The 66,005-nt window shown below is 38.7% G+C and overlaps 1 protein-coding gene across 1 annotated transcript; it reads right to left on the bottom strand.

Annotated features, from left to right (window-relative positions):
* Positions 1-5,261: 5,261 nt before the first annotated feature.
* Positions 5,262-57,109, bottom strand: LOC135274843 (uncharacterized). The gene is made up of 4 exons (XM_064375811.1): positions 57,051-57,109; positions 48,884-49,108; positions 6,581-7,097; positions 5,262-5,702 (listed from the first exon to the last, which is right to left on the bottom strand). Exons 1-4 carry the CDS (start codon positions 57,107-57,109, stop codon positions 5,325-5,327), a joined length of 1,179 nt encoding a protein of 392 aa, XP_064231881.1. The 3' UTR covers positions 5,262-5,324.
* Positions 57,110-66,005: the final 8,896 nt, after the last annotated feature.

The raw sequence follows: 66,005 nt of genomic DNA, 5'->3' as shown, positions 1-66,005 counted from the left end.
ATATTTTCTCCTATTTTTAATTTCTCCTATTTTTAATGTTGCATGTATTATTAGGGCATGTTTCAAGGACCTTAGGGTTATTTCTGTGTAGAAATATAAACTTTGCTCAGTTCATCTACACAACGTGAGTGCTGTATATTTATAGAAGAGTTAAACTCATCATTGCCATTCTTGCTCGGAAGTCTGAGTAGCAAGATGCTAGCATTTTCTTTTGAATACCAAACATTTTATTCATAGGGCAGTATCTGACCTGCTAAAGTTATTTCTTTATTAACCTTTTTTCCCCATAGGGCTTTTTTAATAAGTCACCAAACTTTTTTTATGCATACCATTACAAAAGAGGCCTTTATGTGATGAATGATAAGCAGACGATTAAGTAAAGTTTTTCTTCACTGAAACAGCACTTTAAAAGGATGTTTAAAAAACAATATTTAAGAGGATTTACTGTATTTTCTTTCTAAATGTTTGTATAAGAAAGGGTGGCATTTATTTTCACATTCAACAAATATTCCATTTCCACCACAGAATCACAGATGTCAATCAACAGAGCAACAAATATTCTCTCTTCACTTTGTAGAGTAAGGCACGTGACTAGTGAAATGAAAGTGAAAGCATGGCAAATAAAGGCAGGTTTCAACTGGAGGGTTTACTTCGTGACTATGAAACTCCAGGCTTCTAAGGGATAGGACTTGAAAATTTTCCTAATGCCTTCCAGTGGTTTCCAAAGGATGTGAGGAACAAATTACCTATCTAGGTCCCTCTTCTTCTCTCATCTTCCTTCTCATAAATCACTCAAGTCCAGGACACAGTAAAGACATTTAATTTCTGTGCACTGGGCAAAGCTTTCTTTCCTTAAACAGGAGTGTGTTAAGGAAGTATTCTCTTCTTAAGAAAATTGGAAAAACACAGTTTTTAACATTTGTGTAGCTTTCTAAGAATTTTCACAAGATGGATCCCAAATTTTTAGGTTTCACAGACTAGTAAAATTACCAAAATAATGGAATATTAATATACCATCTGACTTTGTATTTTGCCAAATAATGATACTTGAGAGTGAAAAAGTTATATGTAACATCACCATTATTTATGAAAAAAGGTTATGATGATGGTCAGGGGGTCATTTTACATAAAAGCTCTTTTGAATAGCTCAAAATAGACTTTTTGGAAAACCCACTATACCGTCCTAAATTTTTGCCTTCTGCAGAGTTGTAAAAACTGTGTCAAAACTTTCATAATCAACCTCTAAAGTAGGTGAAGCAGATATTTTTCTCATCTTGCCTGTTAAGAAATATATGCTAAGAGATACGAAGCAACTAGTTTAAAATCACAACTGTGTTGTGGTAGACCTCGAATTTGAATGGAGCCATTGGACTCCTATCTTCCTCATTCTGCAATACTGGCTCCTGGAATGCTATTTCAATTGTTTCTCAGTTTCTCACGCATTTTTAACCTTGATATGTAGCTGTTCCCACATATTCTTTGTTTCCCTGTGAGCTGACCTCAGAATGACGTCTGTATATCTATTTGTATTCTCTCAAATAAAATATTCATAGTAAAAATATTGGAAAGCAATTCAGAATTTACTGAAAATTGTGCAGCAGAGAGAAAGAATAGAGCTTATATCATAAACCTGATGTCAAACTCTGCCAGACACTAATTTATTTAACAAATGTTGATGGAGTTCTTGCTGTGCACAGGTGCTGTCCCAGGCCTCAGGATGGATGGACGGGGCTCCTGATAACATACAGCTTCTGTTTTATTTTAATTTTAATGGAAAACAGCAATCTGGATAGCATTGGAGAAAAACTGTCATGAAGAATATTAAATGGTAACATGGTAGGAATGGCTGGAAGCAAGGTGGGGGGGCTTTGTAGAACATGGTCAGGGAGGCCCTCCCTGGTAGGGATGTTGGATCTGGGCTCTGACCCTGACAACGAGCAGTCCTGAGAAGATCGGAGGAATTGGGGCTTCATTAGAGGAATCAGGAAACAGGATGCTGACACTGCTAGGAGGAAACATGTCCATACATTTGAGAAAGGCAAAGCAGGGCCAAGTGAGGAAGAGGGAGGGCAGGAGAAAGGAGAATGGAGGGTGGAGCAGCATCCAGACCAGAAGGTCCGTGTCAGTTATGGTGCATTCAGAGTATGTTTCAAGAGTGATGGGAAGCTGTAGATGAGAGAGGACCTTACCTAACTTAATGTTTTGTTTTAATCATGGTAGGGAGGATGAGAGGCAGCAGAAGAATCAGGTCATCATGGTAGAAAATGATGATGCCTTGGCCACTGGTGGTAGCAGCAGGAAAGAGGACAGCCTGATCTCTGATCTGTCCTCCAAAGGCTACAGGCTCCTCATACTAGTGTGAGCTCAGGTTCTCATGTAGTTCTCTTCCACAGTGTGTCAGTTCTTATTGGAGAAGCCGATGCTAAGATGTAACTAGATATGTGAGAGGTTTATTATGGGAAAGTGCTTGTGGAGGATAAAGGGGAAGAGGCAGGAGGAGGTGGACAGGGCCTTCAGATTGCAGTGCAGGCCTGACTCCTGAGGGGCATGGGAGGAGGATGGGCAGGGGTCTCAGACCATAGGCAGTTCTGGACGTCTCAGCCTGGTTGATGGGGGAGTCCAGGAGGAGTGAGTTTTCATTGGAAGTGTCTTGCAAGGAGAGGAATAGGCCTGCACTGCTCTCTCGACCATGCTCAGCCAATGACAGGCAGCAGACAGGAAAAGCCTGGCCGCAGCACAAAAACTGCAGTGAGTCCAAAGAAGCTGCAGCTGGGACTGTCAGCCATCTGTCCTTCCAAGACAGATTCTCCATTATGCACCCAAAAGAGATTAAAAAGAAGTAATAACAAAATGCAATTTTGGATTATGTCACTTTTATTTCTAGTGTATTTTGCATATAATCACAACCTTTCCTTAGGAGTGTTACAATTTTCACTCTTCCTTAAAATTGGTTTCCCATTTGTGAGCTTAGATCACTTCACTGATAAGAAATTGGAAGCACAGAGAGGATAAGGAAAATGCCCGAGACTGCAGATATGGTGGCAACATTGGGAACAGAATTCTGCTTCCCAGCTTTCTATACAATTTTGCTGCCAGTTTCAAGTATGTATCAGGAAAACAGTACAAGGAAACATCTTGAACACAATTTTGGTCTATCCCAGTTCAGTAAAGATAACAGGGAAATTCGTATTATATTTTCTTTTTCTTTTTCTTTTTTTTTTTTTGAGACAGAGTTTCGCTCTTGTTACCCAGGCTGGAGTGCAATGGCGCGATCTTGGCTCACCGCAACCTCCGCCTCCTGGGTTCAGGCAATTCTCCTGCCTCAGCCTCCTGAGTAGCTGGGATTATAGGCATGCACCACCATGCCCAGCTAATTTTTTATATTTTTAGTAGAGACGGGGTTTCACCATGTTGATCAGGATGGTCTGGATCTCTTGACCTTCTCATTCTATTTTCTAAGTGTGTGTGATATAGAGACAGAGAGAGGGAGACAGAGAGAGAATACAACTTAATGAGAAACACCATTATTGTCACAGTCTATACTAACTAGTGTCCTAAAAAGATGTTTGTTTTGTGACCCTTTGAGAGAAAATTGTCATGAAAAAAGATGATAATTGCAATGTGCTGGCATTCTTTATTGCTGTTCACAGAATTATGGATATTAATGTGAATTCAAAGAGCCAAAAGTGCACCTCATTTCCACTTCAAATATTTACACCAAAATAAGGCATCATCACAAGGAATTAACTTTTCTTACTTAGAAGTGTCATATGTCTGTAAAAATTGCACACAAGAAATAGCAGAGATGCCAAGGACACTTACTCAAACCTATGTGTTACTATGGAAATAGATAACCGAATGATGTTGTGATTTCTTATCTCTAGTAACAATCCTCGCAGAAAGGAAACACAAACACAAAGCTACATAAAGAGAATGAGAATATTGGCTTTATTAAACAGTGCTGGTTCATAGTGATACTATAAATAACTTTTCCTTATTTCTCATTCTGAAACCATGCTAAGACTCTATGGAGAGACATTCTCACTCAGGGCCATATATCCATTAAGATTTGCCTGACAAACAGATTTTTATAATGGTTGTATTAGTCAGGTTCTCAGCACTACTAGGAGATTCGAAAGATAGATGATAGATAGATAGATAATAGATAGATAGATGATAGATAGATAGATGATAGATAGATAGATTGATTGATTGATAGATATTTACCACAAGTAATTGACCGTTGGCTATGGTGACTGACACCTATAATCCCAGCACTTTGGGAGGCCAACGTGGGAAGATCACTTGAGTCTGGGAATTTGAGACCAGCCAGGGCACTATAGCAAGACCCCACCTCTACAACAAAATGAATAAAATAATTATAAAAAGTTTTAATAATTGATTGCATGATTATGGAGGCTGGGAAGTTCTGTAGTCTGTCATCTATAATCTGCAGACTCTGAAAGATAATAGTGTAAATTGGAGTCTAAGCCTAAAGGCCTAAGAACCAGGAGTACCAATACTGGAAGTCCCAGTTCAAGAAAAGAAGACCAGTGCTATAACTCAAGCAGTTAGGCAGAGAGAGAAAATTCAGCTTTGTTTTATTCAGGTCCTCAGTGGGTTGGAAGATGCCCAGCCACATCAGAGAGGAAAATTTGCTTTAACCAGTTTACCAATTCAAAGCTAATCTCTCCTGGAGACACCCTCACAAACATACCCAGAAATAATGTATAACCAGATATCTGGGCATACCCTGGCCCAGTCAAGTTAACACATAAAATTCAACATCACAGTGGTCTTTGGGGCGTCAATAGTAAACAGTGGATAGATTTTTGAGAAGACATCAAAAACATAAAAAAAAATTACTATTACATGATTAAACTGAAATTTGGTCTACTTCAAATACAGATTGTTGAGTGATCACCTACTATTGACTACCAATACAAATTTAAGCTGTAGTTAATTTTGATTTACCATGACAGCTAAGAAAATTAAAGGTTAGCCTTGCATTTATTTTCTAAAATGAAAAAAAACACTCTATTACTTTTCAAGCATATTTTGATTATCCAAAAAATAATCTTAATTAATTACAGTAATGACCCTCAGATTCTATTTTAAACTAAAAACAGTAAGCCAAATATTTTTCAGAAAGAATCGAGCACTAAAAATTGTCTAGGATTTAGACACATGTTTATATTGTTTGGAGCTGGGATTTGTGACATGTAGATGGGTTGGGGCAGGGTGGGGAGACGTTGGGGCAGGGTGGGGAGACATCGGGGCAGGGTGGGGAGACATTGGGGCAGGCTGGCTGGCACTGCAGTTTATCACATATTGTAGTTTCTTCCATGTCGCCGATTTTTAAGTCTTCTGGATCTTGGTCCTCTACATCCACCTGTGGTGCCTCTGAATCGTTCCAGGGATTTGCGGGGACGTTTAGCGGGTAGGGGCCCCACGTCTCTCTCCCACCTCCATTCCTGGGGAGGGACCAGTCGAAGACTGTGGCTGCCAGCTGGGGGTAGGGAACAGCTGCCTACTGCAGGAGCTGCAGCATCCTTGGGCTGGGTGTCCTCCCACTCCATTGTGGTATCAGAGGTGTTGCTGAGGTGGTCTTTCTGCCAGTGGGAACAGCCAGGAACTGGGCCAGGGAGCACTGCTGGAGCTGGGTTGTTGGGGCCTCTTAGGATGGAACTGGGCCCCAATTCCTGGAAGAGAGAGTGTGCAGAAGAAAAGAATGTCAGAAAGATGGGGTCTGGAGGACTGATGAGGCAATGCCTCAGTCAGCAGTTTATTTCATGCACAGGGTCTCATTATATACTTTTCAGCCCACAATGGCTGACGTCAAATCATTACAACAAAGGGGAATAGAACATTGCAAGCCTGGGGATCAAGATAAAACTAGTACATAAAGATTGATCCAAAAAATCATAAACAAACAGATGACCTTTTCTACTTACAGGAATAAGATAACATTTTACAACTGTCAAAGCAAGCGATAAATCTTGAGGACAACAATTTCAAATGGCATGCGAATAATCGCAAGCTTCAGTGAATACCTGGTAAACAAAGTGATAAAACTAGCCCAGTACAAAAACTTCAAGAAACACAATGTCTAATAAAACCACACAGGCTTCACCCAGCCATAATATTAGGTCAGTGAACTAGAAATAGACTTTTGCAAAATCAAACTCCTTTCAGTTCCTTCTTTCCCTCAGCTCGACTGCTTCCAGGGAGGGAGAAATGTGTCTGGGCTCAAGCTCCATTATGGCGGAGACACTTAGGGGTCTCTACGCTGGAGTGATCCCCACACTGGGTCAGGCTTCCCAAAGGGAAGGACGCCTCCTGCAGGGCTGTGTGCGCTGGGCACTCCATGGCCCTTGGAGTGGGAACTCACAGGCACCTGGGCCTTGTCAGTCCTGTTCATTTCTGTCAGGCTCCTGCTATGGGCATTTCCCTTTAAGGCCCTGGGACTGCAGTCGACGGAAGCAAGGTTTCCCTGAGTCTCCAGGGGCCTCGAGATAGATGCTGCTCCCCCACTGCTACAGGGGCCCCCTTTCTCCTCCTCCTGCCCCTGGGTCTCTACCTGATCGTCGATGTCCATCGGCTCCTCCTCTGCCCTCAGCTCTGTATTTGGGACTCCGTCTTTTACAGGAGGGATCCCCACGGTGCTTCTGCTGTCTGCAAAGGTGTGTGGAGACAGCATGGGTGTCTTCCTCGTGGGGTGCCTCAAGACAAGAGGAGGAGGGTCCCGTCGTTCGTCACTCAGGATGTTGCAACTGACTGCAAGACAGAGCTGAAGGCCAGGCTCAGGGGTCAAAAAAAATCGATGAAAGTATAGCGCTCCCCGGGGTGGTGCACGCGCAGGAACTGCAGGGTGGTCCTGGCCGGCTGAAGAGTCTGCATACAGAGGAGGTGACCCTTGTGAGGCCGGCGCACGTGCAGGAACTGCGGGCTGAACCTGGCCACATGAAGAGTCTGCATACAGAGGAGGTGACCCTTGTGAGGCTGGCGCACGTGCAGGAACTGCAGGCTGAACCTGGACAGCCAGAGTGTCTGGATAGACCGGAGGTGACCCTTGCAGTTGCCACTGCTGCTGGGGCCTGCGTTGGAACCAATAAAGAAATTTACTCAAAAAATTTCCCATGTTTGGGAAGTTGTGCACAGACCAATACAATGGTCAGAAATGGAGAGGGTAGTCCTGAGTCACCCACTAGTCTGTGTCCGGGTGGGGCACTGGGCAGCTGGGCTCTTATGCCATCACAATGGGGCTGGTGACAGAGCAGGGTGTGGGGCAGTGCACAGGAGCCCAGTAAGGGCACCTACAAGTGGAGTCAAAGATACTGGATACTGGTGAAACACAAAACTAACCACAAAAGACAATGAATACAGGAACTGCCCAGGTAGAGGCCATAACCCAAGAAGAAACAGCACTTTATATATATACATATATAAATCCAAAAAGGCCACACAATATTTGTATTTAAATACTTTTATTTTCATTTCACAAAAAAGCAACAGTGTTTGCAGTTAAACATGCCTTTTAGTCAGTGCTGGTCATATGCAAAACAAGTTATCAGAAATATAAAGAAAAATAAGCCTTTTCCCTTTACAAGTGAAACAACACAATTTGCATATACAATATTATAGATACATATTTTCAAAATCTTTCACAAAAGACAGATTATAATACAAATTTAGAATTCCACCCACAAGCTCAGACTCAAGGAATTGAAGATCTCTATAGGGGTTTAAATATAAAAGTGTAATACCTTTACAAGTTTCCAAGTAGCTACTTTCCAAAGTATTTGAAAGAGACTGTTCTTCACAGCAACATGGAACACTTGGCTTTAATCAGGACCGCTGTAAGACTAAGTTTTGTCTCAATGTGAGTTTGTTGATTAATGCAAATGTTCCAATTATGCCGTAATTCTCATTTTACATACACATACATACGCAGAGTATTATTGTACTGATGGTTTATACAGTTGAAACTTCTGGAGCATTTCCTCCAGCTAAGCCATCACCTTTACTTCCTCTGAAGTATTTTAAATTAAGAACTGTTCAGAAATATCACTAATGACTACCATGACTAACTCCAAAAAGGTTCCCTTTTTTCTTTCACTTATGATCAAATTTAAATGTGTCATGAATAAACATTTTTTTTTCCTACAGCAGCAGGTATAAGTAATAACAAAGTATAGGCTAATTTTTCAACACTAGAACCTGAGAGTTTGATATACAGTCTATAACAGTGCTTTGCAAATTTTCTAGGAGTTCTATCACTCAATGTTACCAAAATAGTAATATGGCAAATCTTCAGCATGGAGTAGAAGAATCATAAAGGAGAAAACAAACAATGTTAAGAGGCTTGAAGGGAGGGAGGAAAGCAGAGAGGGAGGGAGGGAGAATGTGTGCACATGCATTTTCTTTGATGCAGACAAATGCGGAGTTTTAACATTTACCATATGGTAGATAAAGAGACACGGTGATATAAGAATGCTTAAAGCGAACATACAGGTCTGGATACACGATATGCACCAAAATACAATTTGTGAATTCCAGTGAAGAAGACATCTAACTGTGTAGGCACGAAACTCAAAATGGAAAGCATACAATGGAGAACAGAGGAGAAAGATGCAGCCACACAAAGAACTCTGGTAGGAAAGGGCCAGCTTGTCTTGCCAGATGTGGGGGTTGAAAGAGAAAATTCCTTTTGGATTAGTTTTAGGGCTCATGTTGTTATTCATCGGAGCCACGTCAATAACTCAAAAGGTTCATTCCAAGAAACAATTTCTACTAGGTACGCAAGCTATGTTATTGATGGAATCATAATAAACTTCTATAGATGAATCAGAATTCCAGGCCTCAAAAAGAAGCTACTCTTAAGGGTTTGCAAATGAGTTTTAGACAGGACTTTCATTGGCTTATCAGCTTCACCGGTTTACTAGTTACTAAGAGATACATCAGCAATGAAGTTTAAACACACCTTTATTCAGTACTGTCCTCTTGCCTTTCTAGAATTTACAAAAGCACAGGTCCCTTTTCGCTATCTCATTCAATCTGAATCAATATAAGAAATGCTGGATCTAATTAGTTTGCACAGCTCAACCATATCCAAGTGTCTTTCCCATCTTATCTGCTGCACACCTGCTGCCATTAGCTACATCACTACACTGCTACACCTTCCAGCCAGATGGCAGGGATTTAGTAGGTCTTTATTTTTGTTAGGTACAGTCAGACCCCTGCAAAGGACTAAGTGTTAAAGGAAAATAATGAAGGAAAAAAGCAGCAAATTATGTATGTTCATCTCTATGTTTGCATCCTTAATGGAATAGATCCTAGAGAATAAAATAAAATAACCACGAAACAACCATACTAACTACTGCTAAGTGAGGAATATGTAGGAGAGGAAGAAGTGAGCTGTCATATTATGAAACTCAACTTTCATTATGTCCCTACATAGCCATGCAAAAGACAACAAAACAAAATAAAGATATGAAAACATATTTATACTTATTAAGAATATTTCCCTAAGAAAAACAGAAAATCTCTACAAAACAGACAAGTAAGTAAACGACACACAACTATTCTATTTGCTATTGCCGAAACAGGCAATAAGGAAAGGGGAGGATGGGAGATTTGTCATACACTGATCCTCGATTTTCACTAGGTACCTATATATCCACGCAAAGGACTAGGTACAAAACCAGTAACATGAAAACATTTATGTACATCTTTAAAAAGTATAGACACTGTCCTTTTCCCCTAACCACTACCCACCCAAAGAACCCCTCCCTGCAAAAAAATAAAAATTAAACAATAAAAAACCCAAGATATGAAATGATTGCCCCTGCAGGCAACAAGGGAAGGGAAACAGAGGAGAGTTATCATACGTCTGGACCTCCACGTTTCATTATGTACATACATGTCCCAGCAGAGGACTGGCATCACGTTATATAACACACAGCATTTAGCAAATATTTATATATATTAAAATACTTGTGTGTGTATATATATATATATAGTATATAAAATGTATATACACATAAATGTGTGTTCTTGTGTGTGTGTGTGTGTATACACACACAAAAACACACACCACACCGACACCTCCCAAAAGAAACCAAACATCTACTCTACCATTGCCCACTAGGCAATGAGGGATGGGGAGTATGGGAGATTTTTCATAGAGCCAATCTCAACTTTATTTCTACCTAAGCAGTCATGCAGAGGACAAGATTCAAAATAAAGTTAACACAAAAAAGTGGCAAAACATTTATACACATTTAAAAAAATTATGTATCTTGCCTTTTCCTCTCACAATCCCACTCCTCATTAACACCCTCAAAAGCAAAAAGCCAAAACCAAAGCCCTGCAGTGCTCATATACTATTGTTTGTGTACACAGGCTCTGAGGAAGGAAAAGAATATTTACCACAATCCTGGGTCTGGGTCCCTCATTACATTTGATTCCTACAACTGGCTCGAGAGTGAAAGAACAACAACAACCGTGCAGCACCTCCCCGTTAGCTCTCTTTCCTGTAGCACGTGAAGATGTGCTTGCTTCCCCTCTTTGTCTTTTGCCATGTTGGAAGTTCCCTGAGGCCTCCACAGCCATGCCTCCTGTACATCCTGCAAAACTGTAGGTCAATTAAAATTATTTTGTTTATAAACTAACCAGTCTCAGGTGTGAGAATGGACCAATACACTTGCCAACACACTCATGTACACTTAGGAGCACTTATTAATTTTCCATGGTTGTTGCTAAATACAATGTACTGTAAGTCTCTATATTGAATTGAAGTTTTTAAATAACCTGTGAAAGAAACAGAAACATCATAGCTTTTCTGCTTGAATTTGTTGAAATTTTTTTATTCATACAGTTGTTAGACTGCTTGTGCAGACTCCTACTATGTCCAAAAGATGTATTAGTGTCCTAATAAACTTTTCTTCTGCATGTGAAACATCAGCATTCTTTATTTCTTTTATGTCTTTTATGTGCATGTCTGGTACGTGTGTCATGAAAATATATAGGCATATTAACCTTGTGACTCTATAAATCTCTTTTAAAAGGTATATTTACTTTCAATACACATAAATACAAATTTTCCTCTTTCCGATTATAAAATAAACATACAATCACTGCACAGTTTATAAATTTTTAATTTGTAGTACAGACAGAATAGCAGTTTTAAAATGATCAACAACTATGACATGCATAAATTACTATAATTATATTTGGTTTGCTTTCTTTCACTTATTTATTCATTTTTAGCAGAATTGAGATCTGTAACAGTTGAGAATTGTGTTCTGCAGCGTGTAGTAAAACCTGATTACAGGGGCTTAATTAAAGAGAAGGCGTTGTTTTCCTAATGTTTCGTTTTTTAAATTTTTTTACTATTTTTTATTCTGTTTTGGCACAATAAGCAGTACAGAGACAGGCAGACCACGGCTGCTATAGTATCTCCAGGGACCTTGACCTTTCTTTTTCCTACTCCTCCATTCTTACATCACAGCTGTATCTTCATGGCAACCTCATATTGGCAAGGTAACTGTTCCCTATAGTCCGCCCAGAAAGAAGAAGGAGACATCAAAGAGGATGCAACAGTTCTTAAGTCAATAAAACAAAAGTTTCCCAGAAATCCATAGCAGAAAAACATTTGGCCACCTGTATCTTAAAGAAATTTGGGACATGATTGTGCTTAGGTGGGTATTTCTCCCTTTCAAACATCAGTGCAAGCAAAATGGAATAAACTAGATATTTGGCAGGCAATTGATAATGTCTGCCATAAAATTATATATTCAGCAAATATGATTTTCTGGTTTCATTACACTTGAGTTATCCCATATACAATTTTACATAATTCAAACGTTTGCATGAATGTAATTGTAATGGCTACATCTCTGTAAAATCTTCCATTTATTTTTTTCTATTGAACAAACATTTAAGGCTATTTTTTTACTATTAAAATTTTTAATATTAATTCAAGATATTTGTCATCAGTGATATTTTATACAAAATATTATTTCTATTAATAGGTCAGTATTTTAGACTTCTCGATTTTATTTTAAATCTTCTTTATGGTAACATATGAAAATTATATTATTTTATTAAGAAATAATTTTTCCACAAACTTTATTTCTTTTTCCATCAGCACTTACACAATTTTAAATCAAGGTCTTAATGAATACTCTTCAAAATTAATTCAGTATGTGCAGACTTCAGAGAGGTTTGACATTTGGTTTCAGCACAATTAAATAAGGAATTCATTTATTAAAATCTTATACTATGATTTAAAATATCATATTAGCTGGAAACATCAATAGAATCGCTAATATTAAGTTAGTTATATATGAAAATAAGAACTAATCTGCCCCTTTATCACAGGAGAAAAATGAGAGATCTTACAATTGCACTTTCAACTGGTTTTAAGAAATGGCAATTCAGAATTTTAGTCCTCTATTGTATAATTAATGATTTGAGAGATCCAATATAAAATCAAGAAATTTAAACTAACATAATTCCCTACCCCATGCTAATGCTTGTGCCAGGCATACTTTCTTGTCCCTGTGTTACACAATGCTGGGATCAAGCAAAACAACTTAGCTTCTTGTTCCATTAAACATCTGCTACTACAACACAAGACTGTATTAATGACCACATTCATAAACAAGCGATGGGTGCAATGTTAAGAGACTTCATGGCATGTGACAGTGCCTCCAGCCACCCATTCTTTGCTTTGGGAATTTTCATGCCCATTAAAAATATTATTTTTGTGGGGCATTATATTACTAGTACTCATTTATTTTAGCATATTTAGAAGTGAGCAAAGAAGAAAAGGAAAAATATTCCTATCATTCAGTGGTAACCATTGTTATAATTCTGCTGTAATTCCTTCCAGATCATTACATGCATATATTATAAAACAAACTGGATATGTGTTAGTTTGTGTGTACACACACACTTCCAAGACTGGAATCACACTATTTACCCTATTCTCTCAGACTTCTAATCTTGTCCAATGTCATATGCTTAGCCAGTGTGTTGAAACAGTCCACTGTCTGAGTAAGGAGAGTTGCTTCTTTCCCATAGTAAGGTGCGCCTAGACAAAACCAAAATCAAACCCCAAAAACACCACAACACAGAATGGGTATCAGAGCACCGTTCCCTTGAATTAGTTGTGGTTATTTCCTCATTACACTGAAAACATTTGTGAAGAGCCCTGGTGCAGCATATGGATAAAAGACAGATCCAGTTATAATCTAGAAAGATGTGCAGAACACTTTGAGTGCTACTTAGATCTGGCCGAAAGAGCATAGCTTAGATTTCATTTAAAGTTAACAAAATTGGCCAGGCATAGTGGCTCACACTTATAATCCTAGCACTTTGGGAAGGTGAGGTGGAAGGATTGCTTTAGCCTTGGACTTTGAGACTAGCCTGGGCAATATGGCAAGATCTCATCTCTGTACAAAGTGAAAAATAAATAGCTAGATGTAGAGGCATGCATCTGTGGTGGCAGCCAGATGGGAGGCTGAGGCAGGAGGATCGCTTAAGCCCAGGAGGTTGAGGCTGCAGTGAGCTTGTGATTGTGCCACTGGGCGACAGAGCAGGGCACTGTTTTGGAAAAAGAAATTAACAAAATTATTATAATCCCCAAATAAAAACCTCTTAACATGTCTCCCCCTTTCTTCCAAGAAGATATGCTAAAATAATGTCAGAAGAGAAAGAAATTTGAACCTTCATGAGGCAAACAGGAGCAAAGGGTCTGGGATTGAATTCAAACAGACCCAGATTGAAATAACACTGGCACTTGTTATTTGTAAGACTGTAATCTTCATTCTCCCCTTCTGAAAAATGATGTAAATGCTTCCTTAGAATTAAATGAGAATATGAATATAAAGCTATCTGTAGGGTGTCTGGCTCAAATTGTGGACTTCACTGGGCAGCTATTATTATTATTGGCTGTTGAAAGAATAAATTCAAGGGCTCCATGCTCCTTCCCATGTATCCATGTTATGAATTTAGCAGTGTCAGGCAGCTTTAATGTTCACTTAACAGGTTGTTTTTGAACTCATGAGAAAAATGCTATTACTGTGTTTTAGATTCTGTGATCTGTCACTAAGACACAATTGTAGCAGAGGATAGAAAACAATATCAGGTTATAAAAATTATTGAGGTAGGCCGGGCACTATGGCTCATGCCTGTAATCCCAGCACTCTGGGAGGCTGAGGTGGGAGGATCATGAGGTCAGGAGTTCGAGACCAGCCTGGCCAATATGGTGAAACCCTGTCTCTACAAAAAATACAAAAATTAGCTGGGCATTGTGGTGCACACCTGTAGTCTTAGCTACTTGGGAGGCTGAGGCAGAAGAATCGCTTGAACCCAGGAGGTGAAGGTTACAGTGAGCTGAGATCACATCAGTACACTCCAACCTGGGTGACAGAGTGAGACTCTGTCACACACACACACACACACACACACACAATTATTGCAGTAGATTGGCTATGATGCAATTTATGAAATACAAGACATACAATCAATTTGTGGAAGGAAAACAATTTCTATTCCTCATGTCATGAGGCATTCGGCTAAATGACACAAGTGGACATGACTGCTTTCAGCCAGAAGGCAGCCAGCACTAAGCACTCCTTCTCCATCAGCCTAACGTGCTGTAGCCATTATTGTTGATGCTGCCACATAGTGTCTCCTTCTAGAGGGCTTCACAGAGGATGGGCCAAGAAATGGCAACTGCTTGTATTTTTCAAAATTCTCTTTGTTCCCTTGAGAAAAAGACCTGTCCATTCTTGTTTATTTCAGTTTAAAATGAAGATACTCAAGGGTTGGCTTTGTTTTCACTGTTTTATTTTAATAAGTAGATGCTCTTGAGGGCACTTAAGGTTTCTTACTCTCTTTCCAGTCAATCAGACTCATATATCTAGTGGTGCTTTCATCGTGGGTCAGAGCTGTTATATTTGTGGAGCTAACTCTGGCACTTACTTCTCCCTGCTATTTTTAGCTGTAAGGATGTTTTAGTTTGTTGCCTGTACTTCTAGATGAAACCTCAATGTTAAAGAGAATCATGTATCCATGGAAAAATAATCAGAAGAGCATATTTGGGGCCAGGTTCAGTACTGTATGCATTGTACCCATCCATGCAAAGTTAGCTGAGAAATTCTAGCTCCTGTTTGTACCTAGCAAGTAAGCTGAAATGATTTACTCTTTGTTGGACAAACTAGAAATTGTCCCATAAGATTTTGTTTTCACTCAGCAATCAGCCACCACTAACTATATTACTAATTCCATATCATGAGCTGAAGGTTCATTGGTCATTTTATATTTCCCATGTGAGTCATGATCATAAATGTTGGAAAGGAAATGACCTCTGTTCTTAAGAGTCCTTGGCTGGTGTCAGAAGTTAATTTCATTATGCAGTTGAATAACAAGTAAGAAACTGTAAATAGAATCTTAAGAAAACATAAAAATTCTTAAACTCTCCTGTATGAAAAGACTACATAAAGTTTTTAAATCTTGAGACAGAACATCCTTTGGACATCTGACCCATTTGCTAGTAATTGAACCCAAACTTCTCCAATATTAGCATAAGTCTCTTCATTAATTTATTAGTCCTCGAGAAGTGCTTAAATTTGGGGCTGCTCACCAGCATTGAGGAACAGAAAGATCTTCAGCTATATTGATGCTGGCCTCATGAAACTTATCAACCAGCATCCAAGGAAACAGAAGCTTTTGCCAGAGCCAGCTGCCCATTTGGTGAATTTTCTAAATGTATTCTCCCTTTCTTCCTTAGTAGGTGTTTTGTAGGTGTTTTCCAATTTGAATATACCCAAATAATCTCTATCTCCATTGCAGGTTCCCAGCCTGAAGTTTCTAGATAGGACTCGGGGGATAAATGAACCCTAACTAAACTTATAAATGTGTGTGCTGTTTCATAGGGCAAGTATCTGTAGCTTTCACTACATTCTCAGAGCAGTCAGTCATTTAGAGATACTTGAGAATCACTGGTGTAGAATTAACAAATCAGCTTGGGAATTTTTTTTTTTTAAATAAAAGTTGTCTTTGTTTTGTAAAGTGATTCACAGTAGCAACCTGTCCAGTGTGTCAGCCTATGATTCAAGCCATGGACTTGATGTGTCAATGGATTAAGAGAGAGCCATAAGAAAGGTGTGGCTTTCAAGGCAGCATCAGGGAAGTGTGGCTGAAAGCCCAGGGCACCATGCCCTGCCTTGCCATGAGAGAACTGGAGGCTTCAGACGCAGAGAAAAGAGTCCTGGGGTCCAAAGCCCACTGTCAAAAATTTTTTGATAATCTTGGCCAGTGGCTTATCTCTAGATGCTTGGTTTCTTATTTCTGGTGTGTGTATATATATGTATACACAGCTTGGTGTCTAAGAGCCCACACACTGGACCCTGGACCTCAGTTTTAAGTTCATACCCCAGCTCCACATCCTGTAGCCACATGATTTTGGAAATGTAGCCTGACCCCCTAAGCTGCTGTTCCCTTCTCTGTAAAGTGAAGATGGTACCAGTACCTACCTCAGAGAATCTTAGTGAGGATGGAATGTGATGATACATGCAAGTCGATTAGCAACACAGTTTGTGCTGCATCAATGTGACAGATACTAAAGTGAACGGTGGTCATATATGAGGCAGGAATTCCTGACCTCTAGAGGCTTCCTGTCAGGAGGAATCTAACTGGTTGCTTTCTGTCTCTGACTCTTCAGCAGGACCTCACAGGCTGGAGAAGGGTCATAGGAGGGGCTCCCTCAGGACGCTGCCTTACAGAGCATCGCTTCCATGCTTAGATGAATATCTTCTACAGGTACAGATGAAGATTGAACACTTGGGTCCTGAGATGTGAACTGTGATGGTTGATACTGAGTGTCAACTTGATTGGATTGAAGGATGCAAAGTATTGATCTGGGTGTATCTGTGAGGGTGTTGCCAAAAGAGATTAACGTTTGAGTCAGTGGGCTGGGAAAGGCAAATTCACCCTTAATCTGAGTGAGCTCCATCTAATCAGCTGCCAGTGTGGCCAGAATATCAAGCAGGCAGAAAAACTAGACTGACCTAGTCTCCCAGCCTATATCTTTCCTCTGTGCTGGATGCTTAATGCCTTGAAACATTGGCCTCCCAGTTCTTCAGTTTTGGGACTGGGACTGGCTTCCTTGCTCCTCAGCTTGTAGAGAGCCTATTGTGGGACCTTGTGATCGTGTGTTAATACTCCTTAATAAACTATAATATATATTTATCCTATTAGTTCTGCCCCTCAAGATAACCCCAATACAAAAACATTTACACTTGTGCTAATGTGAGTCACTGAAGCTCAGTGGCATGGACCTGTTCTCTGCCCGCCTCTTTCCCAGCAAATGCTTGAAGCAGGAACCATTATAACAGGACTTCTGATAATCTCCTGATTCTCTACTCACTACCACACTCCTCTACCTGGCCCCTCTTAGGCTCCCTGACCTGTCTGTCTGAGGTCTGGCGTGGTGGAGCAGGTTAAATTCTCCTTCACTGTGAGTCTCAGCCAAGGGCAGCCCACACAATCCTTGTCTGTTTCATTCTCCCTGTTGCCACTGGCACATTAACAAAGCAATCTGATAGACTGGACTGTGTTAGCACACTCTGGGAGACAGCCCTGTGCAGCACAGACAGTGCTGCTGAGTCAATGGCAGATAAGGGGAGAGGAGGAAGAGAGCCCTGCCCAGGGACTGCCAAATGCCATCCCGTACAGATGCTCTTTGACTTTTGATGGGATTACGTTCGATAAACTGACTGGAAATTGAAAATACTGTAAGTCAAAAATGTACCTAATACATGAAGCTACTGAACAACATGGTTTAGCCTAGCCTACTTTAAATATGCTCAGACAATTACATTCCGCTGTGGCTGGACAGATCATCTAACACAAAGCCTGTTGTATAATAAAGTGCTGAATATCTCATGTAATTTATTGAATACTGGACTGAAATTGAAAAGCAGAATTGTTGTACGGGTACTCCAAGTACAGCTTCTACTGAATGCATATCACTGCTTCTGCACCGTCGTAAAGTTCAAATATCATAAGTAGAATTGAAAGTTGGGGGCTGCCTATACTTTAGCCTACTCACGGCTCACTGAAGGCAATGCTGAGGCTCCCCAGTGCCCAAGTTATTTCTTTTGAGTAACTAAAAGGCAAGAGAATATAACTAACTCATTAGCCTTCTTAGTGAGGGGTGCTTCACTTTACCAAGCTCAGTGTGGGAGCAGTAAGAGATGATGGATTCCTTTGAACAATTCAAAAAGAATATATATATAATTTGTTTTGAATAAAATATGTATTTAAATTATATATGTAAATATATGTAATTATATATATGTAATACATTGTGTATATATATTCAGTTTCAAAAAAGCACTGAGGAAGAGGGGTAATCTGGCACCCCTGGAGGCAGGCTGGGCCTAGGCTTTGGATGAAGGTGGGGACCCTGGCATTATTCTTGGACTTCCCCTGAATCTTTGGACTCTTGTTTCAGGTTTATCTGCCTGAATAGCTTCCCATTCCCCACAGTGAATGAATCATTTCCTCTTCTAATCCCCTGCCAAACATTTCAAATCACGTCTCCTTTTCTTGTTTAAGTGCCTAAATTGAACTCACTATGATGAAAAAGTAACCCATAGAAAAGTTTTCATTCTCATTTATAAGCCGCCTGCCATAAGGTTTTTGGGAGAAGCTCGTGGGCATGTACCGGCTGGATGCTTTTGCTGAAAATCCCTTGTCAACACTGAGGCGCTGTAGTAGGTAAGATTGCACACAGCAGCAGGAGTGAAAGGCCCTGATTCAGACTCACTTCCCCACAATAACCTAACAAGTCAGGCATCTGCCAACAGCTAACACTCCATCCAGAGGGAAATGGACTCATTTGAGACATAATGATGAGCGTCTGCTGCCATCTGGTGGAGTTCTCACCTTTAATCATGTTCATTACTGTAGAGTAGTGGTGGTTCTGGAAGGAAGTTCCTTAGACCCACGCTTTGGTATTATCTGATTACTCACTGCTGATGATATGCTACTAGTTACTTTGTACCTTAGATTTCTTAGTTACAAAATAGACATAAATATCTAACTCACAGGGCTGTGAGAATATCCAACCTCATAATGTAGATAAATGAACAATTTAAAAAACAAAACAAAACAGTGTAAGGCACCCAGTATTAAATCTAACAAAAGATATGCAATTATTTTTAAAAGCATATAATTTCATCGAAAGACATTTGGGAATACCTAAATATTTGCAGGCTCCACCCCAGGCCTATAGGCTTAAGATGTACATTGTAATAGAAATCCCAGGTTATTTGTATAGAGAATAAAGTTTGGGGTGCTGTTCTTGATGTTTTCTCCAGGGAGCTAGGTAGTTATTACTGCCGCTGTTGTTTTGTGTCTTTGAATACCCTTAAGTTGTGTCATTTAAAAATTCTGTCATTGAAGACAGTCATTATAAGACACAGTATGAATTGGAGGTTAAGAACACAGAATTTGGGGTCAGATAGAACTTGTTTTGCATCCCATCCCCATCACTGACTACTGATAACGTGGTGAGTTACTTAATCTTTCTGGACCCTAGTTTCCTTAGCTAGAAAATAAACATGAAAATATTTAACTCATAAGGTTGTGAAGACTTAAATGGAAAAAATAGATAGCATAAATAGTAGTATTACAAAATCTAAAGTACCTAGTATTAAATCTAACGAAGAATGTGAAAATATGAAAAAAAGTATGAAATTTCATTGAAAGACATTTCAGAATACCTAAATGAAAGAAGACATGAAACCATGTTCAAGGATAGGAAGAAAACTGTCAACCATCTTCCAGTCCACCTATTCTAATGCAATTCAAATTATAACCTCAACTGGGTTTTTATTGCTGAACTTGACAAGCTTATTTCAAAATTTGAATGGAAGAAAAGAGCTAAGAATAGCTTAGACAATTCGGAAAGAGAAGAAGATGGGAAGGTCACTTTACCAAATATCTAGACTGACTGTAAAACTACAGTAGTTCAGGCAGTGTGCTATTGGCACAGTGATGGATGACTTACCAGTGGAACAGAATAGAGAATTCAGGAAGAGACCCACACATATTTGGAAGTTTGATACATGAAGCGGTGGCATTACTAATCTATAGAAAATGCATGGGTTAACTGGTAAACATTAATTGGTTATCCATAGAGAAAAATAACATATACTGTATATTTACATATGTATGTATGTGTGTATGTATGTACATATATGTATTTAGACCTCTTCTTTATATTATACCCAAAGATAAATTGTTACCAAGTTGATAACAGATCTAAAGGTCTAAAGCAGAACTAAAAGAATTTTGAAGAAAATGCAGAAGAATTTTTGCATAATCTCAGTGTGAGGAAGAGCATATTAACAAAATCCAGTAAACCAAAATTATAGAGTAAAAGATTCTGATACATTTGATCAGATTAAAACTTGTTTATTTCTTTAAACCTGTATTTTTAATATTTGAGGGATATAAGTACAGATTTCTCTGTTTTTGTTTTGTTTTTTTTTGTTTTTTTTTAAATTTTAGATTCGGGGGTATGTGTGCAGGTTTGTCATGTGGATATATTGTGAAATGCTGAGGGTTGGGCTTCTGTTGAACCCGTCACCCAAATAGTGAGCATAGTACCCAGTAAGTAGATTTTCAACTCTTGCTCTTTCCTCCTTCCCGCTTTTGGAGTCCCCAGTGTTACTGTTCCCATCTTATGCCCACATGAATGCAATGTTTAGCTCTCACTTATAATTGAGAATATGTGGTATTTGACTTTCTGTTTCTGTGTTAATCCACTTAGGATAATGTCCTCCTGCTGCATCTGTGTTGCTGCAAAGGACATGATTTCATTCCTTTTTAAGCCTCAATAGTATTCCATGGTGTCTAAGTACCTCATATTCTTTATCTAAGCCACCATTAGTGGGCACAGTGACTTTGCTGTTGTGAATAGTGCTGCCGTGAACATACAAGCACAGGTATTGTTTTAGTAGAATTATTTCTTTTTCTTTGGGTAGATACATGGTCGTGGGATTGGTAGGCCAAATTGTAGTGCTATTTTTAGTTCTTTGAGGAAACTCCAAACTGCTCTCTACAGTGACTGAACACATTTACATTTCCATCAACAGTGTAGAAATGCTCCCTTTTCTCTGCATCCTCACCAACATCTGTTATTTTTTGGCTTTTTGATAACAGCTATGTGATTGGTGTGAGATGGCATCTCATTGTGGTTTTGATTTGCATTTGTCTGATGATTAGTGTTGGCAAGCATTTTTCCATATGTTTGTTGGCTGCTTGTATGTCTTTTTTTGAGATGTTTCTGCTCATATCCTATGCCCAATTTTTAATGGGGTTGTTTTTTTTCTTGTTGAGTTATTTATAGATTCTGAATATTAGTCCTTTGTCAGATGTATAGTTCGTAAATATCTTCTCCCATTTCTTAGGCTGTCTCCTTACTCTGTTGATAGTTTCTTTTGCTGTGCAGAAACTATTTGGTTTAATTAGGTTTCAATTTTTAATTTCATTACATTTGTTTTTGAGGTCTTAAGCATAAATTCTTTCCCTAGGCCAATGTCCAGAAGAGTTTTTCCTAGGCTTTCTTGTAGTATTTTAACAGTTTGAGGTCTTATATTTAAGTATTTAATCCATCCTGAGTTAATTTTTATATATGGTGAGAGGTAGGGGTCCAGTTTTATTTTCTGCACGTGGCTAACCAGTTTTCCCAGCACTCTTTGTTGAACAGGGTGTCCTTTCTCCATTGTTTATTTTTGTCGCCTTTAAAGATCAGTTGTTTGTAGGTGAGTGGCTCTGTTTCTGGGTTCTCCATTCTGTTACATGGGCCTATGTGTCTATTTTTGCACCAATATCATGTTGTTTTGGTTACTGTAGTCTTGCAGTACTGTTTGAAGTTGAGTAATGTGATGGCTCCATCTTTGTTCTTTTTGTTTAGGATTACCTTGGTTATTCTGGCTCTTTTTTGGTTCTATATGAATTTTAAGATTGTTTTTTCTAATTCCATGAAAAAATAATGTTGGTAATTTGATAGGAATTGTGTTAAATCTGGTAATTGCTTTAGGCAGTATGGACATTTTAACAATGTTGATTCTTTCAATACAATAGTGTGGAATGTTTCCCCACGTTTGTGTCATTTATGATTTCTTTCGTCACTGTTTTGTAGTGCTCTTTGCAGACATCTTTCGCCTCCATGGTTAATCCCATTAAAAATTGGACATAGGATATGAACAGACACTTCTCAAAGAAAGACATACAAGCAGCCAGCAAACATATGGAAAAATGCTTGACAACACTAATCATCAGACAAATGCAAAACAAAACCACAATGAGATGCCATCTCACACCAATCACACAGCTATTATCAAAAAGCCAAAAAATAACAGATGTTGGTGAGGATGTGGAGAAAAGAGAACATCTTTCACCACCATGCTTAGTATTTGTGTGTGTGTGTGTGTGTGTGTGTGTGTGTGTGTGTATGGCTATTGTAAATGGGATTATATTCTTAATTTGGTTCTCAGCTTGAATGTTACTGGAGTATGCTACTGATTTTTGTACGCTGATACCGATTTTGTACCCTGAAACTTTACTGAAGTTGTCTATCAGGTCTAGGATTCTTTTGTAGAAATCTTTAAGGTTTTCTAGGTATAGAATCATATTGTCAATAAGCAGAGATAATTTGACTTCCTCTTTTACTATTTGGGTGCCTTTTATTTCTTTCTTTTGCCTGATTCCTCTGGCTAGGACTTCCAGTACTATGTTGAATAGGAGTAGTAAGAGTGGATATCCTTACCTTGTTCCAGTTCTTGAGGGAAACATTTTCAACTTTGGTCCATTCAGTATGATGTTCATTGTGGATTTGTTGAAGATGGCTATTGTTATTTTGAGGTATGCTCCTTTGATGCCTACTTTCTTGAGGATTTTTATCATGAAAGATGTTGGATTTTATTAAATGATTTTTCTGTATCTATTAAGATGATCACATGATTATTGTTTTTAATTCTGTTTGTGTGGTGAACCACAATTTGCATATTGTATTGGTCTGTTCTTGCATTGCTATGAAGATATACCTGAGACTGGGTACTTTATAAAGAAAAGATGTTTAATTGGCTCATAATTCCACTGGCTGTAAAGGAAGCATGATGGCTTCTGTGGAGGCCTCAGGAAACTTACAATTATGGTGGAAGGTGAAAAAGAAGCAGGCACATCTTACATGGCCAGATCAGGAGGAAGAGAGAGAGAGAGAGGGGAGGTGCCACACATGTTTCAACAACCAGATCTTGTGAGAATGCACTCACTATCATGAGAACAGCACCAAAGGGATGGTACTAAACTGTTCATGAGAAATTTGCCCCCATGATCCAATAACCTCCTACCAGGCCTCACCTCCAATACTAGGGATTACAATTCCACATGAAATTTGGGTGGGGACACAGATACAAACTATATCACATGTGTTGAACCATCACTGCATCTCAGGAATCAAGCCCACTTGATTGATTGTGGTGAATTATCTTTTTGATGGATTGCTGTATTCAGTTTGCTAGTATTTTGTTGAGAATTTTTTGCATCTGTGCTCACCAAGGATATTGGCTTCTCTGTCTCTGTCTCTGTCTCTGTTTCTCTCTGTGTGTGTGTGTGTGTGTGTGTGTGTGTGTGTGTCCTTGCCAGATTTTTATATCAGGATGATGCTTGTTTCATAGAATGAGTTAGGGAGGAGTCCTTAATCCTTGATTTTTTTCAATGGTTTCAGTAGGATTGGTACCAGCTCTTCTTTGTTGTCTGGTAGAATTTGGCTGTGAATTCACCTGATCCAGGGCTATTTTTGGTTGGCAAGTTTTGAAATACTGATTCAATGATTTTTTTCTTTATATTATATTATATCATATTATATCATATTATATTTTATTTATTTTGAGACAGAATCTCACTCTGTCACCCAGGCTGGGGTGCAGTGGTATGATCACAGCTCACTGTGGCCTTGACCTCCCGGCCCAAGCAATACTCTCACCTCAGCCTCCCAAGTAGCTGGGACTACAGGTGTATGCCCCCATACCTGGCTAATTTTTAAAACTTTTTTATAGAGATGGGGTTCCACTATGTGCCCAGGCTGGTCATGAACTTTTGGGCTCAAGTGATCCTCCTGCCTTGCCCTCCCAAAGTGCTAGGATTACAGGCATGAGCCACCATGCCTGGTCCTTGTTTATCCTTTCAGAGAACCAAATTTGGTTTCATTCATTCTTTGTATGGTTATTTTTGTCTCAATTTTATTTATTTATGCTTTGATTTTGAATTTTTGTTGATTTTTTCTCACTCATTTAGGTATACTATTAGTTGTTAATTTGAGATATTTCTAACTTATTAATGTAGGCATTTAGTGCTATAAAGTTTAATCTTAACACTGCTTTTGCTGTATCCTGCAGATTTTCATATATGGTGTCTCTATTTTCATTCATTTCTAAAATTTTTTTGATTTCTGCCTTAATTTTGTTGTTTATCCAAAAGCTGTTTAGAAGTAAGTTGTTTAGTTTCCATGTATTTGTGTGGTTTTGAGAGTTCCTCTTAGTATTGATTTCCACTTTTATTCCACTGTGGTTTGAGAAGATGCTTGGTATGATTTCAGTTTTTTGAATTAATTGAGACTTGCTTTATGACCAAGTATGTGGTCAATCTTAGAGTGTGTTCTACATACAGATGAGAAGAATGTATATTGTGTAATTGCTGGGTGAAGTATTCTGTAGATGTCTATTAGGTCTATTTGGTTAAGTGTCTAAATTAAGTCTAGAGTTTCTTTGGTTTTCTCTCTTAATGATCTCTCTACTGCTGTCAGTGGAGCATTGAAGTTCTCACTATTGTCATATGATCATCTGTTTCTTTTCTTAGCTCTAGTAATAACTGTATAAAACAGATTTATAAAAAATCTGGGTGTTTCAACACTGTTTTGTATATATTTAGATAGTTAACTCTTCTTGTTGAATTAAACACTTTATCATTATGTAATGCCCTTCTTTGCTGTTTTTTACTGTTGTTGGTTTAAAGTCTGCTTTATCTGATACAAGAATAGCAACCCCTGCTCTTATTTGTTTTCCATAGTGTGATAGATCTTTCTCCATCCCTTACTTTGAGCCTATGGGAGTCATTACATGTGAGATGGGTCTCTTGAAGACAGCAGAAGATGGAGTCTTGTTTTTTGTTTTTAATTTAATTTGCCACTCTGTGTCATTGAAGTGGAGTGTTTAGGTCATTTATGTTCAACGTTTATATTAATATGTGAGGCTTTGTCCCTGTTGTAGTGTTAATAGCTAGTGGCTTTGTAGTCTCAATAGTGTAGTTGCTTTATAGGGTCTGTGGGCTTTGTACTTATATGTGCTTTTGTGGTAGCAAGTGTTCTTTCATTTCTGTGTTTAGAACTTTGAGCATTTCTTGTAGATCTAGTCTGGTGATGACAAATTCCCTTGGTGTTTGCTTGTCTGGGAAAGATTTTAGTCCTCTTTTGTTTATGAAGCTTAGTTTGATGGGATATCAATTTCTTGACTAGCATTTGTTTTCTTTAAAAAGGCTAAAATTAGTCCCGCAATCTCTTCTGGTTTATAAGGTTTCTGCTGAGAAGTCTGATAGTCTGATGGGATTCCCATCACAGGAAATTTGTTTCCTTTCCTCTAGCTGCCTTTAAGATTTTTTTCTTTTGTGTTGATATTAGATAGTCTGATGACTGTGTGCCTTGGAGATGGCACATCTTGTATAGTATCGCACAGGAGTTCTCTGCATTTGTTCAATCTACATGTCAACCTTTCCAGCAAGATTAGGGAAAATTTCCTGAATTATACCCTCAAATATGCTTTCCAAGTTGCTTATTTTTTGTTCTTCTCTCTCAGAAATGCTAATATGTCATAAGTTTGGTTACTTTACTTAATTCCATATTTCTCAAAGCCTTTTTAAAAAATTATTTCTTCATTTTTGTCTGAATTAGTTAATTTTAAAGATTGGTGTTTGAGATCTGAAATTCTTTCTTATGCTTCGACTAGCCTTTTGTTAAAGCTTCCAGTTATATTTTGAAATTCCTGTAGTAAAATTTTTAATCCCAGAAATCCTGTTCAGTTCTGTTTTTAATCTAACTATGTTGCCTTTCATATCCTCAATCATTTTTCTGGCTTCTTTGTATTGAATTTCAACTTTCTCTTGGATCTTCTTGAGTTTCCTTGCCATGCATATTTTGAATTCTATATCTGTCATTTCAGACACTTCAATCTGGTTAAGATTCATTGATTAGGGAGCTAGTGCCATCCTTTGGAGGTGATGAAACACTCTGACTTTAAGTATTTCAGAATTCTTGTGCAAATTCCTTCTTATCTGAGAGAACTGGTGCTTATTTTTTTGCATTTGCCATTGTTTGGATGGGGCTTTAAATTTTTTTAAAATTATTTTTCTCCCTTTAGTGTATGACTATGGTGTATGTTATGTATGAGTAGTTACTTTTGTTTTTGGATGCTCTCAGAGGGCCAAGACTCTACATGGATTCCTTGGTTACAGATAGGTTTGTACAGTGGCTTTCTCAGATGCTGCTTATTGTAATGAATCTTTGTTTGGTGGTGCAATTCAGTCTGCAGTCTAATAGATGGCACTTAAGAGTATGAGCTGGCAGGCAGGCTGGTGCTCAGTGGATGCACCCTCCCTGGCAGGAAAAGATCATGATGGCGTGGGCTGAAGCCTCAGGGGAAGAGGTTGAGGGGTGCACCAGCTCCTTGTCCTGAGCCAGCAGGAGTGTGATCCACTTTCCTATCACACTGCTGTCATGGGTATCATTACCTTTTACTTATAATGGCTCTGTCCTTTGATTCTGGCAGCACTGTATCTGTGGGTCATGAATCCACCTCTATGATGGGTACCACTAGAATAGGGGCTGTGGGAGAACCTCTTCTTTCAGTCCAGAGTGCGCAACTCCATAGACAAATCCCCACTTGTGGAAACTCCTCTGTTGCCACAAGTGGGGGTTTCTTTTTTTTTTTTTTGTTGGTAGAGACAGGGTCTTGCTATCTTGCCCAAACTGGTCTTGAACTCCTGGCCTGAAGTGATTCTCCTCCCTTGGCCTCCCAAAGTGTTGGGATTGCAAGCATGAGCTACCACTCCCAGCCTTTATGTTTGCTTTTTAAAACAAGAATTTTGGCAGTTCCTGCTAATTTTTCTTTTTTTTTTAGAGAAAGAGAGAGAGAGAATAGGAAGGAGGAAAAAGGAAGAGAAAGAGAGAGAGAATGGGGAGGAGGGGGAAGGAAAAGAAAGAGGGAGAGAGAATGGGAGTATTGCTTTCTTGCCCAGGCTAGAATGAAATTTAGTAATGGGTATTGAAAACCTCTTTTATACTGATAATTATACTTAATGATGTAGTCAGGAAGGAATAAGGGAAGAAGATAACAAACAAACAGCCAACCAATATTTAATTTAAACCTATGAAATGCTATGCGATTACTGAGGAGTGATTTACTTCCAATTATATAGTCACCTTTGGAATAGGTGTGAGGTGGTAATGTATGTTTTGTGTATTTGAAGTGGAGAGTTGTATAAATGTTTATTAAGTTTACTTGTTCCGGGTCTGAGTTCAAGTTCTGAATATCCTTGTTAATTTTCTATCTCGTTGATCTATAGAATCGTTAGCTCTTCTTGTTGCATTGATCCTTTTGCCATTTTGTAATGTCATTCCTCGCCTCTTTTGATCTTTGTTGCTTTAAAGTCTACTTTATCAGAGGCGAGAATTGCATCTCCTGCTTTTTGTTTATTAGTTTATTTTTACTCTCTGTTTGATTGGTAAATCTTCCTCCTTCTCTTTGAGTCTTTGTGTATTGTTACATGTAAGATGGGCCCGGATGCAGCATACCGATGGGTTTTGGCTTTTTATCCAATTAAAATATATATAAGTTTAATACCGGCGTTTGATGCTAGCTGGCTGTTTTGCCCATTAGTTGATGTAAATTTTTTATTGTGTTAAAGTTCTTTGCTTTTTGATATATTTTTGGAAAGGCTGATATTGGTTGTTCCTTTATATGTATAGTGCTTCTTTCAGAAGCTCTTGTAAAGCAGGCCTGGTGGTGGTGAACTCTCTAAGTACTTGTTTGTTCGCAAAGGATTTAATTTTTCCTTCGATTATAAAGCATAGTTTGGCTGGATAGGAAATTCTGGGTTGAAAGTTCTTTTCTTTAAGGATGTTAAATATTGGTCCCCACTCTTTTCTGGCTTGTAGGGTTTCTGCTGAGAGATCTGCTGTAAGTCTGATAGGTTTCCCTTTATGGGTAACCTGACCTTTCTCTCTGGCTGCCCTTAGTATTTTCTCCTTCATTTCAACCCTAATAAATCTGGCGATTATGTGCCTTGGGGTTGGTCTTCTTGAAGAATATCTTTGTGGTGTTCTCTGTATTACCTGGAGTTGAATATTACCCTGCCTTGCCAGGTTGGGAAAATTTTCCTGAATGATATCCTGAAGAGTATTTTCCAACTTGGATTCATTCTCTTCATCACATTCAGGTACACCTATCAAACGTAAATTAGGTCTTTTCACATAGTCCCATATTTCCTGGAGACTTTGCTCATTCCTTTTCATCCTTTTTTCTGCATTCTTGTCTTCTCGTTTCATTTCACTGAGCTGGTCCTTGACTTCTGATATCCTTCCTTCTGCTTGATCAATTCGACTGTTTAAACTTGTGCATGCTTCGCGAAGTTCTCGTGTTGTGTTTTTCAGCTCCATCAATTCACTTATATTCTTCTCTAAATTGTCCATTCTCGTTAACATTTCGTCAAACCTTTTTTCAAGGTTCTTAGTTTCTTTGCATTGGGTTAGAACAAGTTCTTTTAATTCACAGAAGTTTCTTATCACCCACGTTTTGAAACCTGCTTCTGTTATTGGAACACACGTGTAATCTATTAAGCCTTGTTCCGTTACTGATGAGGAATTGCAATCCCCTGTAGAGGGAGAGGCATTCTGATTTTGAGTATTCTCTACCTTTTTACGGTGGTTTCTTCCCTTCATTATATATTTGTCCGTCTGTCGTCTTTATAATTACCGACTTTCTAACTGGGTCTCTGACGTCCAACTTGTTGATTCCCTGCGCCGAAATCTGAGCAATCCACTGAGCCGGCCAAAACAGCGGTGTTAAGATTGATGGTGCTTTTCTGCCCGGAAATCTCCGGACTCTGCACCAAGAACTGGCGTGCTAAGGCACCAGCAAAACCGCCACGCCGGCCACAAGAGTCGCCCTGGCGACCCGTGGAGCTCCTCCACTGGGAATCTCCTGGTCCGTGAGCAACTAATATTCGTCTGAAAGTGTGGCGTCCTCTCGTTCTTTGTGCTTTCACTGGGAGGTACGTCATCAGCCATCTTGGATCTCTCCAAATGGGGGTTTCTTACATGCATTTATTGCATAGTGGTAAAGTCTGGGCTTTTAGTGTACCCATAACCTGAATAGTGAACACTGCACCCAATAGGAAATGTTTCAACCCTCACCTCCCTCCCATCCTTCCATCTTTTGGAGTCTCTAGTGTCTATTTTATTTTACTCTTTGTCCATGTGCTCCCATTGTTTAGCTTCCATTTATCAGTGAGAACATATGGCATTTGACTTTATATGTCTGAGTTACTTCACTCAGGATGATGATCTCCAGTTCCATTCATATTGCTGCAAATGACATGGTTTTTATTCTTCTTCTTTTTTTGAGATGGAGTCTTGCCCTGTCACCCAGGCTGAAGTGCAGTGGTGCAATCTTGGCTGACTGCAACCTCCACCTCCTGGGTTCTAACGATTCTCCTGCCTCAGCCTCCTGAGTAGCTGGGATTACAAGTGTGTGCCACCATGCCCGGCTAATTTTTGTATTTTTAGTAGAGATGGGGTTTCACCATCTTGGTTAGGCTGATCTTGAACTCCTGACCTCATGGTTCACCCACGTCGACCTCCCAAAGTGCTTGGATTACAGGCGTGAGCCACCATGCCCAACCAATTTTATTCTTTTTTATGGCTAAGTAGTATTCCATACACCATATTTTCTTTATTCAGTTCTCTAATGAAGGACTTTTAAATTTATTCCATATGTTTGCTATTGTGACTAGTGCTGTGATAAACATACATGTACAGGTATCTTTTTGATATAATTATTAATAATTTCTTTTCCTTTGGGCATATACTCAGTAGTGGAATTGCTGGATTGTATGGTAATTATACTTTCAGTCACTTGATAAATAACTAGTTTAAAATTTAAAGCTATGTGCATGAAAAGACAGCATAAACAAACTGAAAGGTTCAGAACAGACTGTAGAGGGAACGTATTTCAGAATATAATTAATAATTTGTAAAAGAATATACAAAGTGTTCAATAAATGAAGAAGAAAAAGATAACCGAATAAAAAATAAACAAAAGTCATGAACATGTTCTTCACAAAAGTAAAAATATCAGTGGCCAAGAGACATGAAAAAGTGTTCAACCTCAGCACTTAAGAATGAAATGGAAATTTTGAACTAAGATACTGTTTCAGAAGCACCAGTTTGGGTGTGATGATACCAAGGAACTCTCCTTGACTGTTGGTGGCAATTGAAAATCAGTCCAGCTCACCTGGAGGACAATTCAACATGATCTTGTAAAGCTAACAGCACATCTTGTAATGGCAACAATACTGTTCCTATGCATATGTCCAGGAAAAGCTTCAGTACATGTGCCCAAGGAGGTATTACAGGAAATTTATTGAAGCTCTTCTTTAAAAAAGAAACAACCTAAAAGTCTATTAACACATAGAATGAATAAATACATTTTCTTGTAGTGACAAATACTATATGGCAGTTAAATGAATTAGAGCTGCACATAACACACACTTCAGAAACATAGTGCTAGGCCATAAAATGAAAATTGTCAAAAATATATGAAAAATATAATGTCATTTATAAAATTTTAACCTAAAAATATTACTAAAAATGTTACTGTATATATGTACATACACAGTACATATACTGTATATATACATACAAACTATAAATTAAAATAGGCATATAAATAATAAACATCAACTTAGGGTAGTAGCTATCTCTAGAAAGAGAGAGATGATGACATTCCAGTAAGAATACACAAAAGGTTTCAATAAGGTATATATTGCTTAATAATTTAAAACCACTGGTGGATATATGTTCAAATACTATCTGAAATTTTTATATGCTTAAAATAGTTTAGAAAGAAAGACTGTGTATATAAAATAAATAGTACGTATTAAAATATGGCTATTATTACTAAAGAGGATTAAACTCCTTCTGTATAAATGATTCTGATGTTAAATAGTTGCCCCTGGAAGAAAATTTTAAAAAATTAGCATTTCACCCTAAAAAAAACTCATGCACCAGCTTATTTTCTTTTATCAATGTCTACAGAGCAAGTTAATCAACCAATACCTTCTTTTCTGGGCACCACCTTTGTGTGTGTGTGTGTGTGTGTGTGTGTGTGTGTGTGTGAATTTAGTTATTTCAGAGGTCTTGTTCTCCACAGTTTGGAATTTTCTTCAGATATAATCAAGTCAGATAGAGTTGGTCAAACCCAATGGGAACAAGACAGAAAAAAAAAACCACAAACAAACAAACAACAACAACAAAAAACAGTTAAGCGAAAGAAGCAAATGATGGCACAGCTTATACGATTACTTAGCGCTCTAATGGTAAGGAGAAATTAAGACCAGCTGGTTGTTAATTTTAACTTAGCCAATACAAACCCTAATTCAGTTATTTACCTAGGAATGGGTCTCAGGCTGAAGACTGCTCTCTACTATCCTTGAAGCAGGAAAACACTCAAACTCATCTTCTCTCTTGGGAGTAAGCTCAAACTCCATAAAGGAGTTACCTGCCTTCCATCATCATGGAAGCAGGAAAACTAACCTTCCTTGTGTTGGAAGCAAGTAAAACTCCAAAAATAGGAGTTGTACAGCAAAATAAACTTTAGATTTTGACTGTCTTAGTCCATTTTTATGCTGCTAATAAAGACATACCTTAGACTGGGTAATTTATAAAGGAAAGAGGTTTAATTGACTCACAGTTAAGCAGGCTGTGGAGGCCTCACAATCATGGTAGAAGGTGAAGGAAGAGCAAAGGCACATCTTACATGGTGGCAGGTAAGAGCATGTGCAGGGGAACTGCCCTTTTGAAACCATTGGATCTCATGAGACTTATTCACTATCATTAGAACAGCATGGGAAAAATCCACCCCCGATGATTCAATTACCTCCCATTGTGTCCCTCCCAGGACATGTGGGGGTTATGGGAGCTACAATTCAAGATGAGATTTGGGTGGGGACACAGCCAAACCATATCATTTCACTTCTGGCCCCTCCCAAATCTCGTGTCCTCACATTTCAAACCCAATCATGATTTTCCAACACTCTTCCAAAGTCTTAGCTCATTCCAGCATTGACTTGGACTTTTGACTTAATGCATATTAAAAAAGCTCCTGCCTGAGTATGAGAGGGAAAAGCAGCTTATTAAAAGAATAGAAAGAAAAGACACTCCTTCCTCCTTTTTTATACCAAAACAAAGTAATTATGAATAGTTACATCTTATAATCATCTTCTGGTTTTGAAAGATCCACTTGATGTCTACCTACTTCAAAAACATACAAATATTTAAAATTTTCATTAAAATCAAAGAGGTTTCTGAAAGTCACAGTACCAACAGCTAATGTTTACTGGGTAATTAACATATTCGAGATATGAGCTCATTGATTTCAACCCAGGACAAGCAGTATTGGCATTGATGGAGCCTGTTGGAACTGCAGAATCTCAGACCCCACCTCAGACATACTGGATCAATATCTGGATTTTAACAAGATTTTTAGTGATTTGTGTATATATTAAGGCTTGGAAAACACTACTTTAAATAGTTTATCTCAAAGTCCACAAAAATCCCATGTTTCTACTTCATGTCTTCTTCAAAAGTTTGCAAGTATTTTATATCTTCATTAAAAGCAAAGATGCTTCTGAAAATTGTCCATCTAAATAACAGAGAGAGGCTCTCTAAAAGAAAATGATATTTATTTGGAATAGGGTATTATAATGGGAATACATGTGCCATAGTAAACTATGTGAATATTCAAGGAGGTAAAGGTTTTTAAAGGAAAAATGGTGAGGATTACATAATTGTTTTGAGATAATGATTTTGGTTACAAGGATCAATAATATGGGTGTCATTGGTCTGAGGTTAGATAGGCTGTTTTGGGGCAGATGTCCTTGCAGAAGTATTTTTGTGTAAGATGTGAAATATGGTTTGGATTTGTATACCTGCTCAAATCTCATGTTGAATTGGAATCCTCAGTGTTGGAGGAGAGGCCTGGTGGGAGGCGACTGGATCATGGGGGTGGATTTCTCCTTTGCTGTTTTCATGAGATCTGGTTGTCAAAAAGTGTGTAGCACCTCCTCATGCTCTTTCTTTTGCCTGCTCCAGCCATGGAAGACTTACCTCCTTCCTCTTCACATTCCATCTTGATTGTAAGTTTCCTGAGGCTGCCCCAGTCATGCTTCCTGTGCAGCCTGCAGAAACATGAGCCAATTAAACCTCTCTTGTTTATTAATTATGCAGTCTCAGGTAGTTCTTTATAGTAATGCAAGAATGGACTAATACCCTGTAATGGCTTTTATGTGAGACTGTAGTTTTTGCAATCTTTTGTGATAGTTTTTGTTATCATACATCTATGCATGAGAATTTTCTCTTCATGGCCTTCCCTGGCTCTATTTGCCAAGGTTTTTTTTTTTTTTCTTCTTTTTTTTTTAATGTAAGCAACTCAATTTTGATTTTGACAACTTTCACAAAGTCGTTATACCAACAGGTAGTATTTACTGAGTATTAAACATAGTCCACAAAAGCCTATGAAGCATGGGGAGGTGTTATTGTTAACCTCATTTCCATAGATAAGGAAACAAGCTCTCAGAGATTAAGCTGTTTGCCTAAGGACACAGCTAGTTAGTGGCAGGGATGGGATTAAACCTAGGGACATTCTGTCATTTGGTACAACATTGATGAACCTGGAGGACATTATGTTAAGTGAAATAAGCGAGGCACAGAGAGACTAATACTATATGATCTCACTCATATGTGGAATCTAAAATGTTGAACTCTTAGATGTAGAGCCTACACTAGTCATTGCCAGAGGCTGGGGAAACATGTAGACAGGGAAAGGGGAGATGTTGGTTGAAGGGTACACAATTTCAGACAGACAGGAGCAATAAGTTCTGGTGTCCTATTACACACTAGAGGGACTACAGCTAATAGTAATGTACCATATATTTCAAAATAACTAGAAGAGAGGATTTTGTATGTTCTTACTGCAAATAAATGATAAATGTTTAAGGTGAAGAATATGATAATTACTCTGGTTTGATCATTACAAAATGTGTACTGAGACACCACATTGTACTCCATATGTTCAATCATTATTTGTCAATTGAAAACAAATAAAACTTAATTTAAAAAGAGAAAAAAAGACCCACCTATGCTGGGTTGGTACCAGACCCTTACCTGCTGTACTGGTGGTCTCTCCTTGTGCTGTGAAGAACATCGTGGCAAGACCAACTGACTTAAAGAACAAACTTAATTGTAAAGAGCAGCTGAGTAAACTGAGTCATCTGGAAAAGTGATGATGAAAGGATACCCTCAAAAAGCACAAATACATGTTTAAACATATGAAATGACATACTTTCATGCACAGGTAGATATATCATATTACTATGTAAAAAGGTAATCTTAAATGTCTTGGAGCTTTAGCAAGGAAAGTATAAGGGATGATATTCTATTTCCTTCTGAAGAATAATTCATTTATTTTGATATTCCCTCCTTTCTCAAATATATGGAGGCAAGAATACAAGAATTAGGAATTTATTTAACATGACACAGCAGTGAATGAAGTGAAAAGTGCTGTGGCTTTTACTTATTGCTAACCATTTTTATTGCTGAGAGAACTTATTATAATACCTTAATACAGTAGTTCTTAAACTTTAGCACACATCAGATTCATCTGGGGGCTTTTAAAAACATAGATTGCAGGCCTTATCTCCAGAGTTTCCGATTCAGTTGGCCTGGAAGGCTTTTGCATTTCTAACACACTTCTAATACATTTCTAAGATGCTAAGCTGCTGGTCTGAGGACTACTGGGAATCACTAGGATAGTATAATGTTCTGGAGTAAGCATCAAATCCCTAGAGATAGGTTTCAAGTTGTGCACAGGTGGCACAAATCTTCCCACAGTTAGAAATAAAAAAATACAAAAAAGTGATTGGAAGCATCCCACTTTTCCACATTGCAGGGTTTTCTCATGGTAACATTTCTCCTTCTTTCTGAGCCAACCTCTTGCTGGCTTTCAAGAAGAATACGAGAACCAGGAAACAGATATTTGTAAGGCTGAAGCAGGCCTAAGCTTGCCTTGTGGGCCTGTTTTTCTGCCTCTCTGCTCAGACTTCTGTTCCTCCTCCAGTCGCAGTGCCTCATGCTGGCTCTTTCTGCATCCAACCCTAGGCTGAGTGCATTACCCATTTATTCCTAATCCTCAGGATCACTTCACGAAGTACATGTTATTCTTATACAGATAAAAAGCTGACACTCAGAGAAATTAAATAACTTGCCAAACATGACAAAGTTAGTAGGTGGTAAGGCGTGGTTTAAATTCTGGTTAACTGCCTCCAAACGTCTTTCCCATTTCTCTGTTCTGCCCACCTTGGGGCGGTGGTTGTCCACATTGGCTGATGCCTGGGCCCCACTCTATGTCCATGGGATCTGAATCTGAAGGTGGGGCCCTGGGTGGTGGTATTTTTTTTTTTTTTTTTTGACATGGAGTCTTGCTCTGTCACTCAGGCTGGATGGAGTGCAATGGTGTGAGCTCGGCTCACTGCAACTTCTGCCTCCTGGGTTCAAGCAGTTCTCCTGTCTCGGTCTCCCAAGTAGCTAGGATTACAGGTGTGCATCACCACACCCGGCTAATTTTTGTATTTTTAGTAGAGACAGGGTTTTGCCACGTTGGTCAGGCTGGTCTCGAACTCCCAACCTCGTGCTCTGCCTGCCTCGGCCTCCCAAAGTGCTGGGATTATAGGCATGAGCCACCACCCATCACGCCCAGCCTCCCTCACCCACCCCCCACCCCCCGCCACTTTTTTTAAGCTCTTTGGGTGATTTAAATGTGCGGTCAGGGTTGAGAGTTACCACTTTGTGGGTACCTGTGTGACTCCATCACAGATTTAAGAAAATGATATTGCCCCCACAACCCTCTGAGATTGACCCAAAGGAATGGTAGCGGGAACTCCATATTTGATATTTGAGGGAAAGTTTTACATCTTAACACCAGCAGCAGCTTTGTCTGAAACTTCTAAAACCTTCTTGAAAATACAGTTGTCACAGCTGTGTTAACAGGTGGGGAAATCTTGAAATACTAAATTTTCACAACACAGTAACTAGATTTACTTTAGCAAAAGTAGAGCCCGAACTCTCTCGCTATAGTCCACAGTTTAACAAAGAATTGGTGATGGTAATTTATTAATGTTTTAATAAATAATGATTTCTTATGAATGAAATATCAACTTTACCTTATGAAATAAGATAGTTATGTTTCTAGGGCTCAACTTAGAAAACTCTCACCTGTTTGGATTTACCACACTTCAGAAGAATTCACCCCTATGGTTCAGAGCAAGTATTTGCATTATTTCTTCTTCTACCCTAGTTAAGAATGAAGTGAGTAACCTAATAATTTTTTTCAGGCTAAGAATGATTTTATACATCTAATTAAAACAGGTAGGTTGATTGCCTCTTAGGGTAAAAGGAGAAAATCCTGCAAGATCAGGAGAAGGCAAAATATGTTGGAAGACATAAAGGCTTCAGAATTAGGCAAAACTGGACGCAAATCTGGCTTTGCACCTTATCAGCTGTGTGATCTTGGGCAAGTTTAATGTCTCTGAGCGCTCCTTTTTCTTCTCTGAAATGTGTGGCTGTTGACATCTGCCTAGATCAGTTGTCATGAAGCTTAGCAGGCAGTATACAGTATGCAGTCTGTGAAAAGCAGCTATAAGTATGTGAAATGAAGTGATGGGGGAGGAGACTTAGGCTTTTAATTGAAGGTGGGACAGCTCTACCTGAACGTTCCCCAAGAGTTTCGTACTCAATGTATTGGAAACTTAAATGTATCATTCTCCTGTTTTCTATCTCAGTGTGAGGCATCATCATCATCTGACCCCCTAGGTAGTGAGAGATTTTGGAGTCAACCTCAATGTCCCAGCTCCTCCTCCTTCCCTCTCCCTATCACGGGGTGTTGTTGGTTCTCTATTTCCTGGGTCTCTTAAAACCATCTCTTCTCCCGTGCCTCTGCAGACACCAGCATAAATCAAGTTTTCATTTTCTTTTACCTGGACAAGCGGGAAGGCAGCACTGAAGGGCTACTCCTTCCTCTAGTCTTCTCTGACTTTTGCCTACTGAGCCCATTCTTCTGAGCTGCTGACAAAGGAATTTTATGCGTCACACATCCTTTGATGGATTGCCATCGCTACAGAGCAGAACCTAAATACTATGCCTGGAAATTAAGTAGTCTACATTCTGGTTTCTATAACTTTTGGTCTAATTTTTGCATCGGCTCCACATTTCCTGTTCTACCACCATCCCAGTGGATTCTAAAATTTAGTCTTACAAAATCATTCTCTGTTTCTTTAATGAATCTGTTAGCATTTTGTTCACTCCTTTCATGTGCCCTATCCCCCTACCTGGAATTACTTTTCCTTTTTTACTAACTCAAGTCCTACAAAGGCCAGTTCCATTATGATGGTCTCAGTGACCTCTTCCTATATATTTCTAGTAAGAATGAATTACTTTCTCCTGAAATACCTCTGCCATATTATTTAAAAATTGCCATATAGGCCGGGCACGATGGCTTACGCATGTAATCCCAGCACTTTGGGAGGCTGAGGCAGGCAGATCACAAGGTCAGGAGTTCTAGACCAGCCTGGCCAACATGGTAAAACCTCATCTCTACTAAAAATACAAAAATTAGCTGGGCGTGGTGGCATGTGCCTGTAATCCCAGCTACTCAGGAGGCTGAGGCAGGAGAACTGCTTGAACCAGGACCTGGGAGGCAGAGGTTGCAGTGAGCTGAGATCATGCCTCTGTACTCTAGCCTAGGCTACAGAGCAAGATTCTGTCTCAACAAAAGAAAAAAAAAAGCCATATAACGCTGGACATGATGATGTGTTGATATGTTTATTATCTACTCTAGTCTTAAATTTCTAAAGTCTTGAATATAGGAACCAAATGTATTCACCTTATTCCAGACAAGACGGAACCCAGATATGATTGGGAATCAAGTGATTATGGTAGATAGTGACCATTCTGAGTATGTTCATGTGTTGCATAATGACGTTTTGGTCAATGAAGGGCTGCATATAGGACGGTGGGCTCATAAGATTATAACGGAGCTGAAAATTCTTAATGCATAGCTATAATGCAGCCAATGATAACATCATAGCACAATGCATTACTCATATGGTGATGCTAATGTAAATGCTGTCTTACCAGTCGTATAAATGTATAACACAAGGGGCTGGGTGGGGTAGCTCACACCTGTAATCCCAGCACTTTGGGAAGCTGAAGGGGGAAGATTGCTTAAACACAGGAGATCAAGTCCAGCCTGGGTAATATAGGGAGAGCATGTCTCTACAAAAACTAGATACAATTTTCCTGGCATGGCAGCACGCACCTGTAGTCCCAGATACTCTGGAGGCTGAGGCGGAAGAACTGTTTGAGCCCTGGAGGTCAAGTTGCAGTGAACCATGATCATGCCACTGCACTCCAGTTTGGGTGACAGAGCAATCCCCCATCTCAAAAAACAAAAAAGTACAGCACATACAACGATGTACAGTATTTAACACTTGATAATGATGATGTTACAGGTTCATGTATTTGCTCTATTATACTTTTGTTATTTTAGAGTGTACTCCTTCGAATAGTTATTAACTGTAAAACAGCCTCAGTCAGGTCCTTCAAGAGATATTCCTGAAGAAGTTTATCATAGGAGATGACAAGTCCAAGGGTGTTATTGCTCCTGAAGAGCTTCCAGTGGGAGAAGATGTGGAGGTAGAAGACAGTGATATTGATGGTCCTGGCCTTGTGTAGGCCTAGGCTCATGTGTGTGTTTGTGTCTTAGTTTCTAACAAAAAAGCTTTTAAAAAGTTAAAAAAAGTTAATAATATAAAAATAGAAAAAGCTTATAAAATACAATTATAAAGAAAATATTTTTGTACAGCTGAACAATGCATTTGTGTTTTAAGCTAAATGTTATTACAAAACAATATCTTTAAAAACCTTTATCTTCTTTTACCTCCCTGAATACACACACAGTTTACTGAGGCATGGGTATTCCCATTGCAATGCCCTATTCTTAATAAATATTATTTTCTTTTAGAGATACTCTGTTTCTCATTAAGGTTGACAAACCAAAAGGTGTTTCAATTAATATTTGAGCCATCATGCCTTGAGTTCAAAATTTAAACACTGGAAGGCATTTTTTTTTTCATGTCCTGAATCAGTAATGCTTAGAAAACAAACACCATTCTATCTGCCACTTACCACACTTCACCTGCATTTTCCTTCTTCCTGGTCCTTGAACACAGAGGCCCCTTTCTTCTTCCAGGCCTTTTCATTTGCTGATCCCTTCTCCTGGAATGACTTATTCTAGCTGTTTTTATACTTGGAATATTCTCCGTATTTGAGTCTCACCCAAATGCCTTTTTCCAGAAAGGCTTTCCTTCACTACCTTAAACAAAGTGGTCTTCTCCCATAAGTTTATCATAACCCTGTTATTTATTTATTTATTTGAGAGGATGTTTTTCCTCTTGTTGTCCAGGCTGGAGTGCAATGGCATGATCTCAGTTCACTGCAATTTCCGCCTCCTGGGTTCAAGCGATTCTCTTGCCTTAGCCTCTCAAGTAGCTGGGATTACAGGCATGCGCCACCATGCCTGGCTAATTTTGTATTTTTAGTAGAGACAGGGTTTCATCATGTTGGTCAGGCTGGTCTCAAACTCCTCACCTGAGGTGATCTGCCCACCTTGGCTTCCCAAAATGCTGGCATTACAGGCATGAGCCACTGTGCCCATTCTCATGACCCTGTTTAGTTCTTTTATAGTATTTATCCTAATATAGATTCATCATTTTTATTTGCTGTCTTCCTCCATAGAATGTAAGCTTTATGAGGGCAGGACTCTTGTCTGATGCTGCTTCACTCCAGGGCCTGCCTGGCACAGTGACCAGCACAGAGCAGACATGTAAACGTTTGTGAAGTGTTAAATTGAAATGTCGTTGCAATCACTGCATGGAATTATTGTTAAGATAGCAGTATAACATTAGCTACACACACTTGTCACGTCACACTACTGTTTGAGCCATCCTCGACCATCCTTTGCTCTCCCTTGGAGTCTTGAGTCAGAGTACTCCTTTAAGTACTCTCATATATAGACCAGAGGGACTACTCTACTGTGACAGGCAGGATTTTGCTGTTCAGAGTGGGTAAGTCAGGTCTAGTCACTTCTCACAGAGAGAGCTACCTACCACTCAAGAGAGTCTGAAGCTAAACCCCAAGAGTCCAACAAGGAGGGCCAGAGGGAGCTGGAATACCTTACAAAGTGCATCATCTGTTGCAGTTTTTGGTTAAGACACTAGGTGGCAGGTGACTACGCTTTTGTATACAACAGGAGTAATTTGCATTACAGTGCTTATCAAATGCCAGATAACTCTCCCTGCTGGCATTAAATGTACAAAAATTTTAATCATTTGGCAGGATGGAAAGAATTATGATAAGGGTGTTAGCTTTGGTCTCTGAAGAGCAAGATGTATTCTGAAACTTTATTTTCAAATTCACAAAGGAAATGTGCAATGTGGGAACATTAAAAAACCTATCTAGTAGAAAGATTAATGTCAGCTCCAGGGTATCACCAGGAGAGATATCTTTATATAATAAAACTGAAATCGCTACTTTCACTGCAATAACAGCTTTGTACCTTTTGGATTAATAATCTAATTTAGTAAATAATTTATTGCATCTTTCTCTTTTCAACTTGTTTCTCCAGAGGGATTTTAAAAATCCTTTCAAATATAAATTGATCAAAGAATCCATTGTTTCCCTAGTAACCTTCTATGTAGAGTCCTGGGTGAGCCTTTATTTTCTGCCAAGGTCACAGATCCTGGGGAACATAGTCAATCACGCAGCACGTGCAAAAGCAGATTGTTTGGGTACTTTCTTCTGTTAGGCGAAAAATGAAATGCTCAAGTCACCTGCTATTCAATAAAGAAAACAGGACACAAAATGTGATAGACACAATCAATTCTAGTAAATAGACTTCCTTTCCATTTTGTGGACTTTAAAGGGTGGTAGTAAGGAAGGTAATGGGAAGTGAATGGTTAGGAGGCACCTAGCAAAGGAAGAGAGTGTGAAAGAAAGAGTAAGGGAAGGAGACGTTGAAGGGGAGAGTGGGAGAGACACTCACACAACAAGGAGACCAGAGGGAAACAAAAGGAGTCACATCAGAGAAAGATAGATCATGGAGGGGGAGATGGGAGGGAGGGCTGTAAAGTAGAAGAAAAGCCGAAGGAAAACAGAGGGAGAACAAAATCCAGAGAAGGAGGAGCCGGGGCAGAGGTTTGTATGTTTTGAGATGTTTTTATTGGTGGCTATTTCTCTAGAACCTCTTAGTCTTCAAACTTCAGAATAAAATTACCTGTAATTTTAATGTTAAATAATCAGTAAATTGTTTATTGCTCTTAAGCCTTAAAATCTCCTCTTGAAATAAATGTGAGTGAGCTTCTTTCAGGTTGCAAGACACACAGAGAGGCTCAGGTTTGCACAGAGGATTAGGATATGCAGGAAGAATATGCAGGTAAGGAAGGAAAACAGGGACACATAGAGTGGGGCTTTTCAGAAATAGAGGAGTTGGAGGACCTCTTACGTGAGAACATAGTTGTAATCACTGGGTGTCTTATCACTGCGTTAGCACCAGGGAATTGTTGTTCATTCTCTGGTTCTTCATTCCCATCACTTCTTTCTCCGCTTCTGTGACTTCTGTTATCAATGATTTTTTGTCTCTGAATTCAAACTTCTTCACATGAAGGGTCCATACTTGATCCATCATCATCCATATAATGTGCCCTTCATGGGCAGGGCTCTTGCTTGAGGCTGTGTCAGAGACTGGCTACCCTTGGGTTAGGTGTCCACCACAGTTCAAGCAAATGTGATTAAATAAGGAGGACCATGTGGTGCAATGCATATAAGAAACCTTTCTATATTAGACTGTGGTTTGCCAGGTATCTAGAAAGGGAGAGAATAAAACTAAAAGGCATCTTGTTTGGTCTTTGTTGGCAAGAACAATACACTCAACCCCATGCTAATAAGCAAACCATACCTTTTTTTCTTAGACATAAGGGTTTAATAATGCCCATAAAACCTAATCAAGCTACTACCAGTACACTTCCCTCCTGAAAGTTGTCTAGCCACTACTATCAGAAGAAGTGATATAAAACCCTTCAAACTTGCAGGCTGAAATCAACAGAGTTTGAGGGTTTTGTTTGTTTGTTTGTTTTTAAGCCTAATGAAGCAGTAATATAGGATATTTTAGATAAACGGGAAGGGGAAATGTGGAAATTAAATAAGTTTTTGAGGAAAAGGAGAGAAAGAGCAGAGAACAGAAAAAGACTTCCCTCTTGTGAGAAGGGGAGAAAAGTGTATGGGCTGTGGGTTGTAGCTGGACCCAATTACTAATTGAAAGAAAATAGCTTATCTTTAAATTTGCTGCAGCTAAATTCTGTGCCCCAAGAGTGTGGCAACACATCGGAGGTGGTAATGGGGCGCCTATGTAGGGGGTTGGATTTCCAGTCTCTGCAAACATTTCCATATCTGCCTTAAGATGACTTGACTTAAAGTTACCGGAGTGTGAGGAACCTGTGCACTAGGCAATGTAGATGTAGTGAGTGGCACTCATGACGGCCTGAAGAATGAAGGCCCCCAAAGCAACTGAAGGGGAGAGATATTTTCTAAACACAAATAAGACTTCCAGGTTCTTTTTAGATTTGAATAGAAAGTCAGCCCGCTATTACGTAAGGTGAATTTCTAACATTGCAGCTTGATTAGATAGATACACTTTTATATTCCATTTGATTTAGAGAAAATAAAGAAATTGATATTTTTTAATTCTTGAATTTAGAGTCTAGAAATCATACCACCCGCGTTGATTTCAGCACTGGGGACCAACAGTGAATGACATCAGTCTGAGGACAGACTGGGACACTAACCACCGGTCACCCCTTCTCTTTCATCCCCTCAATTAAGATAGGCCTTGGTGAAATTGTGGTTTTTACACTGTGCATTTGTCTGACAACTTGAAAATTTTTTGTAAACATAATCATATTCTAAAAGTCTCACAAAAGTTGTATATCAGCGACTGTATTAGAGTTCTTCAGAGAAACAGCATGAGTATGTATTCATGCTAAGGAATTGGTTCATGTGATTATATAGTCTGAGAGATCCACAGTCAGAAGCTGGCTACCTCCAGTCTGGGTCCGAAGAGGTAGGAACCAGAAGAGCCCATGGTGTAGTGCCAGGTTGAAAGCTGGCAGGCTCAAGATCCAGGAAGAGCCAGTGTTTCAGTTTGAGTCCAAAGGCAGGAAAAACAACAAACATTGCCCCAGCTCAAAGCAGTCAGACAGAAGGAGTCCCCTCTGTACTAGAGGGAGGGTCAGGGTTTTTGTTCTATTCAGGCCTTCATCTGATTGGGCCACCCACACTGGGAATGGAATGTGCTTTACTCAGTCTTCTAATTCAAATGTTAATTTCACCCAGAAACACCCTCACAAACACATCCAGAATAATGTGTGATCAAATACCTGGGCACCCTATGGCCTAGTCAAGTTCACATATAAAATTAACCATCTCAGTGATTATTTTCAATTTTTCTCATAGAAAAACAGAATTAGGACAATATTTATTGGTTTGTCCTGTGGCATCCAGCCCATGTTTCCCAACTCAGAGGCCACAGAGAGAAGAAAGAGAAGTAGAGCCAGGCCATTGCACATCTTCCCAAAGAAATCAAAGCTGTAGCCCTAGAGACAGGGCCGCTGAGAGGGGGGCCAGTCTCCCCCAGTGCTTGGATGGGTGTGATATGACAGGACTTCTTGGCTCTGGTCATATCTGGGGCTGACCTAGGGAACTAGCTGGCCTTTGGGCAGATTTGGGGGTCCTGTTCTAACTTGGCTGGAGAGAAGTCTATGAAAGAAAGACCAAAAAAAAAGTTATTCTCATGCACTAAGCACCAAAGGAAATTGACAGCAAAGATAGAGCATGTTTTCCTTTAGGCTGACTGTAAGCTCTCATTAGGCAGAGGAGTCAGAGCTTATTCATAGAAAAGCACTACCATTTTGTCATGTATGGACAGCAAATCCAGCTAATTCTCATCAAGCAGGTTGTACAAGCTCTCATTATAATGAATTTTCATGAAATTAATCTCTGAGCACAGGACCTTGGGGGAATGTGTAGGCTCATCTTGACCCTGTGGGGAGGCTGAGGTAGAGCCTTGCAGACTTCACTACTGCCAGACCCCTACTAGTGCTGGCCTCTCCCCTTCTCCCCTTCTTTTTCCATTTTTCTCTCCCCCTTCTCTTATCCTTCCATCCCTCCGGATCCTTACTGGGGTGACTCAATGCTGGTGTCAAGCTGCAAAACCACCCTGATCCCCACTTTGCCCATCTAGAGGGATGATATTTACTTAGAAGAGTTAAAATGAGGCCTGAATAAAATAGCACATATGAATGTCCTTGCATAGAGGAGGCATGACGATAATTTGGTAGGAAAGAAAGAAGGTGAAAAGAAGGCATTTGCTTAAGTGCTACTGAGTATATGGAAAAATAAATCACTCGATGGAAAGTTCATCACGGGTAGGATGTGAGGAGGGTGAGTCAGAGCAAACTAATGAAGGAGTGTGATGTTGGAAGGTGCAGGCTGTCTCTGCTGCTGCTGACGTTATTTGAAAGAGATATAAGACTAAATCTCTAGTTAGTGGTAATTAGAGGAACTCCCTAGGCACTTTATATAGCTGGGATGGTAGCCTTCCTGTCCTGCCTGAAATCAATTCCAGTTTGTATAATTACATCCAGACAGCAGGGTCCCAGCTGCAAGGTTTTGAGCAAAATATTTTCTCCATTGTACTTTCTATAATTAGTATTTCACATAGGTGAGTGGGGGAAAAGGTCACAGTATCCCACCTGGTATCATTTTCTTTTTTATGGCAGACGGATGAATTCCTTGACAGATTGTGACATTAGGAAAGTCTTGAGTATGCATAAAAATAAAGGGTGTTCTGGAAGTGGTTTTCATTATGCTTTCCAATATGGTCTTCATAACAACAATATATATGAGGTCATGGATCCTAAAAGTACAGGATGATGCCATCTTGATCATTATCATCTTTTATGGACTAAATTGTGTCCCCCACCAAATTCACATGTTGAAGCCCTAATGCTTAGTATGTCTGTATTAGGAGATGGAGCCTTTAAGAAGGGAATAAGTTCAAATGAGGACATAAGGGTTGGGCCCTAATCCAATAGAACTGGTGTCCACATAAAATAAGAAAGAGACAACAAAGATCTTTCTCTCCTCATATACTCAGAGAAAAGGCCATGTGAGGACACAGTGAGAAAATGGCCATCTACAAGTCAGAAAGAGAGACCTCATTAGAAACTAACCCTGCTGGCACCTTCCCTTCAGACTTCCAGCCTCCAGACTGTGAGAAAAAAATCTGTTGCAGCTGAGGATTCTCAACATGGTGCTGTAGGTTGAGTTCAGTGGAGCCTCCACTGTCAAGGGCTATCTCAAGGTGGGCTACTGTGATCCATTGTGAACGCAGAAGAAAGCATCTCACAGCAAGTTCTCTCATATGCTTGGTTACATTTGTTTTCATAACCATGGCTATAGTGACCACAAAGATCTCTATAGTTTAGTCCATGCTTCCTATCACTGGTTTTAGTTTCCAACTGTTGCTGTAACAAATTACAACACATTTAGTGGCTCAAACAACACAAATTTATTCTCTTACTATTTTGGAGGCAAAGCAAAAAATCAGTTTGAGCAAATATCAAGAGGTTGGTGGGGTCTTTCCTTCTGGAGGTTCTGAGGGGACAATCTGCCTCCTTGCTTTTTTCAGCTTTTAGTTGCTGCCTGTATTCCTTGGCTTGTAATTACTTCCTCCTTCTCCAAAGCACATCACTGCAGTGTCTGCTTCCATCATCAGGAATCCGCTTTCTCCTCTGACTCTGACTCCTCTTGTGTCCCTCTCATAAGGACCACTGTGATTGTATTGGGCTAATATAGGGAAGTAATAAGAGTTGAAAAAAATGATAGTTTCTTGCTCATTCATGTTGCTTACAACATCATTCCTTTCTTTATGCATTCAAAGAAAGTTCTAGTTGGAAGGTAATAATTGTCTTTATGCATTCAAAGAACGTTCTAGTTGGCTAATCCATCTCAATCCCTTGATCTTATCTGCACAGCTCCTTTTGCCATATTAGGCAATATTCACAGGCTCTGGGGATGAGGACATGGATATCTTTGGAAGGGGCATGATTCAGCCTATCGTACTGCTCTTACCTACACCTCACACTCCTAAGCACAAACCCCTTATGGAGACCACTCCCATTTGCAGCTCTCTGTGGGATCATTATATTCCTCCTGAGTGGACTGAGTATTTTTTCCTTGAACATCCAGGTCCTATGCCACCTTTTCCAGGAAGCCTTCTCTCCCTTCTTCAACTCACTTTGACTTCCCATAGTACTTAAATAAGAACTCCATTATCTGTCCATAATATGTTATGTTAAATTTCAACTCTATTTTGTTTCACATATATTTGTCTTTTTTTTTTCTCTAACCAAACTATAGGTTTTTTATCTTAGTTCTAGATATTTTCTCTATGTTCTTCTTCCTCATTCCCCTGAAATACTTTCTTTGGCCTCTAGGTTGCCTTCTCCTTTATTCTCCCTATCCATTTCACGTTCTGTGTCATTAACCAACTGAGTGCCTGAGCCTATCACAGTCTCTGTTTCTTTGGTCCCCATCTCACCCCTGGCGTTGGTTATGTGTCAGGCTCCTGCTCTGGTCCTTTCAAGGTCTTGTCTGGGAACCTTCCCTGACCCCACTGCCCTCCATGACTGGGGCCCTGTCTTCCCCTTCGGTTGCCCTTCCCTGAGGCCTGCAGTTCTGCTGCTGATTCCCAGCTTCCCTAGTGACCAATTCCCAGGTTGTTTCACATAAATTCTACATGTAATTCCTGTTTGATAATAATCTGGGGACCCAGGCTACTGACTACATGTGTGGCTGCTCCTAGTCCATATGTCAGAACCCTCTTACCTCACCTTGAGTCACTGGAGTTCCCAATGGGGGAATCATGCTTTTATCTACTAAGATAAAGATCCAGTTTAGTATCTGAGGCAAATCTCCCAGCCCATGTTATGCCTGCATGTGCATGTTCATTGCCAGTCCTGATCCTCTGCACTTGTTATCCCACGTTTCTGTGAGTAAGCAGCCACTTACTTACTCACAGAATGATTCCAAAACACAATGTAAATCTCCCACAAGGCCTAACATAGACCTAGCCAGTGTTCAAATCCAGGGCTAATTGATCAGGAAATTGGTTTTACTCTCTAGATTCCATATTTGACACACTCAGGACAAATATACTTGAGATGCCTCTGGAAAAAGAACTGCTTCCTTGGTCTCACCTTTCTTGAAACATTAAAATTAACTGCACTTGCCATTTGAAATCCATTTTTTGAGAGCTTGCTATATGTAAGCCCTAGGAATAATAAGAGAAAAAAACTTGTCACAATCCCCACCTTTAAGCAGCTCCTAATTTAATGTGGTACATAGAAATGAAAACGGAATTTACCATCATACCATAGCCAGCTATGTAATTTGTAGGATTTACTGCAAAATAAAAATGTGAAACCTCTTGTTGAAAAAGCAGGTAAAAGGTAACATAAGCAGTGCTAAGACTTGGCATGGTATTTTTTAATGTGGTATTTAATATTTAAGTAACGAAAAAATTAAACTGTAAATTATTAGCATGAATTTCGTCATCCACATTTGTATTGTACAATGCTGGTCTTAAATTCAAGTATTGCAACATTAAATTTATGCAGAATCACCAAAATGATGTAATTGTAGTATTTTGTTTTTGCCAGAACAGTAGAAATGCTGCACAAGGCTAACTCGACTGTTTTTCTTTTCACATCTTGTCATTCATGCATTCTACCAACACTCTACGTTTAGCTTACTAATGAGTAGTAAACTGCAAGCAAAGGAACTACGGACTCCCCTATCTTTCCCTTTCTTCTATATGATTTTCTGCAGGAGTGGTTGGCTAATATAGGAGTGGTTGGCTAATATACTTTTCAAGTAATAAGAGTTGAAAAAAATGATAGTTTCTTGCTCATTCATGTTTCTTACAACATCATTGCTTTCTTTATGCATTCAAATAAAATTCTAGTTGGAAGGTAAGGCAAGGCCTCTTGAAATTCTAAGTGCCACTGCTTACTCAGTAGTCCATGTAACATGCTTATCTTGTAGTATAATTTTGAGTCTTGAGGAACTTTCATGCATGTGGGTGCACTGGAATTCTGCAATCTTTGGCATTGCAAATTGTTTATGCTAATGGGACAGTAAGGAATGGCTCCCCTATGAACATGCATTGGCTTAGTTCAGCTGCTATGATAAAATGCCATAGACAGTGTGGCTTAAAATCAACAGAAATTTATTTCTCACAGTTCTGAAGTCTGGAAGTCCAAGATCAGTATGCCAGAGTGGTCAGGTTCTGATGCAGACTCGCTCCTGGTTGGCAAATGGCTGTCTTCCTGGATCCCCACATGGTGGGAAGAGGGCAAGAGAGCTCTCTCTCTCTGGGACCCCTTTAATAAGGCACTACTGTTCATGAAGACTTCACGCTCATGACTAATTTCCTTACACCTCCTAATATCATCACATCGAGGGCTAGAAGTTTATATACATATTTTACATGCATATTATTTGTATATCCTCTGCTCATTCAGTCCATTGCATGCATATTGCCTGTATCTCTTCTGTTCATGTGCATACTTCATTGTCCCATTGGACTTCACCTACAAAACACAAATCAAAGCTAATATTATTAAGAATTTTAAGATGATGACAACAGAGCATTAAATAAAGTATGGGGCCCTTCAGAGTGCAAGACTCAATGATACTGCATTGGCCACACACCTATGACACAGGTCCTGATGGCAATACCCTGTGAAAAATTCCATGATCAAGACATGCTCAGGGTTAGAGAACACTTCACAAGATGGAGAGAAGAGAGAAGGACTTTCTACGGGAGGTGATACTGGAGCTGAAGCTTCAAGGATGACAAAGATTTTGCAAGTGAACATAGGAGAAGAGCATGTTTGTGGGATGACAGCAGGTGCAAAGGCACAAGACACTGTAAAGCATTGTGTGGTTGGAGGATGACAGCAGTTTGATGGAATTGGATGCAGGTGGGTAGCAGAGGAAGTGGAGATTTAAGAAATCCTAAAGAAACGTCAGTGCCAAATGAAGGAATTTAAACAATCCAGAAAGCTACGAGATGTCATAGGAACAATAGAAGCAGGAAGGAGACATAAAATAATTTGTTCTCAAATAGTTTCTTTAATAGTTATTTGGAAAATAGGTTTGAAAAAAAGCTATAGTAAGATAAACCAATTTAAAGTCATTGTTATGCTGTAAGAGAAGCTGAAACTGAGATTCTTTAGTTTTTTTCTCTTTAAAATAAAAAAATTGAGATAGAATCATATTAATGAATGAGATAAAGTATTAGCTGAAAAATTAACTAAAGCACAATGCCACGTACAACAATGACAATTGTTATAGCTGGGTTCTTATATCAACTTCTAAGCCATTCCTTCAAAGCACTGGTCAAACAGTTTGACAAATATAGCTAAGAGAAATGTCTGTTCTAATTTGGCCTATATTCTATTATTCTCTTGATATTTGGGCTTGTTGATCCTCTTCTGAATTTTCTCTTGTTTTTGTTGTACACCCACATGTATTGAACAATGAAAAAAATAAAGAACAACTGACTTCTTTATTATGACCTTTAATACAAATTAAAGTGATCACCCAGTCTTATTAATTTTTCCAAAGTTCAGTCTTTGGTAAGCACAGAATCCTTATAAACAGTATTGCTTTTCTCCAATCTGCTTTTCTAAATGTCTGCCACCAATGATTTATTTATTACTTTGAGGCTTTTCTGTGTAAAAGAAAATAAAATTGCAGGACCCTCTAAATTGATTATGCCAAAGAAGAATTTAAGCCCTGGAGACTGAGGCACGTAGCATATTTGCAACTTCTGCTTCTTAGATTATAAATTAGCTCTCTTCCTCATTGTTCTTGTTCTGTAAACAACCAGAGGCCAGACCTGTTCACCTTCTAGTCACTGATCTTTGTTGGAGATTAATTGCTCTTTTATTGTCCTGTACCTAGCTCAGACCAGATGATGTAAAAGACCCCATGACTGTTACACCTGTAATGTTGAATGTTAAATATACCTTCTTGAAAGAAAAAGACCACCTCGACTAATCAGATCATTGTAACTATACATTAAGCCTTATTTAAAAAAGATGTTGAAATTACATAAAGCTTTCCTAAGCTTTGTCTACATAAACAACCCCAAACTTCTATACTTCAGAGCACTGACTTCCATTCACTGGACTTTGTTTTCCAGGCAGCCATCCTCAAACTTTGCACTTGAATAAACTCTCTTTAAACTAGATTCTGGCCTTTTGGTTATTTAGGCTGACATCTGTTTCATAAATGCTACTAGCTTTGCTGCTCCTCTCCCCTCCCCTCCCCTCCCCTCCCCTCCCCTGTTCTCCGAGAGCTATGGGATTGGTATCGACATATCCACTAGCACTTTTAATAAGGGAGGAGAGGAGTACTTTATGCTTCTGTTTTTCTGTGAAAGGCATCTGCCCATATTGAGGGAAAACTGGAAGTTTTCTCACTATGGAGAACAGGGACTGTGCAATATTCATGAAACACTGTCAAGTGATCTTCCTGTTGCCATTCCTAAAGTTTTAACTGTTGAACAATTCTATGCATGTTGTTGGCTATAATGGTATATCTTTTTAATTAATTAACTAGTTAATATTTATTAATATTATTTTTAATTGACAAATCATTTTTAAAGCAAGGGCTTAACTCTGCCAGACAAGAACTATTCTTCCAACATCATTTAGTTGTGCAGATCTTACTTATTTAACTTTGCAAAGAGTTGGAGAATAGGAGAACATTTCCAGTCTCACCCTGACTTCCTCACTGTTGATTTGTCTGTGCCCAAGAGCTTTGACTTCTCACTTTGATTTACTTTTCCCTTCTGGTTTGTCCCATCAAATTATTACCCGGTTAAACATAATTTATCAGAGCAGTGCTTTGCTGCCTTTTCCATGTAGTGGCACATATAGAACATGGTGTCTGTACGGCACACTGGGATTAAGAGACAAGGCCACTTGCAGGTGGCCGGAGATGGTCTGGGGGTTTCTGGCTGAGTCAATTCCACCCATCTGCTCCAAGGGTTGAGGGAGCCCTTAGGTGAGTCCTTTATCTGCAAACCATTTGCAGCATAACAGCCCATCCTAGCACATAGATTGGAAAACTGTAATAAAGAATGTTTAGCCCTTCCAAGTATCAATGTTAAGTAGATCAATGCTTCATAAACTTTCATATGCTTATGTATCACCTGGGTATCTCACTAAAAATGTGTATTCTGATTCAGTAGGTCTGAGATGCTGCATTTCTAACACATTCCCAGATGATGCCAATGTGGTTCACGGACTGCCCATTTTGTGATAAGGAACTGGATGATTTATCAATACAACTTGCTCTGGAAAAAGCATAGTAGAATTCAAGTCATAGGAAATTTCCTCACCTTTAAAATAAGTTAGCAGGACATCAGAAACAGTATAAATCAGCCTGCTTCAAATTGTAAGTAGTCTAATACTTGTATTTGACTAAATCTACCTTTGTTCAGTTTTACGTATCGAGTATCTTAGAAACTTCTAAAGCATTCTTCTTGATAACCCTCTAAAGCCTATTTTAAAGTGATTTTAATGGGCAGTTCCTTGTATAAGGAACAGTTGCCCGGAGTGCAGAGAATTACTACTAAATTTGTTTTTCTTACAATCAAAGAAAGACCCTTATGAATGAGAGGTGATAGCTGATTATTTAGCAAGGCTTTTGTGCTAGATTGAACATACTCAAAGAAAAGCATAATTTTGATAAAAATGATTATATTCTCCTAGTCCTTTTTATGGAGAAGTTATTCTATTAAAGGAATCACTCGACCTTAACAAAATATACTTTCTCCTCAAATTGTGACTAAAACTTTTTGCTCTAGAAGATTCAGAGACAATAGGTGATATGTTTCATTTCCAAATGGAAGTAAATTTAAAAGCAAGCATAAAAGTGACTTTAAGATAACTAAAAAGTGTTGTTATAATTTCTTTATTATAAAGAAATTATTATTATAAAGAAATTATAAAAAATGCCATTATAATTTCTTTAAAAGAGGGGAAGAATTCCTGAGATTCAAAACATTTTGAAAATAAAAATGTAAACTTTCCATTTTTAATACACAACAGTTTTTATAGACGAAAAAGCATTGACATACATGATATTGAAAATGAAATAGACCTCTATTCATATTCAAATTATATAAATTTTGGGAATTTTTACCAGAATACATGTTTACAAAAGATCCAAGCATCTTTCTCACGTCCTTGAAAAGTTTACTGAACATTTGACAATTTACTCTATCAATCTTTGTAATATGAGCATCAGTTGGACCTTTGAATATAAATTGAATAGTGGGGAATGAGTTTGACATTACTTAGAATCTGTTATTTTTAAAGTAATGTAAATTAAATTACCTTATTTTCTGAATGAAATTTTTTTTGGAAGGAAGGGTATTGCAGTAGTAAATTTAAAAGCTGGAAAAGAAAATGTTGTCTAACTTTATAACCTGGGGAAGAAAAAAGTATGTGGGAAGACAAATTAATAATTCTGGAGGCCTAAAAAATTAATTAATAGTCAATTGAATAAAATATATTGTGAACGTTAACTGCAGAATTCCATTACCAGTGTATGGCCATCTTCTTCCTAAGCAGAACTAAAAAACACTGGTGGAGTTTTTTCTATATGAAGTATATAGTTAACCAATTTCACATCAATCCTTTCTTTGAAAATTGCATAGAGAGATCATGGGACAAAATGCTTTGAGTATGAATGAGTAGTTTTATGGCCAATAAATTGTAGTACCTCGTGTGTTACATAAGAGGAAAGGGCAGTCAGATTTCATGCTTCAAAGTGTAAATTGATTACTCTCTTGGGGTCTGATTATAAATCATTTTTCTGGCTGTCTTACTGTAATTTCATCCAATTCAGAAAAATTAAAAAAAATTATATTTGAAGAATTAGACTTAGATCACTATAGTTATCAGATAAAAAAAAGTCCAGTAAACTTATATTTGTATGAAGAAAATATGAATTTAGGCCAGGTGTGGTGGCTTACACCTGTAATCCCAGCACTTTGGGAGGCTGAGGCGGGTGGATCATGAGGTCAAGAGATCGAGACCATCCTGGCCAATATGGTGAAACCCCATCTCTACTAAAAATACAAAAATTAGCTGGGTGTGGTGGCGCATGCCTGTAGTCACAGCTACTCAGGAGGCTGAGGCAGGAGAATTGCCTGAACCTGAGAGGCAGAGATTGCAGTGAGCTGAGATCGCACCACTGCTTTCCAGCCTGGTGACAGAGTGAGACTCCGTCTTAAAAAATAAAAAAAGAGAGAGAGAAAAGAAAACATGAATTTAACATGCCTTATAACATCCACATTAATTGAATTGCATAGGTTTTTGTTTATGAAAAAATAATAACACCCTAGAAACTATTATTTCTTTCTAAGTGACTACAGTTTAGGTAATTACATCCAGGTGATGACTGGATCATGGAATAAGTCTGTACAGCTAGAGTTCCAGTAAGGAAAAGAAAGCTGAGCTACCTGAGTAATGAGCTGCCACTAGCATAGGCAACTTGCACATGCTAGATCTCAAATAATTATCTTTAAGAAAGTCCACAATTAATAAAAATAGAAGTACTCTGAAACAGTTAAGCAGAGCTTCCAGAATATTCCTTATTTAAATACCATGCATAATTGGAATAAAAATAAAGAATACTATCACCTAAATAGTAAGAGGAATTTGTTGATCTTCAATGTTTCTCAATCAGCAGTTCCTCCTGACTTGAACATAACTGAGCATTTCTTGCAGTTAAAACCTCCTAGAATGTGTCCACAGAGCTGAAATTGGCAATAGCTTCACCATTTTTCATAATTATGTTCAGTATTCTTATTAGTTACTCATTTCTTATTGGTCTTTTTGCTTACAGAATTAACTTTTACAAATTAAAGAAACAATCATTTACCTTCTGTGACCCAACAAGCCTCTCCTCACAAAGATGACATTCAAAATATTTGCCTACTTAACATAAGTAGTGACAAATCAAAACACTGTACCAGTCCTCTCTGCATATTTACCAGCATGACTGCCCTGCACTAGTCAGGGAATCATCCATTCTCTCCACCTAACCACCTTCAATCCTAGCACGTTACTCCTGAATGATGGAGTGCATTATTCTGTTGGTGTGTAGGATTTGCAAACTCTAAGCACATGCTATAGACCTTCTGAGCCAGAGGGACAAAGGCTGGAGCAGCTGTAATGGGTTGCTCTTAAAGACAATTTTGCTTTTCATCGCAAAGAAAGTGCTGTACAGACCTTTCTAGCCGAATTGAAAATGAGGGGTTCTATTTTCTGGAAACAAAACTCTATTGCTTAAATAATCAGAGCTGTTATAGAAATAAATAAGAATCTATGTTCAGTAATAGCTGAGGCAGTGTGAGGCAGTAGAAAGAGCAGAGGCTTTAAACTCGAATAAATCTAGGTTTGAAGGTGGTTTTCCTACCTCGATGATCTTGTTACTTATTCTAATTTACTTCTATTTCCTCATCTGTAATATGGAGATAAAAATGTTCCATGCAGTTTATCTGAGGTTAAAATTGGATAACATATATAGAGGGCTTAACAGGGTGACTGGCCAACACCTAGTAGATGCCTGATAAACAGTACGATTATTAGTCATCTCAACTCTTTCAGAATTAACCTGTGGTTAACTCATGGTAGGTATGTAATTTATACTGGGACTTCTACTTTGCATCAGCAGTTCTTTACTTTGGCCTTGGTTATAGGTCAGATCTATCACCGGTGAGGCTGCCTTTGGAAATAGTTGCTTTCATGAATTGCAGTCTCCTGCCAAATGGTTACTAGAACTCCAACTTATTCTGATGAACTAACTTTCTCACCATACTGCTGCTTCAGCAAGATCTGTCTACACTGAACTCCCAGGATAGAAATGTGGCTTCTCTTCTGTCTTGGGGCTGTAACTATTCTTGTTTAATCAAGGCACAATTGAACTCATTTATATTTTATCTATCAACCACTAAATTAAAAACTCCCCTGCCATTTTTAAATTATGATGTGATAGAGCCTATTGAAAAAATTCTTTCCGTGGACCTTTAAAACCCCATTTAAACCAAATTAAGTTTTAAACCAAGTATTGAAAAATTATTTCTGGCCACAGAGAAATAAAGAGTTATTTGCAAGTAGTTACTAACTTTTCACCTTATTGACCCTCAAAGAGCTAGTGGTACCACCACCTGGTAGCTGTGTGATCTTGGGCAAGATAATTAACTTCATAGAGCCTCACTTTCCATATCTGTAAAATGGGATAATAAAAGTATACTTTATAGGGATCTGGTGAGAAATAAATGAGACAATATATGTAAGTGCCTAGAATAGTGCCTGCAATATAAAAGTTTTCAGTATATCTTAGCTATTCATTTTTACTTTTGAAAAGACATTTTATTATTGGTAAGATATTACAATAGATTTTAAAACTGTTTTACTAATAAAAATGCCAGCTGTTTCTCCAATTCATGTCTAAGAAAGTTGTTAATAATACAATCCTTGGACACTGAATATGGGAAAATTTGTCCTTCACTTCTCTATATTTTTTCAAAAACCATTGCTTGGCTATTATTTATATTTTTGAAGTATTAAGCATCCAAAAGTTTTAAAATATGTGTGTTTGTTTTTATATGGTTTTGAGTCCTTGGCAGATTTTTATGAGTCGTTGGATGACTGAGCCACTCTCTCAATGTCCTTCTTTCTGTTAGCCCCTAATGCTTTTGCCAGCAAGAGAATGCTGGGTGCAGTTAATTATAGATGTGCTCGATTGTGGTAATTCTTTCATTCTAAACACATATTGCTTTTACTTAGCTCCCCAGCCTACCCCTCAATTTTGTTATGGTGTAATATTAAAGTAAGGGTTTTGAGAAGTTTTAACACAGATGAGATCTGAGGTAGGATGTGGGCAGGTTGGAAGGAAAGGCAGCCTATATTCTATGAGCAAGTTTAGCTATTATTCTGTAGGTTACAGAAGGTTAATTAAGGGCGTTAAGTGTGGAGTAATAGGAATTGTTTGGTTGGCAGGTAGGATGGGCTGGAGGTAGTAAAACTGGAGGTTGGTGAAATCAACTGGAATAAGTCGACTAAGACATGATACAGGTTTAGTCTGGAGCATTGTGAGTGGGAATGGAGAAGGGCTGAAGAAATTGAGATAATATAGAAGATAAACAGTAATCAGGACACGAAATCCAATTAGATATAATTGAGTCTAGGAGTTTCCTAGTAAAAAATAATAATTTCTTCCTTTATAGCACACCTTACATATTAATATCAATTAACTATAACAGTATGTGAGTACAGCTGTGCTGGTTGTTAATCTATTGTCTCAGTTCCAAACTCACCTGTGATGCTGGGGCTGGCTCTCTGCAAACCACGTTTCAACTTGGCCTGCTGGTGCCATGCTAGACTCTGCCAAAGAGGCGCTAGAGGGAAATGAGGAACCAGAGAAAGGGGAAGGGACCGAGTACTTCCTGTTTGCTTCCTGTTCCTGCAGCATCACTCCAGCAGTGCATTTGCACCCTGGTAACCTGCGTTGTTTCAGTTTCCAGTTGTTTTTCTCCCTTGCAGAAGCCTTTTCCTCATACAACCACAGAAACACCAATGCCAGCCAGTCAGCTGCCTTCTTCTGGGTAGTATGAGTTTAGCTTGAAGGGACTCCTCCTCTAAATTTCTGGATTCTAATGACCCCCAACTTCTTCCCTGTGTTTTCCCCATCCGTAGAGGTGAAGGCTGCACTCACTTTCTCTGTATTATGTCCATGTTTCTATTTGCCTTTTCAGTCCTCTAACACCAATTTCCTATGTGACTTTTTGTCTATTAAGATAACTGGAGTGATTTTATTTTGTTTTCCTGACTGATAGAACATCTTTGCTGAATTCTTTCCTACTTTGCTTCACCCAGTTTGGGTGTTGCCCATTGTCATATATATTTACACAAAACAAATATTAGAGGAGTGGATGAATGAATGGTTACCATCTAGGGCAGGGGTCCCCACTTTCCAGCCATGGACTGGTACTGATCCCTGACCTGTTAGGACCCGGGCTGTGCAGCAGGAGGTGAGTGGCAAGCGAGCATTACTGCCTGAGCTCTGTCTCCTGTCAGATCAGCATTGACATTAGATTCTCATAGGAGCACCAGCCCTATTGTGAACTGTGCATGCCAGGTTGTGCACTCATTATGAGAATTTCACTAATGCCTAATGATCCAAGGTGGAACAGTTTCATCTTGAAACCATCTCCTCCCATCCTGTCTGTAGAAAAATTGTGTAACTGGTCCCTGGTGCCAAAAAGTTTGGAGACTACTGATTTAGGAGACATCAGGATTCCGTGTCTATCAAAAATAATGAAGAGAATGAAAATTTGGCAACTCAAGGTTAACTTTAATAACTCTATCTTGGCATCTATGACAGAAGGAATACCATGGAAGAAAGGGTACCAGACTGGGAGTTAAAAGCTCTTGTTTCTGTCTACCCTGTCTGCCACTACCACTTGCTGTGATGTCTTAACTTCTGAGTACCTTGGTTCTTACATGTGCATAGCTCACAGGATTCATTGAAAAATCAAATAATAGTACACGTGTTTTTGACAACTATATGATATAAATGGATGCACACAGTATGTCTCTTTTGTCTTTTAGCCTTCCTCTTTATTTTTCTATTTGATACTTACGGTTCTCCTAGTAAATTTGGGCAAAAAGTTGCATAAAAATAATAGTGGTACTAACATTTGTGGAATGCTTGTCATGTGGTAGACACCATGGTAAACATTTTACATATATCAATATATGTAAAAGGTCCTTTGGTCCTTACCAGAACCTGATAGTGTTAACATTATTATTTTATCTTATAAAAAGGGAAACTGAGCCAGAACTTTGAAATCGTGCCCACATTAACCTTTACTTAAGATAGTGGACCTAGAATTTGAACCTATGTGCTTAAATTCCAGACCTTGTCCTGGAAAGTTCCCAGTTCATTTAATGTCTCAAAATATGCTTATCATAGAAAAAGAACTGAGTTTTTTGAGAAGAGCCCCCTCCTTTGAACAGAAAGTGTCTAGCAAGTAATCATATTAAACCTTATCACCAAAAATTCAATTCAAATACAACGCCTAGCATCAACCCCCTCTCTGCCCAAAAAATACAGTAAAAAAATAAGAATGACATAAGAAAATTATCCAATTCTAAAAAGATTAAAATACATTTAAATGCTCTAAGTTTAATAAAGAACTTTTTAATGTGGGGCATTCTGAAGGACAGACATAAAAACATTAAAGGTTTGGGCAATATATGCACTAACGATTCTAACAGTGATTTCTCAGGCTCTGTTCATTTCACCCTTACTTTTTTGTCTTTCCCTAACTTGTGATTTGGGGAAGGGTCTCTAAAAATTCTAGCATAATTTTCTTTTTCCAAATGAAATCACAAATCATGAAATCATGAATCACAAAATAGGTGAAACAGTATTTTCTATACAAACTTATTTTATGCATTGACATTTGTAATATTTTCTAAACAGCCTATCAATAAGCATGTATATTAATATTTTGATAGTTTCTGGTATGTTAAAATTTGGCATATATGCCATTGAATGTGTTTTCCAGTTTTTAATTAGGTTTTAAAAAATAATTATTTAAACATATTTAACTTGTAATAAATGCTTGCTGAGCCCCAGAAACAACTCTGAGGAAGTGTTACAGTTTGCAAACTGCTAGTGGAGGGAAATGCAGGCATCCAGCTGCTCACTGCTCACTCCGTCCCAGTATATAATGAGATGCTATTCTCCCCTTCCTGAGTACATTTATGCTGGCCCACGCTCTTGGCAAGGGAGCAGGCGTCAGGCTCCATCGATCTTAGACACACAGAGAGTCACTTATCCATATGCTCAGGGTGTTTGACGCTGTGTCCCTGCCCAGTCATAAATTAGTCACTTTCTGCTAGTGACTGTGAATATGAAGGAGGCATTTTCTGAAATATGGATCTTGTTCAAACAATTAGAGATAGAGAAACCAATAACCATTTTTACTAATTTATTATGTATCTAAATGAAATAGCTTCAGTCTGTGACTGCTATACATAGGAATGAAAATATTCTGAGATACGTTCCGTCAATACCTAGTTTATTGAGGGTTTTTAGCATAAAGGGCTGTTGAATTTTGTCGAAGGCCTTCTCTGCATCAATTGAGATAATCATGTGGTTTTTGTCTTTGGTTCTGTTTATGTGGTGAATTATATTTATAGACTTGCGTATGTTGAACCAGCCTTGCATCCCCAGGATGAATCCTACTTGATCATGGTGGATAAGCTTTTTGATGTGCTGTTGCAATTGGCTTGCCAGTATTTTATTGAAAATTTTTGCATCCATGTTCATCATGGATATTGGCCTGTAGTTGTCTTTTCTTGTTGAGTCTCTGCCAGGTTTTGGTATCAGGATGATGTTGGTCTCATAAAATGATTTGGGAAGGATTCCCTCTTTTTGGATTATTTGGAATAGTTTCAGAAGGAATGGTACCAGTTCCTCTTTGTATGTCTGGTAGAATTCAGCAGCCAATATCATAATGAATGGGCAAAAACTGGAAGCATTCCCTTTGAAATCTGGCACTAGACAAGGATGCCCTCTCTCACCACTCCTATTCAATATAGTACTGGAAGTTCTAGCCAGAGCAATCAGGCAAGAAAAAGAAACAAAGGGTATTCAATTAGGAAAGGAGGAAGTCAAATTGTCTCTATTTGCAGACGACATGATTTTATGTCTAGAAGACCCCATCATCTCAGCCCAAATTCTCCTGAAACTGATAAGCAACTTCAGCAAAGTCTCAGGATACAAAATCAATGTGCAAAAATCACAAGCATTCCTATACACCAATAACAGACTTAAAGAGAGCCAAATCAAGGACGAACTGCCATTCACAATTGCTACAAAGAGAATAAAATACCTAGGAATACAACTAACAAGGAACGTAAAGGACCTCTTCAAGGAGAACTACAAACCACTGCTCAACGAAATAAGAGAGGACACAAACGGAGAAACATTCCATGTTCATGGTTAGGAAGAATCAATATTGTGAAAATGGCCATACTGCCCAAAGTAATTTACAGATTCAACGCTATCCCCATCAAGCTACCAATGACCTTCTTCACAGAACTGGAAAAAAACACCTTAAACTTCATATGGAACCAAAAGAGAGCCTGCATAGCCAAGTCAATTTTAAGCAAAAAGAACAAAGCTAGAGGCATCACACTACCAGATATCAAACTATACTACAAGGCTACAGTAATCAAAACAGCATGGTACTGGTACCAAAACAGAAATATAGACCAATGGAACAGAACAGAGGCGTCGGAGGCAACACAACATATCTACAACCATCCGATCTTTGACAAACCTGATAAAAACAAGCAATGGGGAAAGGATTCCCTGTTTAATAAGTGGTGTTGGGAAAACTGGCTAGCCATATGCAGAAAGCAGAAACTCGACCCCTTCCTGACACCTTACACTAGAATTAACTCCAGATGGATTAAAGACTTAAACATAAGACCTAACACCATAAAAACCATAGAAGAAAACATAGGCAAAACCATTCAGGATATAGGCATAGGCAAGGACTTCATGACCAAAACCTCAAAAGCATTGGCAGCAAGAGCCAAAATAGACAAATGGGACCTAATCAAACTCCACAGCTTCTGCACGGCAAAAGAAACAGTCATTAGAGTGAATCGGCAACCAACAGAATGGGAAAAAATTTTTGCAGCCTACCCATCTGACAAAGGGCTGATATCCAGAATTTACAAAGAACTAAAACAGATTTACAAGAAAAAACCAAACAGGCCCATTCAAAAGTGGGCAAAGGGTATGAACAGATACTTTACAAAAGAAGACATACATGAGGCCAACAAGCATATGAAAAAATGCTCATCATCACTGGTCATTAGAGAAATGCAAATCAAAACTACATTGAGAGACCATCTCATGCTGGTTAGAACGGCAATCATTAAAAAATCTGGAGACAACAGATGCTGGAGAGGATGTGGAGAAATAGGAACACTTTTAAACTGTTGGTGGGAGTGTAAATTAGTTCAACCATTGTGGAAGACAGTGTGGCAATTCCTCAAGGACCTAGAAAGAGAAATTCCATTTGACCCAGCAATCCCATTACTGGGTATATATACAAAGAATTATAAATCGTTCTACTATAAGGACACATGCACACGAATGTTCATTGCAGCACAGTTTACAATAGCAAAGATCTGGAACCAACCCAAATGCCCATCGATGATAGAGTGGACAGGGAAAATGTGGCACATATACACCATGGAATATTATGCAGCCATCAAAAACGATGAGTTTGCGTCCTTTTTATGGACATGGATGAACCTGGAAACCATCATTCTCAGCAAACTGACACAAGAACACAAAATCAAACACCGCATGTTCTCACTCATAGATGGATGTTGAACAATGGGAACACATGGACACAGGGAGGGGAGCATCACATACTGGGGTCTGTTGGGGGGAAATAGGGGAGGGACAGCGGGGGGTGGGGAGTTGGGGAGAGATAGCATGGGGAGAAATGCCAGATATAGGTGAAGGGGAGGAAGGCAGCAAATCACACTGCCACGTGTGTACCTATGTAACAATCTTGCATGTTCTTCACATGTACCCCAAAACCTAAAATGCAATAAAAAAATAAAAAGAAAAAAGAAAAAGAAAATATTCTACCCCTTAAACCTACTCCCAAAGCCTCAATTCTCAAATGAGGAGAGCAGATGTAAATAGAGTGAAAAATTTGCCTCTCTTCTTCTTCTTTTCCTTTACTGTAAGAAGGTCACTCTGCCTAATTTGTAGACTCAGAGAGTCAGAAGGAAACAGAAATAATGCAGGCTTGTGTCTTGCAAGATGTCCCCTACAAGCATTTCCCAAACAGTACTTCTTATGACCTCAGATTGAACATTTTAGTGCAAAGAGTTTACTACCTCCTCATCCCACCCTTAGAAGGCAGGAATTTATTGGAAAGTTCTGTCATATTGCATGTGCTACAGGTTAGTCAATTATTAGCTGATAGGTTTTCAGGTTGTTTTCAAGCTTTTGCAGTAAACATCTTTGTATGTATATATGTAATCCTATATCTACTTCATTAAAGAAGACTTTTGTAAGTAGGACTGACAAGCCAAAGTATATGTGTGCACTTAAAATTTTTTAGATAGCTAATGCTATATGACTAAATAGATAATGTTATATAAAGGTTGTGCCAATTCATATTCCAACAATGTATGATGGTGACTATTTTCCCATTGGATTTTATCAAACTTTTCAACTTTTGCCTATGTACTGGCTGAGAAGTATCTCATTGTTATTTTAATTTACATCCCATGATCACTGCTGAGGTCAAACATGTCTTCATACATTCATTTGTTATCTGTGTTTGGTCTTCTGTGATTTTTTTTTCTTTTTGGTTAACTAGTTTGTCTAGTTTTCTTTGGATGGTTTATATTATAAATTTGAAAGAGTTCTTAGTTAATTAAGGGTGACCTTTCTACTGTTACTGTTAAAACAGTTTCTGTCTTAGCCCTTCAGGTTGCTGTAAAAAATGTTATAAACTGGGTAGCTTATAAACAACGTGAATTTATTTCTCACATTAATAGAGGCTGGGAAATCCAAGACCAAGGCACCAGGGGATTCGGTGTCTGGTGAGGCCCTGCTTTCTCATAGATGGTGCCTTCTCACTGTGTCCTCACGTGGAGAAAGGGACAATTGAAATCTGTTGGGCCTCTTCAATAAAAGCACTCATTCATTCCTGAGGGCTCCATTTTCATAACCGTCCCAATATTAATAAATTCCAAACTTATTTTAACATGATTTTCAAGGAGACACAAACATTTATACCATAGCAATTTTTAGCTTGTCTTACCTTATCTTTTCTGAACAAATTCATTTTTCAATGATTCTCTTAAGATGTGATCCTTTCTCATAAATAAATATCTCACCCTAGAAGTGATCTGTATAAGGCAGGGTTTGCTACTTTAAATGTAATCCATTGACCAACAGAGCCAACATCACCTGAAGCTTATTAGACTGCAGAATCCCAAGCCCTACTCCAGACATGCTAAAGCAGAATCTTAAGTTTTACAAGATACCCAGGTAGCCTGCATGCACATTAAAACTTGAGAAACACTGTAGTAGAGCATGAAGGGTCCTTAACTCCTCCTGCTGACTTAAGTATTTACATTCAGATTACTAAAGCTTTGTAGATCATGGTAGCCAAGTACCCTATCTGGTTTTCAAATAAACTATTGGTAAACTGTTTCTCTAGTTTTTAAATGAACATTTTGTCTCTAAATGCAATATTTTGTCATTATCTTCATTAAATTTCATCATATTTATTTTAATTCATAATTCTGAATCATGATACTTTTTCTACATTTTAGTGTAGAAGCTCTCATTACCCAGTTTTTGGGGAAATTAATATAAAACTTTTAATAAAGAGGTGTGGTAGGGCCCCAGATTAGTCTCATTTTACTCATTTTCCTTTGTCTTATGGACATATTAAATCCAGTTAAGATGAATTTTAAGACTAGCCTTATGGGAAATGTACAACATTTAACTGAAGATATTTATGTATGTGGAAGTACTACAGTGACTTTGATCCTGTTTACGCAGTAATCACCTATTGATCCCTTGTTCTCACCAGCTGCTTTTATGATAGATCCAGGTATCAACTTAGGGCTGTGTTGCTGCCACAAGGCAGTGCTGCCTAGAAATCATTACTGTAATGATGACTAGGCCCATAATATTTCTAAGTTCCTAAACACAGTAGAAGGCATCTGAGAGTCAAAGACAATTTGTTTTTCAGAAGTATACTGAACCTCTGGTCTGGACAAGATGTTGTAGATCTGTTTCTTCCTGTTCCATCCCATTAACTACAACTAACTGTAAACCCTTGAAATTACTCAAGAGGTGACTGAAAGAAAACTCTGAAAGGTGGTAAGAAGAAGGAAAACTAGTGTGGGGCACTAGTCAGAGGATTAACACAGTGGAAGGGCATCTTATGGGCCCTACCCACCAGAAGAAGGCAACCTAGACTTGGTATTTCCTAACCCCCAACCTACAACAGAAGATGACCCGAGTTGGCTTATTTCTCTCCCACATCAAAAGATAGTCTCTCTGAAAATATCTCTGAAACCAGCGTGACACCAAGGGCAAGAGGAATAGAGCTAGAACAACAGGTGTCTTGGAAGCATTCCCCTTTTCTGCCAGGTGGCGATTATTCTCCTGTGCCGAAAAATACCAAAGGTAGGTGGAGAAACTGGCAGTCATAACAATTAGCCAGGCCCCTGGAAGCCTCTTTGACCACAGGACCCTGCCCAGGTACACTAGGGCAGCACTGGGGCATATTTGTAAGAGGATTATGCCAAAAAAGTTACCTGGCCTAGGAAGCTCCCCACCTCCACGTGTCTGAGACCCCTTCCCCACTGGGGCACATGGGGACAGGCAGGCAGAACCAGCAAAAAGGACCCAACCACACAAATGGTTTGGATCAGAAAGCCTCTACATCCCTGAGACCTGAGATCTTCCTCCATGGAGAGACAGAAGCAGCCTAGTCTAGAGAAACCCCTTCCACTTTCTTCAGGCAATACTAGCAGGAACCAGTGGAAGCCCCAGTGGCACCAGATAAAACAAGCAAAGCAAATAACAGCCCAAAGCTCTGAAAATTAAACTGCTATTGGAATCAATATCTGCAAAAGTAGGCCAGAACCTGTATGGTAAACCTAAATAGGGTAACTGCCTGCTAAAATAGATTTAAATAAGACCTAGCATCTCCTAATAAAATAGACAAAATGTCCAACATATAATTTAAAAACACTGGTTACACCAAGAACTAAAACATCCACAACTTCAGCAGGAAAAGACAATCAACTAACGCTAACACTGAGATGAGTCAGATGTTGGAATTATTTGACATGTATTTTAAAGCAACTGTCATGAAAATGTTTCAACAATAAATTGCAAATTCACTTTAAACAAACAAAAAAGTAGAAAATCTCTGTAAAGAAATAAGTAAGTCAAGACGAAATTTAAAAATTTTCTTTCTAAAGTAACCCATAGGAAGATGATAAAAGAGAAACAGAGGAAACAAAACTAAGAGAAATAAACAGAAAACAAATAATAAAATGGAAGCCCTAAGTACCTTAAATGTACGTTGTCTAAATATACCAATCAAAAGACAAGATTATATTACCTATTTTCTTATAGTTGGCATATGCTCAACTATATGCAGTCTGTAAGAAACTCACATCAAATTTAG

The sequence above is a fragment of the Aotus nancymaae genome, unplaced genomic scaffold (assembly GCF_030222135.1).
Source record: "Aotus nancymaae isolate 86718 unplaced genomic scaffold, 86718_ANA_hifiasm-v0.15.2.pri h1tg000014l, whole genome shotgun sequence".
NCBI classification, from domain to species: domain Eukaryota; kingdom Metazoa; phylum Chordata; class Mammalia; order Primates; family Aotidae; genus Aotus; species Aotus nancymaae.
The sequence above is the reverse complement of the archived record's forward strand: the minus strand, read 5'-3'. Positions and strand labels throughout refer to the sequence as shown.

Coding starts and splice junctions, on each gene's coding strand:
- LOC135274843 (XM_064375811.1), bottom strand. CDS start 57,109: ATGGCACCAGCAGGCCAAGTTGAAACGTGGTTTGCAGAGAGCCAGCCC. Junction 7,098..48,883: donor GACTTCCAGACTTCAGAACT/GTGAGAAATAAA, acceptor GTTCCAACGCAG/GCCCCAGCAGCAGTGGCAAC. Junction 5,703..6,580: donor CGATGGACATCGACGATCAG/GTAGAGACCCAG, acceptor TCTCTCTTCCAG/GAATTGGGGCCCAGTTCCAT.